Source organism: Microtus oregoni, unplaced genomic scaffold, assembly GCF_018167655.1.
Source record: "Microtus oregoni isolate MIOR12 unplaced genomic scaffold, Mior012 000002F_ref0000024, whole genome shotgun sequence".
Lineage (NCBI taxonomy): Eukaryota > Metazoa > Chordata > Mammalia > Rodentia > Cricetidae > Microtus > Microtus oregoni.
The window spans coordinates 10,267,474-10,339,562 of NW_024543061.1; the positions used below are offsets into that span (position 1 = coordinate 10,267,474).

A 72,089-nucleotide genomic window follows, 5' to 3' on the forward strand; every position below is an offset into this window, starting at 1 on the left:
TGCTGGCTTCAGTGCCATTTTCAGCCATGGTGTCTTCATACACTCCAAAGATCATCTTGCTGTTCTGTTTCCTTGAAGCAGAAGACTAACACTTTGAACTAGAACAATCTGCATCCTGTAAGTCTTCCAAGCAGTCAGGCAGCTGAAGAAGGTGGTTCATTGCCACTTTGAATTGCTCAAAACTGGGATGAGCTGTCATACTCTTTCCTAAAACACATGAACTACAAAATGAGATCAAGACACTCAGCGCTTATTTTCGTGTTGATGCGATTCAGCTGTGCAGTACTGTGCTGATGGTTCATTAAGAACATTCTAAATAAAATAGGAGCTACAGACAGCCAAGACCGCTTTGTGTGCCTGGAAATAAATGTCATCGATAGCAATCCAGCAGTCACAGAGGTCTCTCTGGTTGTTAGCTGCTGTGGCCAGAAGAGGGCACTAGACCTTACTCCAGATGGTTGTGAGCCATCATGTGGTTGCCGGGAATTGAACTCATGACCTTTGGAAGAGCAGGCAATATTCTTAACCACTGAGCCATCTCTCCAGCAACAGACGTACCACTTTTGAACTGTGCTGAGGAGAGGGAGTGGGAAAGAGCCAATCAGAAATATGCGTGGCCCAGCAGCCTCCTCCCACGACCACGCCCACGTCGGCGGCCTCAGGCTCCCGGAAGTTCCCTTCCCACCGACTGCTCTGCAACAGCAGGAAGTTACCTAAGCGTGCTCCTGGCCTGTCAATCAACCGCGGCCTCCCGCCTCCACTTTCTTGCCTCGTTTCCCAAAATAAAGGGACAAATAAGTAATTTGGGAAATCGTCTGGAGAGGGGATTCGTCCCGGATACGGGGAGGCCACGGGCTGCACAGTCCACGCCAGGCCTTCGGTCGTGCCCGGGTCAAAGTTGCGCAAATCTCCCCGACGACTGGCATCTATCTACTCACCCGGGCCTTGGGGCGAGCGGCGGGCAAGCGGAGGCGAGGGGCTGGGTTGTGCGGAGACACTCCGGCTGTGCCAGGGACAGCGCTGCAACAAAGGACTTCTGCTGCTGCACAGCCGCCCCTGTCGCAAGGCACTTAGCTGGCGCGCTTACATGGCGACTCCGAGTCTGCCCACCAGTTCGCGGCGGCGTCCACCAGCCTTCCCCACCGTCTCGCCCGCCCAACCACTCCGTGGCTGCCGGCCAGAAGCTCCCGCGGTCGCCTGTTGATTGCAACAACTTTCTGACACTGGCACTGCCTGCAAAGGCGCGGGCGCCCTGGCGGAGGCTGGAGCAGCACTCTCGCCCATCTACCCTGGGTCGCCTTGGCGCTCCTCAGCTGGACGCCACTGGGATCCTCCTGACTCCCCAGGGCTGGATGCTGCTCTCTCCGTGCTCAGTGATCAGACCCCTGTCCCTCAGGGCCCAGCACTTGGACCCGCCGCCACGCTCCACCCTGGACACTCTGGGGACGCTGACACCGTTGTACCCTCTGCTTGCAGCTCGCCTGGTCATGGTCTCCTTTTCCTCGCGCCCCTCCGCCCCTCCTTGCGGGAGCCTTTGGCCTGTGGCCTGAGTCACTTCCCCTGCCACGCTCCGCCAGGCCCACCTCCTGCCCTGGCTCCCTCCTTGCAAGGCCACCTGCCCAGTGCCCTCACCAAGACATCTTGTTGAAATCTGGTTCCTGCTTTTCTTTCTTGATTTTTAGAAAGTACACGTGACAACCAGGAAAAAAAAAAGCACCGTTAGATCATCTTACTTCAGCATGAAACCACAGAACAAATATCCCCCTTTTGTGTCCTTAAATCTCTGCTGGACATCCTTCCACAAGTGTGACAAGGAATTACTCTATTCACAAAGTATAGTGGGCTGTGCAAAATGGTTAGCCACCTAGATTCCAGAAGGAAGGAAGAAGAAGTGCCTACAGGAAGATAGTAGGATCTGCTATTGGATCCAATGGCAAGTGTTATTGAAATGCACATCTCTGCTGATTTAGAAAAGGTCTTTGCCTGATTTATAAAGCAGGGTCAGGAAACATTGTGCTGTGTCTTTAAGAACAGGCTAACCCTATGGGAGGTGCACTTGTCACTCAGGTATCACTAGCCAATCAGGCCCTCCAGGTAACTTGCCAGTCAGAAGTGGTGGCAGGGCCTTTCCTGGTTCCGGCTTGGCAGTGAAGTGAAAGTGGAGCCAGTCGCTTGTGCTGTTCAACTAAAAATCCTCCAGGAAACTGCATGGAGCGCTTGGGAAAGCAAGGAAACCGCGACGTGGTGAGTGAGGGGCTGCTGTCTCTGGACTGGGAGGAACAGATGGTGAGGTGCGGGAATCAGTGAGGTGGTTCCTCTCCAGTTCTGCTTGAGAAACTGCAGCCAGATTCCCAACCTTTCAAGTTCAGTGCGGTGCCTGCAACTCCCTGAATAGGGCAGGCCTCTGAATAATTTTGCACTGTGGGCTGAATCTGCTCAGAGCATTGGGAGCAGGGAGCTGTGTGGAGAAACCTCTTTCTAGGTAACATCATCATACTTTTAGTGCGTTCATGAAAAGCAGGTTGCCAAACTCATGGAGGTCTAGTTTCTCTAGTATCTTCTAGATGTTAAGCACTGTGCATTTTACCTTCATGTTAATTTTATGGAGGTTATAAAATCTTCTATATGTTAGGTAGCCCTCCACTTCTATGCCGTGATGTAGAAGAGTAGAATTGCTAATATAAAGGATTTACCAATGCTTAGAAAATATTAAGTCGCAAAAAGTAGAATTTATCACAGGTAGGACTGTCTCTAAAACACATAAAATTATACGTGTATGCTTGTTGGGCCTCATGAGGCCTGGGCTTGAGGCCCAGTGTAATTTCCTGAGCCAAACTTGAGTTGGCCTGAGGCCTAGTGTAACTTGCTGAGCCTATCTAGAGTATGAAGACCTGTCTCTGCCTAGCTACCTTTAACGTGGCATAGTATTATTGGCCCTAGTTTCTTACTCCTCCTTGGCCCATCCTAGGCTTCTCCCCCACCATCACAACCCATATAAGTCCCTGCTTGATACCAATAAGGGAGTTTCTGCTTTGACACACTCCCAACTCAGTGGGTGTGTTTCTCCTTGGTGGCCATGTTGGGAGGATGGTTGAGTTTTGACTATCATTCCTTTCAGCTCCACAGAGAGTCTGGCAGTTCCCGCTCTGCCCCAGCTCTTTCTGCAGGAGAACCCTGTAGATTGGTGGCCAGGGTAAGGAAGCTCTATCCTGTCAGGAGCTCTTTCTGCCAGAGAACAGGGCATGTGATGACCAGGCCTGTTAGAGATTAGGATACTACATGTTGAATAAACAGGATTTTTCAGACATTTGGCTCCAAACCTTTACAAAGAATCCTTCCCTGGTTTACAACCAGACCATATGCATACCAAAGAACAGGCCTATAACAAGCTGCTCAAGGGGGCATAACAGGGTCACAACCAACCTTAAGGCTTGATGTGCCATTCAAGTTTCATTTTCTCTTAGAGAAAAGCATAGTTCTGCCTGATGGGTAATATGACACCAGGTGACAGCTGTTTGAAAAATAAAACACTGTTGTGTTAAGGACTGGCCTGATCCACTAAGGATTTTATTTAGGTCCTCCAGCAGGGTGGAGGGACATTTTTGGGAGAGAGAATAACAGCCTGGGACCTAGGCTTTGGAAGCTTTCCTAGGGTCTTTATGTATTGACAGTTGAACATAGCTCCTTTGGTAAACACCTTGGGTCAGGGCCTTTGTGGAAATTTTGCTGTAGATCCTGAGAACCCATCAGAGCTATGGTTGTCAATCCCAAGGCCTTTTGATTTTAATAATAATCACTTAAGACCCCATATTCCCCTTGTGTAGCATTGTTTTATTAGCCTTCCCTTGAATTTGTACTAAGTGTGAGGGTTTCTACTGACTTCATTGAAGTCTTTCATTTCCTTCCATTTCCCCCAGGAAGTTGGATACAAGATTGTATTCTTCTTAAGAAACTTACTTGGCATGGAACTTAGCATGTGCAAGAAATCCCCACCCTAGCTTTTATCTTTTCTTTTTCTTTTTTTTTTTTTTTTTTTGGTTTTTGGAGACAGGGTTTTTCTGTGACTTTGGAGCCTGTCCTGGAACTAGCTCTTATAGACCAGGCTGGCATCAAACACACAGAGATCCACCTGCTTTTGCCTCCCGAGTGCAGAGATTAGAGGCATGTACAACCACTGCCTGGCTTTTTTTTTTCTTCCTTCCTTCCTTCCTTCCTTCCTTCCTTCCTTCTTTTCTTCCTTCCTTCCTTCTTTTCTTCCTTCCTTCCTTCCTGCCTGCCTGCCTGCCTTTCTTTCTCCTTTTTCTTTTCAAGACAGGGTTTCTCTGTAGCTTTAGAACGTGTCCTGGAACTAGCTCTTGTAGACCATGCTGGCTTCAAACTCCCAGAGATCTGCCTGCTTTTGCTTACAGAGTGCTGGGATTAAAGGCCTGTGCCATCGCTGCTCAGCTGCTTTTCGCTTCTCTACCTTCTACTTGTCCTATCTTCCTCATCCCCTGTGACCTTCACCATAGGACCCTGTCACCGTGTCAGGTCAGGTCACGGCTGTACTTAAGAAAGTGTTCTGGAAATAACTTTGCTATCTAACCCACCCATCTGCCTGAGTGGCTAGACCTACAAATTGCTTATCTCTTTTAAACTGTTCAAAGTCTAACATGGAGCATGAACACAAAAGACATGTAAGGATGATAGCACATGTGGAATGTAATCTCAGTTGGCTCCTCTTTGAGTATTAGGCAGAGATGGATGTGTACCATCATCAGAGAGATTTTTCTTTGTTAATCCTCTTTGTGTGAAGTGATTTATCAAAAGGAAGGTATATTGATTCTGTAAGTGTTGTATTCCATCCTGTTGGAAAACTGTGTTTGAGACAAGCTCTCTTAGGTTGATTTGGGTGACCTTGATTACAGTCTGTTGCACTAGAGAATGGCTGTGTTGTCCTCTATATTACACCTTCAAAATTCTTAAATTGCATGACTATACCATCTCAGTTTTAAAGTAATCTCTTTGAGTCATTTAGTCAGCTCTCCAGTGCAGTCACAGGAAAAGGATCCACATATGGAACATTGCTTCTGTCTTCTGACCAAAATAGGAGGAAAAATTTTTTTCTGTACATTGCAGGGGAAACAGGGTAGGCAACCAGCTCCTGGAGTCACTATTATGATAAAGGACTTGACTCTGGTCAGGGGAGTGTTTCTGTAATTTCCCAGCGTGTTTTAATTCATATCATGTGAATGAACACAGATCAGTGTGGGTGTACAATTTGGAAAGGTTATCTTGAGCCAATAAATATCGAAGATGTAATTAAGCAGAGATCCTATGCAGATATGTTCAGTCCTGCTTGACACAGTTATGTGAGCTCAGAGGTTTGAGGAACAGTCTTTTGATTTTAACTCTATGTGTCAGCTTACAGATCTCAGCAGACAACTTGTACATATGGGGAAAATCAGTCTATCTCTTATTAATGACATTCCCTCTTCTAGGGAAAGGCCTACTGTTTTTCAAAGTCAGTATACCTATGCTTACTAATCTTAAAAATACAATATTTTTATTATTTTAAAAATCACTTATTGTTACCAATTTTAAATTTCTCCTTTAAATGGATTCCTGCCTTTATCTCTGTTTTTCTTCTCCAATGTTTCTAGGTCATTAATACCTTCAATCCTTTTGTCTCAATTGATGTTGATTATTGATTTCTGTGTAAAGCAATATGTTATATAGTTTAGGTTTGCCTCATATTTTGTAATTGAGAATTGCTTTGAACACCTAACCTTGCCTCTTCTGCCCAGTGCTGGGAAGACAGTTCTTGCAAACTCCTTCCAAACTGGGCCCTCACTAGACAATGAAAAGAAAAATTAGACCAGTTCATATGTGACTTCCAGTCTCTTTATTTTTTGAGGGGACTTCTATGAAGAGGGACATATGCTCTAATTGAGTCACTGAAAACTTGAATCTTACTGAAGCTGGTCAGTAAGAGTGTAGAAAAGGAGAGGTAGGTAGGAGGGTGAGAGTTTTCTTGCTTCAACAGTAGTTGAGATTAGCAATGTGGAATTAAGTAGTCAATTTGAGATGCTGCGTAAATGTCCTGATTGGCTATTTCTTATGGTTCACAGAAACATGCAATTAAAAATCTGTATAAAGGACTGACCTGATCATGAGGCCAATTGTTACAGTTACAGTAGTTCAACCAAAATAGAAGATCTGGGTAAAATGTTGTGACCCTGCCTAACAAGCCTGTTATTTTTCTTGGTTAAGATGTGCATCTTTAGAGAATAGGACTGAGAACTCTTTGATATGCTCTAATCCCTTGTCAGGAACACATTGCTATAAAGTCTGTTTCAACATTTCAAAATTAATTTTGAGATTATAACTCCATCATATCCATATTCTCTTTTCTGCCTCCAAGCTTACCATGACCCCTTATACTTTTCTAATTCATAATCTCCTTTTCTTTAACAAGAGTTGAGTGTGGCCTGTGTTTTTTAGCAGGATTTTCCAGGTATGAGGCAGTGGGTTGGCTAAACTAGACATTGCAGGTATAATGGAATGTGCACACAAAGAACCCTGTGATTAGGATAAGGATCAGGATGTGCTGACAAGAGTAGAAGATAAGGCCCTGTCTATTGCACTGGAAGGTCAGAGCTAGAAGAATGTGTTGCCTGAGTCATTTGATCTTGGGTCACCCAGTAGGGGAGCTGCTAGCATTCTGAGGCACACCTGGGAGGCACTAACCAATGAGGAACTTTGGAGAGTCTGAGCAATCAGGATTACTGGTGATGCTTAATTTTCGGGTTCTTTCTGGGATTCCTCTCTGCTTTTGCTGGAGTGAGTTGTAAGGAAGACAACAAGCTGTACCTTGCTGAGTTTGGCATGTTCAGAGCAGGTCGGCTGTGCTGTCATTTCTGCTGGGAATTGGATGGACCAAGAGCCAGACTGATTATGTGTGGCCATGTGGTGACTTGGACAATGGCCCTTGTCCTGTGAACCTCCCTGTGTATGGATTTCCTGGGGAGTGGGAGACTCTGCAGCCCTGGAATGGGAGGATATGATGCTTGTAGTCCAGTGTGCACACATGAGCACTGCTTTTTGTGTGCAGAGGGGAGACAGATTGGAAAACTGAAGGTCTTCTTTCTAGAAGTTCTGAATTATGGCATTCAACTCTCAGGTTTCTCTCATAAATGTTACAAGTAGTTTAGAAACTGTTAGAAAGATGGTGATGGGATCACCTTTCAGCAATACATGACTAGAATACTGTTAACTTTCTCTTTCCACCAGCCACAGTGGTGTGATTCAGTAAAGTTTAGTTCCAGAGGACAAAAGGAGTTTCTGATCTGCACAGGTTTTTTTCAGGTGTGCATGGAGCTGGGCTGGTCAGAATTCAAATCTCGTACCATAATCCTTCTGGCGTGAAGTAGATTTTAAATTATTCTTCTATGTTGTTTTGGAATTGGGCAATAGTGGGGGGAGGAACTGATTTTCCTTAAACCACAAGGAGGTATACAGGGCTGCAGAACCTTAGCAAGTGATCACCTTCATTTGCAAAGAGATCTGTAGAGCATGGGGTTTTTGTTTTTGGAAGAAATGTTAGTAGATTGACAGAGGAAAAAAAATTAAAGGTCGCTGTGAGCTAATTTTGTGAAAGTTGTGAAGTCTGTATTTATTTAATTTTCATACTGATAGGATCAAAGATAGATTGGTAACATTGGTCAAAATCACACTTTTCCTTCCCAAGTATTCTTTGGTCTTCTGATTAAAAATTGACAATATTTTCATGCCTTTGTACTTGGCTTTTTCTCTATAATCCCTTTATTCTTACATAAATATTGTATATATTTTTAATTGTTGTATCTATGTGGTAAATATAGAAGTCATATTAACCTGTGAACTGTTTTCTCATAATTCCATTAGCATTCTGAGTGTTTCCACTGTGAATGTAGCTTTGTAATCAACTTCCCTGTTATAAACTGTTGGGCATTGTTATTTTATAGAATTCATTTTATGATGCAAATTTACCATATGCAACATCTTAATGTTACTGTGTCATTTTCCCAAGGATCAGTTATTCACTTCTTTATTTATTTAGGCTGTCTTGTTCTTGTTTTTGTTACTCCGTGAAAGACTTTTGGTTTATTGGACAGAAGGTATTATGGGTCTTGATATGTGATTTAGCACATATTCTTTTTTGGGCCTGACCTGAGTTCCATTGCCTACACTCAAATTGTGAAGCTTTGAACTTTTACTATTCCAGATCCAGGGGATCTGAAATCCCTTTTTGTATGTCACTCATAAATATATATATGGAAAACATTCTCGCACATGTATAAACATGTGAAAAAATAACAAACTTGTTTTCAAAAGTGTTTGTGACTTATAAAGAAATTGGGTAAAACAAGTTGCCTTTGGTGTGCACTGCTTCTTTAAAAATCTGTTGTCTTGCATTTTGTTTTAAACAGTTTTCATTTTCTCAGTTTGATGCAGACTTACAGGGCTGTCATTCATCATAGGAAACAAAATGGTGTCAAATGATGATCCTAACAGACATACTTTTCTTTGTCATAAGAGCCTGAGATCCTTTAGTAGTCAAAACTATTTTCTACAAAGTTGAAACTTGAGAAGGCTTCAAGTGAATCTCTCCTATTTTGGTGGAACAGCCCTGCTTGCCCAACCCAGTTTCTTCAATTGGTAAAAGAGAGAATTGGAGTGTATAGGATGAGTGCTGTTAGTGATTCCCTGGAGTTTGATTTTGATTAGAATCTTGTAGTTCTTGTTTAAAGGACCTCAAAATATATTTGTTTGTTTAGTATTAATTAAACAAAATATATTAGTATTTTGTTTTATTAGTGATGCCATCTCTGTTGTTGATTTTATTAATTGTTGTCTAATTATATTGTTCATTTTCTGGAATATGATGATCCCCTCACCAATTTTGTATTTAGGAAATTTCTTATGAGTTCCTAAGTTTTGTTGGTTTGGGAAGTTTCCGTATAGAGATAGTTTTCTCTTTTTGGTCTTAGATAATTGCCTCTTCCCATTACCTGTCATATCTGTGCTTTATAGTTGCTGCTATCTTCATGTATGTGTTTTTGCTTCTAAAGTGATTGATATGATTAGGAAATTGGCTTTGGATCTTTAAAGCTTTTTGATATATTATTATCACTTTTTCCTAATTAACCTCAGCTTTCAACATGACAATGCCTAGATTCATCTGAGCGTACAACAACTGAGAGGGTGCCTAGATCACAATATGTGGCTAACTGAAAGATGGGGGTGTTGAGAGTAATGATAGACACTGATGGCCAAGGTCATAGGATTGTAGTGGGCAATAGGCTCTATAGGAAACCATGGAGTTGGGCTGGTCTGTCTTGAGAGATGTGTGTCAAAGGTTTTTCAGGTGAGTTTCCATGACTCCTGGGAAGAATATGCCTTCCAGTTCCTGAAACATTGATGCATTCCCTCAGGTAGTGAAACATTCAGGCTAATATGTGTTTCTGTATATGATCGCTTAGTAGTCAAGGAATTGTAGAAGTTTAATAGGACCATTGCTCTTACACATTAGTTTTCTGTACCCTGTATGACTTGCAAACTTTGTTTTATCTTGGCAACTAAACTATATTTATTCTGAAAATTTTCATTATCTTCTGTTTCTTATTAAGAATAAAAAATCTAATTGCTCTCCATAAAATAGTCATAGCATCCTCTTACTGTAGTGACTCCAGTCCAAGCCTGAGATTACTTCGGGCTCTATCAATTGATTGGTAAGTAAGCACAGTTGCTTAGAAGACATAATGAAAAATTTAGCGAGGGGTCATTTGTGTGATATTTTGGCCCAAATTTCTTCTTATTCTCTCCATACCCCAAGAAAGTGTATAAGGCAGTATTAAAACGTAACAGTCTGATTTTTTTCGACAAAATATTTCTTCTACTGGATGGTTATTACTGATGGATGATACATTTGCATCAAGAGGGAAAAGGAAACAAGGAGAAAGAAATGAAAAATGAAGTTGGACGTTTCTCTCCTACCCACCAATTTCTGAGTAATCACTCAAAAGCTTATATTAATTATAAATATTTGGCCAATGTCTCAGACTATTATGGACTACTTCTGTCCTGTGGTTACCTTACATCTTGCTTCTCTGGGAGCTCTTAGTGTCTCCATTAATCTGCCATCTTTCTCTCTGTATCTCTGTTTGTTTTTTCCACCTAGCTATATTCTGCCCTGCCATACACCAAAAGAGCTTTATTCATTAACCATAAAAAGCAACACATAATTACACTATATAGAAGAATGCCCCACACCAAATAAGTTTGTATTTTGATGAGAAAAAAAATAACACTAGGTAGTTTCAGATGGCAATATGATGCTAAAAAAGATTCAGGGATTGTCAAGTATTTTAGCTCCATTAGAAGGAAGAATCTTGCTCTACATTTGAAGCCTATGAAGGTGCCCCCATCCCTCTAAGTCCTTATTTCATGAAAGAGTACACAAAGTAATTCCTTGTCCCAGGAGCAACATCATACATACTGCACGAAATTTGGTCTAGCTTGGTAGCATCCATTATATTTTGTCGGGATAACATATGTTGTACTGATTCTGGAAACAGAAAAGATGTAAAATGTAAAGGTCATGGATTCTTCTGTGGTCAGTACATCACTGTTGTACCCATCTATGTTTGGCCAAGTCAGGGTCCCAGTGAAGAGATTGTGAGAGTTCATTGCATGAAGCAATGGAGATGAAGCTGGGTTGCATTTGAAACCACAGGATATTGAGATACCCAAGCAATGAGACATCTGTCATGGCGAGCTGCATATGGGGAGTAAAACTTGCAAACGAGTAAAATATATGAGAACTTACAGAGTGTTGTGTGATATGTTGGTCATATTTTGCTTATAAAGCTTGCTTGGAGTCAGAGAGCAGAAATAGCTATTAGCTGACACAAAAACATAGAGGTTTACAATACTGTGGAAAGATAAGCGACATAAAGTATCAAGGTGGGGCTGTTAGAGAATATTGACCTTTTGTGGATGGAGGAATGGAAGAGGTTTGAATCACACCAGTGACTACTCTGCTGCTTCTCTAATCTTTCAAGTTCTTTCCCCTGATATCTAAATCCCTGTATTTTCTTGATAAAGATTCATTAGTTAACACTTTGTCTGGCACACTGAAAGACGTGCTTAATAAGCAGCAAGGGGTAATTAAGATCCCCAGAGATTGATTTCACTGCAGCTTATTGACTTGAAATATTTCAAATTCTAATGAAAAGGAAATTACACCTAGGGGGAAATCTTGTGAAATATTGTTTGAAGATGTGTTACATTCAGTGATGCTGTGGAATATTTGTTTAATGATACAAGAATATGTTGCATTCTTTTATGATGCATTTATTTAATTCTATGAAGCTGTGTTACTTTGCCTGCCTAAAACACCTGATTTGTCTAATAAAGATCTGGATGGCCACTAGCTAAGCAGGAGAAGGATATGTAAGGCTTCCATGCAGAGAGAATAAATAGAAGGTGAAAGAGAGAAGAACTAAGGAGGAAGAAGAGGCTAGGAGGACAGCAGGGACACAGCTGTAAAGCTGCACAGCCAGCCAGGAAGGAAGAAGTAAAGAAAAGTATTTATATTAGAGAAACATGAAAGACCAAAGATGAAATGTAGATGAGATAATTTAAGTTAAGAAAAGCTGTATGGAAAGAAACCAAGTTCAGCCTGGATATTCATATATATGAATAAGTTCCTGTTTGATTTATTTGGGAGCTGGGTGGTGAAACTCCAAAAGAGCAAAGAAGAAAAAAAAAAAAAACAAAACCAAACAGCTACAAAATGGAGTGTCCTTTGGGCATGTGCCCCAAAACAGTTTAGTAGAATCCTGGCGGTTGATCTATTCCCAGTTTTCTGAGAAATTGCCATTTTGATTTCCACAGTAGCTGTAAAAGTTTGTAAAAGTTATTCCCCATACAAGAACCAGAGTGATGTAATTGAAGTGTTGATCAGCTCATGCCAGTCTAAAATTTAAGAATTTTTCAGTGACTTGAAGTTCTTAGGCCTGCTCGTATCCAAATACCCAAGTTGGTTCATAATTCCCTGCTACTCCAGATTCAGGGAATTTGACATCCTCTTCTCTAGTATGTCACTTGTATATACATGGAAGGCATTCTCTCTCAGACAAAGAGAATATACCAAATGTGTAGATAGAATTGTTTTTCAAAAGTTCTTATGACTCATAAAGCACTTAGAGCAAAACATATTTCTTTTCGTATATAACATAAATCATATACTGTTTCTTTAAAAGTCTGTCATCTTGCATTAGGTTTGGAAAAGTTTTCATTTCCTCACTCTGCCACAGACTTACAGGCAATCATCTGTCACAGTAACAAAATGATGCCTAAGTGATCTTAACAAATGTCATTTTCTTCATTATAAGTGAATGACATTCTTTTGATGATCAAACTATTTTGTACAAAGTTAAATCATCAGAAATCTTTCAGTGACTCTCCAGTTTTGTTGGAACAGCTCTCCTTGTCCATTCCATTTCCTGTTATTAGCAAAATTCACAACTGGAGTGCACAGAATGAATCCTGATTAGTACTTTCTTATGGTTTAATTTTTATTAGTATCTTGTTGTTCTTGTTTAAGTGACCATATGTTTGTAGGTCTGTCTTTGTGTATTGTTTTGTCAGTGGTGTTATCTATGTTGCTGATTTTATTAATTATCATGTAAGTTTGTTGATATTTATTGAGCTCTACATTTTTCTCTGCTCCCCTCCCTGCCTCTCTCGACTCCTCTTCAATCCTCCTCCAAGGTCCCCATGCTCCAAATTTACTCAGGAGATCTTGTCTTTTTCTACTTTCTACTTCCCGTGTAGATTATATCTATGTAAATTTCTCTTACTGTCCACATTGTTGTCTAAGATCGCTGGGATTGTGTTTTGTAGTTTGGCTTTCTTTACTTTATGTTTAAAAACCACCTGTGAGTGAGTACATGTGATATTTGTCTGTCTGTGTCTGGGTTACCTCACTCAAAATAATGTTTTACTGCAAAATTCAAGCTGTCATTTTTTCTGTGGTATAGTACTTCATTGTGTAAATGTACCACATTTTTTCTTATCCATTCCTTGATTGAGGGCCATTTAGGTTTTCTAGGTTCTGGCTCTGACAAACAATGCTGCTATGAACATAGTTGAGTACATGTCCTTGTGGCATGATTGAGCATCCTTTGGATATATACTCAAAAGTGATATTACTGGGTCTTGAAGGTTGTTTCCTAATTTTCTGAGAAATTTCCACACTGCATTCAAAGGGGTTGTACCAGCTTGCATTCTCACCAGCAATGCAGAAGTGTTCCCTTTCCCCCACAACTTGTCCAGCATAAATTGTCATCAGTGATTTTGATCTTGGCCATTCTTACAGGTGTAAGATGGAATTTCAGAGTTGTTTTGATTTGCATTTCTCTGATGACTAAGGATGTTGAATATTTCCTTAAGTGTCTTTCAGCCATTTTAGATTCCTCTGTTAGAGTTCTCTGTTTAGGTCTGTACTCCATTTTTAAATTGGATTATGTGATCTTTTGGTGTCCAATTTCTTGAGTTCTTTGTATATTTTGGAGATGAGACTTCTGTCTGATGTAGGGTTAGTGAAGATCTTTTCCCATTCTGTAGGCTGTCATTTTGTCTTGTTGACTGTGTCCTTTCCTTTACAGAAGCTTTTCAGTTTCAGCAGGTTCCATTTATTAATTGTTTCTCTCAGTGTCTGTGCTGCTGGGGTTATATTTAGGAAGTGGTTCCTTGTGCCAATGCATTCAAGTGTACTTCCCACTTTCTCTTCTATGAGGTTCAGTGTGGCTGGCTTTATGTTGAGGTCTTTGATCCATTTGGACTTGAGTTTTGTGCATGGTGATAGATATGGGTCTATTTTCATTTATTCTACATGTTTAATATCCAGTTATGCCAGCACCACTTGTTAAATATGCTTTTTTTCCCATTTGATATTTTTTTGCTTCTTTATCAAAGATGAGGTGTTCGAAGATGGGTGGATTGATATCTGCGTCTTCTATTTGTTTCCATTGGTCCTCCTGTCTGTTCTTATGCCAATACCAGGCTGTTTTCAGTACTGTAGCTCTGTAATAGAGTTTGAAGTCAGGGATTGTGATGCCTCCAGAAGTTCTTTTATTGCACAGGAATCTTTTGACTATCCTGGGCTTTTTGCTTTTCCAAATGAAGTTGAATACCATTCTTTGAAGAATTTTCTTGGGATTTTGATGGGCATTGCATTGAATCTGTAGATTGCTTTTGGTAAGATTTCCATTTTTACTATGTTAATTCTGCCTACCCAAGAACATGGGAGGTATTTCCAATTTCTGAATTTCCTCTGTGTCTGTGGTTATGTCCCCCTTTTCATTTCTGATCCTATTAATTTGCATATTCTCTCTCTGCCGTTTGATTAGTTTGGATAGGGGTTTATCAATCTTGTTGATTTTCTCCAGGAACCAGCTTTTTGTTTCATTGATTCTTTGGATTGTTTTCTGTGTTTCTATTTTGTTGATTTCAGCCCTCAGTTTGATTATTTCCAGTCTTCTACTCCTCCTAGGTGAGTCTGCTTCTTTTTTTTCTAGAGCTTTCAGGTGGGCTATTAAGTCTCCAATGTGTGCTTTTTCTGTTTTCTTTAAGTGGGCACTTAGTGCTATGAAATTTCCTCTCAGGACTGCTTTCATGGTGTTCCATAAGTTTGAGTATGTTGTCTCTTTATTTTCATTGAATTCCAGGAAGACTTTAATTTCTTTCTTTATTTCTTCCTTGATCCAGGTGTGGTTCAGTAGTTGACTGTTCAGTTTCCATGAGTTTGTCGGCTTTCTGGGGATAGCATTGTTGTTGAATTCTAACTTTAATCCATGGTGATCTGATAAGACACAGGAGGTTATGAATATTTTTTTGTAACTGTGGAAGTTTGCTTTGTTACCCAGTATGTGGTCAATTTTCGAGAAGGTTCCATGAGCTGCAGAGAAGAAGGTATATTCTTTCCTATTTGGGTGGAATGTTCTATAGATGTCTGTTAAGTCCATTTGATTCATTACCTCCATTAATTCTCTTATTTCTCTGTTAGGTTTCTGTCTGATTGACCTGTCCATTGGTGAGAGAGGAGTGTTGAAGTTTCCTACTATTAGTGTATGCGGTTTGATGGCAGCCTTGAGTTTTAGTAATGTTTCTTTTACATACGTGGGTACTTTTATATTAGGGGCATAGATATTCAGGATTGAGACTTCATCCTGATGTATTGTTCCTGTTATGAGTATAAAATGTCCCTCTCCATCTCTTCTGATTGATTTAAGTTTGAAGTCAACTTTGTTAGAAATTAGTATGGCCACACCTGCTTGTTTCTTAGGTCCATTTGCTTGATAAACCTTTTCCCATCCCGTTACTCTGAGTAGGTGTCTGTCTTTGTGGTTAAGGTGCGTTTCTTGTAAACAGCAGAATGTTGGATCCTGTTTTCGTATCCAGTCTTTTAGCCTGTGCCTTTTTATAGGTGAGTTGAGTCCATTGACATTAAGTGATATTAATGACCAGTGGTTGTTAACTCCGGTCACTTTTTTAGTAGTAGAGTTTGTGTGTTTCCCTTCTTTGAGTTGCTCTGGTGAAGGGTCTCTAGATGTCTGAGTTATTGTGGTCATTGTTGGACTTCTTGGTTAGTGATTTCCCTTCTATTATTTTCTGTAAGGCTGGATTTGTGGCTACATATTGTTTAAATTTGTTTTTATCCTGGAAAATTTTGTTTTCTCTGTTTATGGTGAACGAAAGCTTGGCTGGGTATAGTAGTCTGGGCTTGCATCCATGGTCCCTTAGTTTCTGCAGTACTTCTATCCAGGACCTTCTGGCTTTTATGGTTTCCATAGAGAAGTCAGGTGTAAGTCTGATAGGTTTACCTTTATAAGTAACTCGGCGTTTTTCCTTTGCAGCTCTTAAAATTCTTTCTTTATTCTGTATGCTTTCTGTTTTGATTATTATGTGGCGAGGGGATTTTTTTTTTTTTGGTCCAGTCTATTCGGTGTTCTGTATGCTTCTTGAACCTTCATAGGTACATCTTCCTTTAGGTTGGGAAAGTTTTCTTCTATAATTTTATTAAATATATTTTCTGGACCGTTGAGCTGCACTTCTCCTTCTTCTACTCCTATTATTCTTAGGTTTGGTCTTTTTATTGTGTCCCATATTTCCTGAATGTTTTGTGATGAGAGTTTATTAGACTTGCTGTTTTCTTTCATCAGTGCTTTTATTTTTTCTATGGTGTCCTCAGAAACTGAGATTCTTTCTTCTATCTCTTGTATTCTGCTGGTTATTCTTGTTTCTGTAGTCTCTATTCGTTTACCTAGATCTTCCATGTCCAGCTGGCTCTCTGTATGTGTTTTCTTCTTTGCCTCCATTTCATTTTTCAAGTCTTGAACTGTTTCCATTATCTGTTTGATTGTTTTTCCTTGGTTTCCTAGGGTATCATTCACTGATTTACTCAATTCTTCAAACTTTCTGTTATACTTCTCATCCATTTCTATAAGGGCAATTTTTACATGCTGTTTAAGGGTGTCAATTACTTTCATAAAGTCAATTTTTTCTACTTCTTCTTGATTGAGGTGTTCATGTCCTCCTGTTGTGAGGTTGCTGGGTTCTGGTGGTTTCATGTTGTTTTTCAGATTGTTGGGTGAATTCTTGCATTCGCGCCTGCCCATCTCTTCTTCCGAATGCTCCCCTATGGATCTTCTTTTACAGTATCAGGTCTCCTTGCCTACTGATGTACCTTCCCAGTGATGGCCCTCCCCAGTGATAGCTCTCCTGGTGCTCCAGTGATGTCTCTCCTGGTGCGGAGATCAGATCTCTGTGCTGGTTGGGTAGCTTGTAAACAAAGCGCCTACCTTGCTTGCTGCAGGCAGGATATTGAAACAAAGGAGCTCCTGCCGCCTCAGTTGCCCTTGGGATTTGGAGGGAAGGGAGGCAGAAGGGGGGAGGGTTCTGGATGCAGGCTGTGTGGGATAGGAAGAGAGAGGCAGTATATTGGGAGTATAGGCCCAGCAGGAAGCCCAGGAAGTATAGAGAGGATGAGGAACGTCTGAGTTCCGTGTCCCGAGCTGCTGCTGCGGGTCCAACACTCACCCCAATGATCTTTTTGAGAAGGGTCCATGAGGTGCTGAGGAGAAGGTATATTCTTTTCTGTTTGGATGAAATATTCTATAGATGTCTGTTAAGTTCATTTGAGACATCACATCTGTTAGTTCTCTTCCTTCTGTGTTCATTTTTTGTCTGACCTGTCCAGTGGTGAGAGGGGAGTGTTGAAGTCTCCCACTATTAGTGTGTAGGATTTAATATATGATTTAAGCTTTAGAAGTGTTTCTTTGACATATGAGGGTGCCCTTGTATTTGGGGCATAGATTTTCAGTATTGAAATTTCCTCTTGATGGATTTTTCCTGTGACTAATATGAAATGATCTTTTTTGTCTCTTTTGACTGATTTTAGCTTGAAGTATATTTTGTTAGCTATTAGGATAGCTACACCCGCTTGTTTCTTAGGTCCATTTGGTTGGTATATTTTTTCTCAACCTTTTACTCTGAGACAATGTCTGTCTTTGAAGTTGAGATGCGTTTCTTGTATGCAGAAGTGGCATGGATTCTGTTTTCTTATCCAATCTGTTAGCCTGTGCCTTTTTATAGGTGAGTTGAGTCCTTTACATTAAGGGATATTAATGATTAGTGGTTGCTATCTCCTGTTAATTTAGTTTTCATCATTGGTGATGTTAATTTGTGCATTTTTTTCCCTTAGTGATTTATTGTAATGAGATCATCAATTGTCTGTTTTTATTGGTGTAGCCATCTTCCTTGGGTTGGAGTTTTCCTTCTAGTATTTTGTATAGGGGTGGGTTTGTGGCTATGTATTGGTGAAATCTAGATTTGTCATTGGATATCTTGTTTTGTCCTTCTATGGTGATTTTCAGTTTTGCTGGGTATAGTAGTCTGGGCTGGCATCCGTGGTCTCTTAATGTCTGCATAGTGCTTGACCACGACCTTCTCGCTTTCATTGTCTCCACTGAGAAGTCAGGTGTTATTCTGATAGGTCTATCTTTATTTGTTACTTGGCCTTTTTCCTTTGCAACTCTTAATATTCTTTCTTTACTTTGCATGTTGATTATTATGTGGTGAGAGGACTTTTTTTTTTGATCCAGTCTATTTGGTCTTCTGTAAGCTTCTTGTATCTTCATAGGCGTATCTATCTTTAGGTAGGGAATGTTTTCTTCTATGATTTTGTTAAATAAATTTCCTGTGCCTTAGAGTTGAACTTCTTCTCTTTCTTCTATACCTATTATTCTAAGATTTGGACTTTTTTTTTTTTTTTTTTGTTGATAATTGATTATTAATCACTCATCAAATGCCTTCCACATGGTATTCACCCACGGTGACTTCTTTTTTTTTTTTTTTTTTTTTTTTAAATAATTTTTTTTATTAAGAAAAGAAGAAAAAAAAACAAAAACAAAAAACAAGTTTCCACCTCCTCCCAGCCTCCCATTTCCCTCCCCCTCCTCCCACCCTTCTCCCCCTCCTCCCACCCTTCTACCCCTCCCCCCACTCCTCTCCCCCTCCCTCTCCAGTCCACAGAGCAGTCCAGGTTCCCTGCCCTGTGGTAAGTCCTAGGTCCTCCCCCCTCCGTCCATATCTAGGAAGGTGAACATCCAAACTGGCTAGGCTTCCACAAAGCCAGCACATTAAGTAGGATCAAAACCCCGTGCCATTGTCCTTGGCGTCTCATCAGCCCTCATTGTTCGCCATGTTCAGAGAGTCCGGTTTTATCCCATGCTTTTTCGGTCAGAGTCCAGCTGGCCTTGGTGAGCTCCCAGTAGATCAGCTCCACTGTCTCAGTGGGTGGGTGCACGCCTCGTGGTCCCGACTTCTTTGCTCATGTTCTCCCTCCTTCTGCTCCTCATTGGGACCTTGGGAGCTCAGTCCAGTGCTCCAGTGTGGGTCTGTCTCTGTCTCCATCCATCACCAGATGAAGGTTCTATGATGATATGCAAGATATTCGTCAGTATTGCTCTCGGATAGGGTCATTTCAGGTTCCCAATCCTCAGCTACCCAAGGAACTAACTGGGAACCTCATGTTGGGCACTTGGGAGCCCCTCTAGGGTCAAATCTCTTGCTCACCCTAAAGTGGTTCCCTTAACTAAGAATTGTGGTTCCGTGCTCCCCTATCCACCTTTCCTTTATCCCAATTCTCCTGATTCCCCAAATCCCCCCTCCTTCCCTTCTACCTTTTCTCTCCCCATCTCCCCTTACCCCCATCCCACCCCACCCCCAAGATCCTAATTTTCTCCCCGGCAATTGGGTCTACTTCCCTTAGCCAAGAGGATAACTATATGTTTTTCCTTGGGTTCACCTTCTTACTTAGCTTCTTTAGGTTCACCTATTGTAGACTCCGTGGCGCTAATTTATGGCTAGAAACCAATTATGAGCGAGTACATCCCATGTTCATCTTTTTGGGTCTGGGACACCTCACTCAGGATAGTGTTTTCTATTTCCATCCATTTGCCTGCAAAATTCGAGAAGTCATTGTTTTTTACCGCAGCGTAGTACTCTAGCGTGTATATATTCCATACTTTCTTCATCCATTCTTCCATTGAAGGGCATCTAGGTTGTTTCCAGGTTCTGGCTATTACAAATAATACAGCTATGAACATAGTTGAACAAATGCTTTTGTCATATGATAGAGCATCTCTTGGGTATATTCCCAGGAGTGGTATTGCTGGGTCCAGGGGTAAGTTGATCCCGAATTTCCTGAGAAACCGAAACACTGACTTCCACAGTGGTTGCACAAGATGGCATTCCCACCAGCAATGGATGAGGGAACCCGTTCCTCCACAGCCTCTCCAGCAAAGGTTATCCTTGGTGTTTTTGACTTTAGCCATTCTGACAGGTGTAAGATGATATCTCAAAGTTGTTTTGATTTGCATTTCCCTGATTGCTAAGGAAGTTGAGCACGACTTTAAGTGTCTTTTGGCCATTTGAACTTCCTCTGCTGAGAATTCTCTGTTCAGTTCAGTGCCCCATTTTTTAATTGGGTTAATTAGCATTTTAAAGTCTAGTTTCTTGAGTTCCTTATATATTTTGGAGATCAGACCTTTGTCTGTTGTGGGGTTGGTGAAGATCTTCTCCCAATCAGTAGGTTGCCTTTGTGTCTTATTGACTATGTCCTTTGCTTTACAGAAGCTTCTCAGTTTAAGTAGGTCCCAATTATTCAATGTTGCCCTTAATGTCTGTGCTTCTGGGGTTATACATAGGAAGCGATCTCCTGTGCCCAGCTCCTGTAGGGTACTTCCCACTTTCTCTTCTATCAGGTTCAGTGTGTTCGGGCTGATATTGAGGTCTTTAATCCATTTGGACTTGAGTTTTGTGCACGGTGATAGATAAGGGTCTATTTTCATTCTTCTACAAGATGACATCCAGTTGTGCCAGCACCATTTGTTGAAGATGCTTTCTTTCTTCCATTTTATACTTTTAGCTCCTTTATCGAAAATCAGGTGTTCATAGGTTTGTGGGATAAAATCCGGGTCTTCTATACGATTCCATTGGTCGACTTCTCTGTTTTTATGCCAGTACCACACTGTTTTCATTACTGTAGCTCTGTAATAGAGTTTGAAGTCAGGGATGGTAATGCCTCCAGAAGATCCTTTATTGTATAGGATTGTTTTGGCTATCCTGGGTTTTTTGTTTTTCCATATAAAGTTGATTATTGTCCTCTCCAGATCTGTGAAGAATTTTGATGGGATCTTGATGGGGATTGCATTGAATCTATAAATAGCCTTTGGTAGAATTGCCATTTTTACTATGTTGATCCTACCAATCCAAGAGCAAGGGAGGTCCATCCATTTTTTGGTATCCTCTTCAATTTCTTTCTTCAATGCCTTAAAGTTCTTGTCAAATAGATCTTTCACTTCCTTGGTTAGATGTACCCCAAGATATTTTATGCTGTTTTTGGCTATTGTGAATGGTGAAGCTTCTCTGATTTCCCTCTCTGCTTCCATATCCTTTGTGTATAAGAGGGCGACTGATTTTTTGGAGTTGATCTTGTATCCTGCCACATTACTAAAGGTGTTTATCAGCTGTAGGAGTTCTTTGGTGGAGTTTTTGGGGTCGCTTATGTACACTATCATATCATCTGCAAATAACGAAAGTTTAACTTCTTCCTTTCCAATTCGAATCCCCTTGATTCCATTATGTTGTCTTATTGCTATTGCTAGAACTTCAAGCACTATATTGAAGAGGTATGGGGAGAGTGGACAGCCTTGTCGTGTTCCTGAGTTAAGTGGGATGGCTTTGAGTTTCTCTCCGTTTAATTTGATGTTAGCTGTCGGCTTGCTGTATATAGCTTTTATTATATTTAGGTATGACCCTTGTATCCCTAATCTCTCCAAGACTTTTAACATAAATGGATGTTGAATTTTGTCAAATGCTTTTTCAGCATCTAATGAAATGATCATATGGTTTTTTTCTTTCAGTTTATTTATATGCTGGATTACATTGATAGATTTTCGTATGTTGAACCAGACCTGCATCTCAGGAATGAAGCCTACTTGATCATAATGGATAATTTTTCGGATGTGTTCTTGGATTCGATTTGCCAGTATTTTGTTGAGGATTTTTGCGTCGATATTCATGAGTGAGATTGGCCTGTAGTTCTCTTTCCTGGTTGAGTCTTTGAGTGGTTTTGGTATCAGAGTAATTGTGGCTTCATAAAAGGAGTTTGGTAATGACCCTTCTGTTTCTATCTTGTGGAATACATTAAGGAGTATAGGTATTAGATCTTCTTGGAAGATCTGGTAGAATTCCGCATTGAAACCATCTGGTCCTGGGCTTTTTTTGGTAGGGAGGTTTTTGATAACCTCTTCTAATTCTTCGCGACTAACAGGTCTATTTAGATTGTTCACCAGGTCCTGATTTAACTTTGGTATATGATATTTATCTAAAAAAGTATCCATTTCCTTTACATTTTCCAATTTTGTGGCATATAGGCTTTTGTAGTAAGATCTAATGATTCTCTGAATTTCCTCTGTGTCTGTGGTTATGTCCCCCTTTTCATTTCTGATCATATTAATTTGCAAATTCTCTCTCTGCCGTTTGATTAGCTTGGATAGTGGTTTGTCAATCTTGTTGATTTTCTCCAGGAACCAGCTTTTTGTTTCATTGATTTTTTGTATTATTTTCTGTGTTTCTATTTTGTTGATTTCAGCCCTCATTTTGATTATTTCCAGTCTTCTACTCCTCCTAGGTGAGTCTGCTTCTTTTTTTTCTAGAGCTTTCAGGTGGGCTGTTAAGTCTCCAATGTGAGCTTTCTCTGTTTTCTTTAAGTGGGCACTTAGTGCTATGAACTTTCCTCTTAGGACTGCTTTCATAGTGTCCCATAAGTTTGAGTATGTTGTTTCTTTATTTTCATTGAATTCCAGGAAGACTTTAATTTCTTTCTTTATTTCTTCCTTAATCCAGCTATGGTTCAATAGTTGACTGTTCAGTTTCCATGACTTTGTATGCTTTCTGGGGGTAGCATTATTGTTGAATTCTAACTTTAATCCATGGTGATCTGATAAGACACAGGTGGTTACTAATATTTTTTTGTAACTGTGGATGTTTGCTTTGTTACCGACTATGTGGTCGATTTTCGAGAAGGTTCCATGAGCTGCAGAGAAGAAGGTATATTCTTTCCTATTTGGATGGAATGTTCTATAGATGTCTGTTAAGTCCATTTGATTCATTACCTCCACTAATTCTCTTATTTCTCTGTTAGGTTCCTGTCTGATTGACCTGTCCATTGGTGAGAGAGGAGTGTTGAAGTCTCCTACTATTAGTGTGTGCGGTTTGATGGCTGCCTTGAATTTTAGCAATGTTTCTTTTATGTACGTGGGTGCTTTTATATTAGGGGCATAGATGTTCAGGATTGAGACTTCATCCTGATGAACTGTTCCTGTTATGAGTATAAAATGCCCCTCTCCATCTCTTCTGATTGATTTAAGTTTAAAGTCAACTTTGTTAGAGATTAGTATGGCCACACCTGCCTGTTTCTTAGGTCCATTTGCTTGATAGGCCTTTTCCCAGCCCTTTACTCTGAGTAGGTGCCTGTCTTTGTGGTTGAGGTGTGTTTCTTGTAAACAGCAGAATGTTGGATCCTGTTTTCTTATCCAATCTCTTAGCCTGTGCCTTTTTATAGGTGAGTTGAGTCCATTGACATTAAGTGATATTAATGACCAGTGGTTGTTAACTCCGGTCATTTTTTTTTAGTCGTAGAGTTTGTGTGTTTCCCTTCTTTGTTTTGTGTTGGTGAAGGGTCTCTAGATGTCTGAGTTATTGTGGTCATTGTTGGACTCCTTGGTTAGTGATTTTCCTTCAATTACTTTCTGTAAGGCTGGATTTGTGGCTGCGTATTGTTTAAATTTGTTTTTATCCTGGAAAATTTTATTTTCTCCATTTATAGTGAATGAAAGCTTGGCTGGGTATAGTAATCTGGGCTTGCACCCATGGTCTCTCAGTTTCTGCATTACATCTATCCAGGACCTTCTGGCTTTCATGGTTTCCATGGAGAAGTCAGGTGTAAGTCTGATAGGTTTACCTTTATAAGTAATTTGGCCTTTTTCCTTTGCAGCTCTTAATATTCTTTCCTTATTCTGTATGCTTTGTGTTTTGATAATTATATGGCGAGGGGATGTTTTTTTTTGATCCAGCCTATTCGGTGTTCTGTATGCTTCTTGCACCTTCATAGGAAAATCTTTCCTTAGGTTGGGAAAGTTTTCTTCTATAATTTTATTAAATAGATTTTCTGGACCATTGAGCTGCCCTTCTCCTTCTTCTACTCCTATTATTCTTAGGTTTGGTCTCTTTATTGTGTCCCATATTTCCTGAATGTTTTGTGATGAGAGTTTGTTGGACTTGCTGTTTTCTTTGATCAGTGTGTTTATTTTCTCTATGGTATCTTCAGAATCCGAGAGTCTTTCTTCTATCTCTTGTATTCTGCTGGTTATGCTTGTTTCTGTAGTCTCTATTCGTTTACCTAGATTTTCCATGTCCAGACGGCCCTCTGTTTGTGTTTTCTTCTTTGCCTCCATTTCAGTTTTCAGGTCTTGAACTGTTTCCATTATCTGTTTGATTGTTTTTCCTTGGTTTTCTAGGGTATCATTCACTGATTTATTCAATTCTTCAAACTTTCTGTTATATTTCTCATCCATTTCTATAAGGGCGTTTTTTACATGCTGTTTAAGGGTGTCAATCACTTTCATGAAGTCAATCTTTTCTCCTTCCTCTTGATTAAGGGGTTCTTGTCCTCCCGTTGTGGGGTCGCTTGTTTCTGGTAGCTTCATGTTGCTTTTCAGCTTGTTGGGCGAATTCTTGCCTTGACGTCGGCCCATCTCTTCTTCCAAATGCTCCCTATGGATCTTCTTTTACCGGATTAGGTCTCCTTGCCTACCAAACGCTGTCTCTCCCCAATGTTGGCTCTCCCAATGCTGCGTCTCCCCAATGCTGGGTCTCCTGGCGCCGAAAGATCAGGCCTCCGTGCTGGTTGGGCAGCTCGCAGACAAAGCGCCTACCCCGCTTGGTGCAGGCAGGCCACAGAAACAAAGGAACTGCTGCCCGCCCGGGAGCCCCGGGTACTCGGACCCAGCGCCCAGATAGGCTGCGCTGGGCGATGCCACGCGCCAAAAGAGGGTAGTGGGGGTGAAGTGGGGAGGGCTCTGGACGGAAGCTGGGTGGGCCAGGAAGAAAGAGGCAGCACCCGGGGAGTAGAGGCCCTGCAGAGAGCCCAAGCAGGACAGGGGGCCAAGAAACCCCCGAGCTCCCCGTCCCAGGCTGGCGCCGTGGGCCAGAAACTCACCCCAATGCTGGGTCTCCTGGCGCCGAAAGATCAGGCCTCCGTGCTGGTTGGGCAGCTCGCAGACAAAGCGCCTACCCCGCTTGGTGCAGGCAGGCCACAGAAACAAAGGAACTGCTGCCCGCCCGGGAGCCCCGGGTACTCGGACCCAGCGCCCAGATAGGCTGCGCTGGGCGATGCCACGCGCCAAAAGAGGGTAGTGGGGGCGAAGTGGGGAGGGCTCTGGACGGAAGCTGGGTGGGCCAGGAAGAAAGAGGCAGCACCCGGGGAGTAGAGGCCCTGCAGAGAGCCCAAGCAGGACAGGGGGCCAAGAAACCCCCGAGCTCCCCGTCCCAGGCTGGCGCCGTGGGCCAGAAACTCACCCCAATGCTGGGTCTCCTGGCGCCGAAAGATCAGGCCTCCGTGCTGGTTGGGCAGCTCGCAGACAAAGCGCCTACCCCGCTTGGTGCAGGCAGGCCACAGAAACAAAGGAACTGCTGCCCGCCCGGGAGCCCCGGGTACTCGGACCCAGCGCCCAGATAGGCTGCGCTGGGCAATGCCACGCGCCAAAAAACAGATTTGGACTTTTTATGGTGTCCCATATTTCCTGGATATTTTGTGTTAAGCTTTTGTTAGATTTAATGTTTTCTTTAACTGATGAGTCTATTTCCTCTATTGTATCTTCAGCGCTTGAGATTCTCTCTTCCATTTTTTATATTCTGTTGTTCATGCTTGCATTTGTAGTTCCTGATCTCTTTCTAATGATTTCTGTTTCTATAATTCCTACGGCTTTTGTTTTCTTTATTCTTTTTATCACAGTTTTCAAGTCCTGAATAGTTTTGTTTTATATGTTTGAGTTCTTTTTCTTTAAGAGATTTGCTGATGTCTTCCAATTTTTTGTTTGTTTTTTTCCTCCATTTCTTTAAGGTAATTTCTCATTTCATCTTAAATAATTTCACACATTCTCTTGGTTATTTTTTAGAAATTTATTTTATAATTTTCTTCTAGTTCATTCATATTTGGTTGTTCAGGTCTTGCTTTTGTAGGGTCTTTAGGTTTTACTGGTATTGTGTTGCTCTTTGTGGTACAGCATGTGATATTACCTTTTTTTTTGTTTTTTTGTTTTTTTGTTTTTTGAGACAGGGTTTCACTGTAGTTTTAGAGCCTGTCCTGGAACTAGCTCTTGTAGACCATGCTGGTCTCGAACTCACAAGAGATCTGCCTGTCTCTGCTTCTTGAGTGCTGGCATTAAAGGTGTGGGCCACCACCTCTTGGTTGATCTTACATTTTCTACTGATCTTTTACGCTAATAGGTGTGGCTGGGACTGTCTGACATTCTGTTGAATGATCTTCTAGGTGCCAGTGAATCCAAAACTCAGATGGTTGTTTCTCATGGTACAGTCAGTTTCACAGTTGTAGTTATCTTGTTGGTTATTCTTGTTCCTAGCTCAGTGCTCTTGTGCTTTCGTCTGCTCCCTTGGGGTTTGCTGCCTCAGGCCTACTTTGGTCTAGGCTGTTGCTGGCTTTGATCTGTTTCTGTAGATCTTGGTCTGGATCTCCTCCTGCAGAAGTCCCTGGCATGTTATATATGAGTATATAACATGCTTGTCTGTGTGTTTCTGAGTTTACTCACTCATGACAATAAAGAACTCAAGAAACGAGACAATGACAAACCATATAATCCAATTATAGTCGTGTACACTGCTAAACAGAATTCTCAGTAGAGGTATCTAAAATGTATGAGAAACACTAGAAGAAATGTTCACCATCATTAGCTACCAGGAAAATACATATCAAATCTACTGATAACATATAACAACAGTGGCAACGAAAGCTGGCAAGGACATAGAGCAAGGGAATTTATTGCATTTGCAAGTGCACACTTGAACAGCCACTGTGGTAATCAGGATTCAATCTTCAGAAAATTGAGAGGCAGTCTATCTCCAGAACTACTTATACCACTGTTGGATATGTACCCAAAAGATCCTTCCAGAAGGACACTTTCTCAAGTATGTTCACAGTGACTTTATTCATAATAGCCTGGAATTGTTATATCTCTGAGAGATTGTGTTGATTGATGATTCATGTGGGAAGGTTCCTACATTGAGGGTAGCATTATCCCTGAACTAGAAATGGAAGCTATCTCCATATGAGACGGTGACTAGGAAAGAGATAGAGCCAAGGAACAATAATTGCCCATGGTGTTACCTTAAATTGTTAGCTTGAGTTTCTATCTTAAGTTCCCAAAATGATGGAGTGTGATCTGACACAATCAGTGAAATAGACCTATTCATTGCCTGAGCTGCTTCTGGTTATCAGATTTAATCACAGCAGCAAAAACTCAAGTTATACCAAAAGTGAAACACCAAAAGGGATTTGTTTTTCTATGAAGAATGTGAAATATTTTCTTTTGTAAGAATGTCAAAGATATCACGACTTTAGGTAGAAAAACCATAGAAAGTTGTACATAGAACTTAATTGGCTGTTCTTGTAGGACCAGGAAGATGGGAATGTTAAGAGTAATAGCAGAAAATGGAGATTGAGATCATAAGGTGTCAGTCCAAAATAGACTCCATAAAAATTTATACTTGAGATCATTTGCATAATATATTGAGCCCAAAATCTTTCTTATTCTGCCTATGTCCTGGTAATTTAGCACAGCAGAATTAAAAACAATAGGTTAATTCCTTAAATGGAATATTGAATTTTTGAATGGCTTTTACTGATGACTCATTCAGGTCAACAGTAAAAAGAAAATAACAAATGGGGCAGAAATAAATGAAAAGAAAGGTAGTTTCATATCACGCTAAATTGCTGAAATAAGCAGAATTTTTCAAGGCGTTTATCACCACTGCAGAGAAGTCTCTTGCTATGGAATGGAAACCTTGCAAGGTGCCCTAAGTGTAATACTCCATCCATCTAAACCTTTAATTCATGAAAGGAGTAAGCAAAGTGTTTCCCATTCCCAGGAAGCAGCTTCATACAAATGTGCAGCACCTGTCATCCAAGTGTGTTAGTGTTTATGCCAATTAAAAAGTCAATTTTATGGATTTCTGTGAGTTTACAGCCAGTCTGGTCTATAAGAGCTCGTTTTCAGGAAAGGCTCCAAAGCTACTGAGAAACCCTGTCTCAAAAATCAAAACAACAACAAAAGAAGTCAAACTTGCAGTGTCTCTTATCATGTGCTATCCCTGCAAACAAGAAAGAATTAAAATTTAGTGTAATTAGTTCTTAGTCTGTGATTACACTTCAGCATTGTTACAGGCATCTATGTTTGGATAATCAGAAACCCAGTGAGAAGACTGAGAGTTCATTTCATGAAACTGTGAGAATGAAGCCTGGTGTTGTTGTTTGTTTGTTTTCTCTCTCTCTCTTTCTCTCTCTCTGCTTGTAGAGGCATGCAATGAAGCTTCCAAATAAATGTCACACATGAAGGTTTATTCTTTTTATAAATTACATTTTGCTTCAGGGCTTTTTTTATCTTTCTCTATTGTGAATATTTTTCTTTACTTCTTACTCTGTGACTTGTTGTGTGCTTAGGTAGCTGGTTCCTGGTGTTCTCTCTCTCTCTCCTTGTTCCTTTTTTCTTCCCATATTTCTCCTGTCATTTGTTCTCTTTGCCTTCTAAACACTCTTATTCTTCCTGCCTAGCTATTTGCTGTTTTCTGTTTTATTAGGCCTCTCAGGTATTTCAGACAGGCACAGTATCACAGCTTTACAGTGTTAAACAAATGCAACACGAAAGAATACAACACATCTTTGCATCATTGAAGCATATGTTCCACAGCATAAAAAAAATAAAACGTCTTTAAATAATATTCCACAGCCTTTTCCTTCTTTTTGTCTAAATCAAAATGAAATATTTTAACTTTAACTTACTAAAACTATGTACAACAAAAGCACTTACCAAGTACAAATTGGACTTACAATATACAGTCCATTTCTATATAGCAATTTCAGAGAAAACACTCCATTATCCATCCCATTTTAGTGACCCCAAAGTTTGATACTTAACTTTCTCTCTCTCTCTCTCTTTCTCTCTCTCTCTCTCTCTTTCTCTCTCTCTCTCTCTCCCCCCGCCTCGCCTTCTCCCTCTCTCCCTTCCTTCCTTCCTTCCTTCCTTCCTTCTCTCCTCTCTCTCTCTCTCTCTCTCTCTCTCTCTCTCTCTTTCTTTTTTTGAGATAGGGTTTCTCTGTGGCTTTGGAGCTTGTCCTGGAACTAGCTCTTGTAGTCCAGACTGGTCTTGAACTCACAGAGATCCGCCTGCCTCTACCTTCCAAGTGCTGGTATTAAAGGCGTGGGCAACCACCATCCAACTACTTAACTTACTTTCTATCATAGCTATGGGAAACTGAAACTCTAATTATTTAGTGTTTAACTCCATCCAAGACCTGAAATGGAATTAATATTCCATAACAACAGAGACACTGAGCTACCTGTACCATCACCCAAAGTTCTTTTACAATATTGAACTACTCATTTTCAGCATAAAGGAAGGCTTTTCTCTGAAGTGGGAAATTTGAAGGACTATCCTACCTTGCATTGGCAAAGTTCATCAGTCACTTTCCTTTGTGTTCTGTAGAATGTCTTTGCTGATAGTGATCACTTGTCAAGATTTTGGAAGTCTTCCTTGATCAAATCTGACCAATGTCATTCCTTAAGAAATCCACAGCATTTACTCTTCTGTGGAAACAAAACCTCTTCTCAAAAATATTTTTTATTTCCATTTAACAGATACATTTGAAATATATTTCAAACTTAAGATAACTTGACAATAAAAGAGTAAATCATTTAGCAAAATGAGGTACAGACCTAAACAGAAAGCTCTCAGCAGATGAATTGCAAAAGGCCGAGAGATACATAAGGAAATGCTCATCATGCGTAGCTATCAGAGAAATGCACATCAAAACAGCTCTGAGATTCGATCTACACATGTCTGGATGGCCAAGAACAAAAGCACTGATGACAGCTTAAGCTGTAGAGGATATGGGGTAAGGGCTACACTCCTCTATGGTGGTCTTCTAAACTTGTGAGGCTGCTTTGAAAATCAGTATGGCGATTTCTCACAAAAATAGGAAACAATTTACCCCAAGACCCAACAATACTGCTGTTGGGTATATACCATAATGACACTCAATCATACCATAAAAACCTGTGCTCAACTATGTTCATAGCATTATTTGTAATAGCCAGAACCTGGTAACAACCTATGGTGTGGGAAGTCCTTTTGCATATGTGTTGCTTTTATTACTTAATGAATAAAGAAGCTGTTTTGGCCAGTGGCTTAACAAAATATAGCTAGGTAGGAAAACTCAACTAAATGCTGTGAGAAAGAAGGTGGAGTCAGAAAGACACCATAGAACCACCGGAGGAAAAAGATGCAAGCTATCAGCCACAACTTTGCTGGTAGGCCACTAGCCTCATGGTAAAATATAAAATAATAAAAACAGGTTAATTTAAGAGATAAGAATGAGCTAAAAATACACGTAAGCTATTGGCCAAACAGTATTGCAAATAATAACACTTCTCGGTGTTTATTTTGGCGCTGAGCATCTAGGAACCAACAAAATGCCTCCAACAACAAACCCAGATGCCCCTCAACTAGAGAATGGATAAAGAAAATGTGGTACAGTTATACAATGGAGTACTACACAAAGATAAAAAATAATGACATCTTGAAATCTGTAGGCAATTGATGTATCTAGAAAAACAACATATTGAGTGAGGTAACCCAGACCAAGAAAGACAAATATAATTTGTACTTAGTCATAAGTGTCTTTTAGTCATAAAGTAAAGAAAATCCAGCCTAGAAGCTACACTACCAGAGAAACTAGACAACAGAAGACCCTAAGAATGATATACATGGTTATATATATGACATGATTTCTGACTAAATCAGCAGTGTGGGGGTCAAATGAAAAGGTAGAAGAAGAGGGGGGAAGGGAGTGGAGTGGAGAAAAATGTAAAGCTCATTAAAAACCATAGTAACAAAAATATAATCCAACGTACTTGAATTGGTTCATTTTACAGTGCTGTTTATAATCCCATGTCTTCTACCAGCTGCCTCTTGCCCATCAGTCATCAAAAAGTTCAAAATCAATGCAATACTATTCAGAATCCTGACTCCCTGGATATTTTCTATCTTTACATGCTTTTCTTAAAATTTCTATCAGTGTTGCTGTTTTTTTAAAAGACTTTACTATTTTCTAAATCTATTTCTTTCTATAAATGCCTATACCTATTTTCTTTCCTTTCTTAAGCCTATGCAAATTATAGAATACATTGGAAACTTTTTTACAGATTTTTTTCAATCTGAACCTGTTTAACTGAATATCATTTAGCTTTTTTTTTTTTCACAACAAAAGTCTTTAAACTGCTATGCATCATTTACTTCCCCTATTAACTTTGGCTGTAGGCTCCTGCTTCTCTGTTCATGAAAACCAAGCACTAAGCCTGCAGCCAGTTAGAAATTGTGTTTCAGGAATTACATTCTACCTTCATATCACTGGGAATCTGATTTTTGTTCTTCTGTAGCCATTTATTTATTTATTTATGTGGTTAGAATTTTTATGTACCTACTGCTCAAGGACTTCTGTAATGCAGAAACTCTTAAAGGAGCCATGAATTTTGATCCCCACATTGGGCACCAAAATGTATTCAGTTGATTCTGTCTTTCTGGGAACAAGACACCCAGCTTCCAAATAAACCACAGAGCTTTATTATTATTTAAAAATCTCTGGCCTTAACTTCTCTTGTTGCTAGCCATTTTTTTGAACATAAGTTATTCCATCTACCTTTTGTATCTAGCTTTTTGTCTTTTTCTGTTCTCTATACCTTTCTTTACTTCTTACTCTCTAGCTTGTTGTATAGCTGGATGTCTGTCCCCTGGTGTCCCATCATTTTCTTGTTCCTCCTTCCTTTTTTTCTCCCAGATTTCTCCTCACTTTTATTCTCTCGGCCTTCCAGACTTTCATATCTTTTCCTGATAAGCTATTGGCTGTTCATCTCTTTGTTAGCAAAATCAGGTGCTTAAGACAGGCAAAGCACTGGAGCTTCACCAGAGTTAAAAAATTCAACATAAAGGAATGCAACAGATCTTTTGCATCATTGAATTATCTACAGCATGATAAGCTATTGGCTGTTCATCTCTTTGTTAGCAAAATCTGGTGATTAAGACAGGCAAAGCACTGGAGCTTCACCAGAGTTAAAAAATGAAGCATAAAGGAATGCAACAGATCTTTGCATTATTGAAAGAAATTATCTACAGCATAAGTAAATATAACACGTCTTAAAATAATAAATTTTGCAATAGCCTACCTGAGTTGCATTTTGAGACCACATTATGTTGAGATACCTAAACAATGAGACATCTTCCATGGAGAGCAAGCTATCTACAGAGATTGAAGGTAATCAAAGAGATAGATGTATGAGAAGTTACATGGATAGGGCTATCTCAGTCCTTTGAAATTGAAGTTGCATGCATCTGAGATAGAGCTTCAGGATTTGATGTTTGTTCTGTGGTGCTTCAGCCTTGCCTTGGTCCAATCTTCCCTCACTATATTTCCATTTTTCTCTTTTGGAATGTGAATGGTACTCTGCCATTGTATGTTAGAAAGATGTAACACATTTTTTTCTTTTAGAAGATGTCACTATCAAGCGATTGTCTTCAGTTTCACAAAAGACTTTGGGCATTTAAACTTTGTAGGGGCTTTTGCTGACTGTAAAGATCACTGAAGTAACTAAAGCATATTCTTCATGGATGACCTTGAGCCTTTAATGACTTGGGTCAAAATGTTGTTGATTAAATTAAAAACCTCCCCAAACAGGAAGATGCATTTGAGCATGTATTGCTTGTGAAATCATTAGTAGGAGGAGACTTTCTGGATGAAATTCCTCATGGGGAATGTGATATGAGTCTCTATTGCCTCAATCTATTTCCTGTTCTTTGTGTACTGTGTTATGTTTGATATTAATCAGTAAGCTTCTTTCTTGTGCTGTCATGCCTTCACCACCATTATAGTAGTGTTACATAAAAGTCAGTATAAATAATACAGAATAATGATATTCTGTGATAAGGCAGTTTAGTAACCTTCTGTTTGAATCTTCTTGTTTGTAATTTTTTGGAGACAATATTTATCCATGTAACCCTAGCTGTACTGAAAAATAGTTCTGCACACCACTCTGGCCTCAGTCTCAGCTCCTCTGACTGTATCCCAAGTGCTGTGACTAAAGGTGGGCTAACATTCCTTTCTTTTGCTTTTATATTACTGATTGATGGTTTTGTCTCTGTCAAACATATGCTATTGCACTGAGATTCTCCCTTATCTTGAATGTAAAATTTGGAAGAAGGTATCATTTTTGTTTCCCCAAATGGCATGTATTTATGACAATAATGCCTTAGCCTTCTGATTCATTGGATTGCAGGTGCATCACCTTCTTTCTGCCTGTAATTGAAAATCAAAAAAAAAAAAAAGTACTGACAATTGAGCCCACCTATATGCAAGCTAGCAAATTCTCCTTAGTTTGTGCCCTCTCTCCTACCCTGTGTTGATTACTTGTGATAACATTTATATTGCTAAGGTTTTCATGTCTCAATTTTTAACTTTTAAAATATACAGTGCCTTTTAGTAAAATTTTATTAATGTTAGAGTTTAAATTGGCACACTTCAGGTTTTTGGAAGATGAATACAAGCCTGGAGTGAATGCACAGTTCTGTATAGGAACTTCACCAAACATTTCTGGTTTTTTTCTATGATTTTTGTTTGTTCTTTTAGTGTTTTTTTTTTTTTGGCTGATTTATACATAGATAATAGGTTCTTAGTATGTAATTCTGACTGTCCTAGACATGATTGAATAGACTTGTCAGGCATTCAATTCAGAGGTCTCTGCCTTCTGAGTCCTGGAATTAGAGGCATGATCCAGTGTACCCAGTTTACCCATTTTGTTGCTTGTTTCTGTAGGCACTTATTAGTTGTTCATACAAATTTTTTTCTACGTGTCCTCTGTACTGCTGATCTGTTTACTTGTCTCTCCATGTTTGTTTATAGGCATTTCTCTTGCAGGTGATATCCCATTCAAGGGCTAAAAAAAATAATAGTGGTGAACCTCCTATTTAGCTTCTTTCAAAAGTTACTTGGTAACTAAATCATAATGTCTATGATATGAAATAATTGTGGGGAAGTCCCAGAATTATATGAGTATACTGTCAAAGAACTATATATTTACAATGTTGTCATTATACTTTCTATTGTACATATGCACTGAAAATTTTAGAATGCAGTGACCTTTGATGATGTGCATATTGATTTCACTTGGGAAGAATGGACTTTGCTGCATCCTTTCCAGAAGAATCTCTACGAAGATGTTATGTTGGAGACCTACAGGAACCTCACTACTATAGGTAAGACTGAATTTTTTTTTTTTATGTTTCAAATAAGGGGACAACAGTTCATTGGTTATTTTTGTTCTCCAATTTGATAAAGAAAGAAGAGCAATGGGGTGAATAAATCAGGCATGGTTCTAAGGTTCAGAGAAGATAGCAACTAACATTCTGCATATTTTTGAATATTACATATATTTTCTGATACTATATTTTAGGATACAGTTGGGAAGACCATAATATTGAAAAGCATTCTCCATGGTCTAGAAGATATGAAAGGTAATTTTCATGTGCAAGCTAATACAAATGTTCCTCTATAGAAACTGTGGTATGTAATGGAAGTTTTAAACAAAACCAACATAATAAATAGTGATACTTTATATGAGTGCATGAATGATAATTATATTGTCATAAAACATTGTACCTCAGTTTCAGCTGGATGAATTGCATTTGAAAGCCACACTTTTAAGAAAGAAGCTAAGGAAACTGTCTTAACAGATATCACCAATTTAGTCATAGCATCATGAGATCTATGCTGTAAAATTGTCAATCAATTTCTTCCATACCACTCATATTACAAAAATTATAAACACTGAAGTGGTGATAAGTATGTCTCCAAGACTTTCTAACATGCAAATTGTCCATGTTGAAGCTTGTGTGATTTATATACGTGATGTGATTATGCTAAGTTTATTGAGGGTACAATTAGAGTCAAGAATGAAGGGGCAGTTATGGATAAACCTTAATCTCTGTACCATAAGTCTATGATGACAGACATTAATTTTTCCTTGAATAGGTATATCATATGTCATGCTGAATACAAGTCTTTTTTTTTAAATATTTATTTATTTATTATGTATACAATATTCTGTATTGTGTGTATGTATTATTGTATTATGTATACAATATGTGTGTATATTGTATTATGTATACAATATTCTGTCTGTGTGTATGTCTGCAGGCCAGAAGAGGGCACCAGACCTCATTCCAGATGGTTGTGAGCCACCATGTGGTTGCTGGGAATTGAACTCAGGACCTTTGGAAGAGCAGGCAGTGCTCTTAACCACTGAGCCATCTCTCCAGCCCCCGTGAATACAAGTCTTAATGAGCATAGGAATATTGAAAGACATATTATACTTCTCAGAATAATTAGAAGACATATAGCAGTCCCTATGTTAAGAATGCTTATGGAATATCAGTCAAGTATTCAAGTAATTGACTCTTTCAACATTAATACATCAAAAAATGCACATTACAGAAAATCCCCATGAGTAACAGACAGAAGTAATACTTCTGTTTGTCCTAGCTCACTTACCAAATGTAGTCTCTTTAATAGTATAGGGAAATTGATAAATGCAATAAGGATATTAAAGATCTGAGCTTTTCCAATTCTCTTTAAATATGTGGAAAATTTTGTATAAAAATAATTATGTAAATGTGGCTCATGTAATAAAGGATTTTATTATCAAAGGTATCTTGAAAGTTGTAAAATATCCTTAGTAAATGGAAACAGCATGAGTATAAACACAGTGATAAAACCTTAAGATCTAATTTCTTTTTAAATGTGAAACAAATTTAAAAATTATTTGATATAGTTATAAAGATTCAACAGTGTATTAAATGTGATAACACTTTTTCATTTGCCATTATTCTTGCAGGCATGAAAAAAGTCAAACTGGAGGGAAATCTTATGTATACCCTCAAAGTATTAAAGCCATTGCATATGACAGTCATCTTCAAAGGCAGAAAAGAACACATACTGAAGAGAAATCCTATGAATGTGATCAGTGTGGTAAAACCTTTGCACGTCACAGTCATCTCCAAATGCATAAAAGAACACATACTGGAGAAAAACCTTATGAATGTACTCAGTGTGGTAAAGCCTTTGCATGTATCAGTACTCTTCATAGACATATAAGAACCCATACTGGAGAGAAGCCCTATGAATGTAATCAGTGTGGTAAAACCTTTTCCCGTAATAGTAATCTTGAAATACATAAAAGAATACATACTGGAGAGAAACCCTTTGAATGTACTCAGTGTGGTAAAGTCTTTGTATGTTACAATAGTCTCCGAATACATGAAAGAATGCATACTGGAGAGAAACCCTATGAATGTAATCAGTGTGGTAAAACCTTTGCAAGGCACAGTCATCTTCAAATGCATAAAAGAACACATACTGGAGAAAAACCCTATGAATGTACTCAGTGTGGTAAAACCTTTGCATATATCAGTACTTTTCATACCCATATAAGAACCCATACTGGAGAGAAACCCTACGAATGCAATCAGTGTGGTAAAGCGTTTGCCAGTCACCGAAATCTTGAAATACATAAAAGAATACATACTGGAGAGAAACCCTATGAATGTAATCAGTGTGGTAAAGCCTTTGTATGTTACAATAGTCTCCAAATACATGAAAGAACACATACTGGAGAGAAACCATATGAATGTGATCAGTGTGGTAAAGCCTTTGCATGTCATAGTCATCTTCAAATTCATAAAAGAACACATACTGGAGAAAAACCGTATGAATGTACTCAGTGTGGCAGAGCCTTTTCAGGTATCAGTACTCTCCATAGACATATAAGAACACATACTGGAGAGAAACCCTATGAATGTAATCAGTGTGGTAAAGCCTTTGCCCGTCACAGTAATCTTGAAATACATAAAAGAACCCATACTGGAGAGAAACCCTACGAATGTAATCAGTGTTGTAAAGCCTTTGTATATTACGGTAGTCTCCGAATACATCAAAGAATGCATACTGGAGAGAAACCCTATGAATGTAATCAGTGTGGTAAAGCCTTTACATGTAACAGTCATCTTCAAATGCATAAAAGAACACATACTGGAGAAAAACCTTATGAATGTACTCAATGTGGTAAATGCTTTGCAAGTCAGAGTCATCTTCACATTCATGAAATAACACATACTGGAGAGAAACCCTATAAATGTACTCAGTGTGATAAAGCCTTTACATATCGCAGTGTTCTTCAAAGGCATAAAAAAACACATACTGGAGAGAAATCCTATCAATGTATTCAGTGTTATAAAGTCTTTGCATGTATCAGTACTCTACAAAGGCATATAAGAACACACACTTGATAGAAACCCTATGAATGTAATCAGTGTGGCAAAGCCTTTACCAGTCAGGATTATCTTCTCACTCATAAAAGAACACAAACTGTAGAAAAACCCTATGAATGCACTCAGTGTAGTAAATCCTTTGTATATAAGAATAATCTCTGAATACATGAAAGAACCACACTGGACAGAGACCCTGTGTGTGTAATCAGTGTGGTAAAGCCTTTGTATGTAATAATCATCTTCAAATGCATAAATGAACACATACAGGAGAGAAACCCTATAAATGTAATCAGTATGGTAAAGTCTTTGCATGTCACATTGATATTCAAAGGCACAAAACACATACTTGAGAAAAATCCTTTGAATGTAATTATTGTGGTAAAGTCTTTTGTAAGTCACAGTCATCTTCAAAACCAAAAGAACACATAATGGAGAGAAACCCCATGAATAAAATCAACGTAGTAAAGACTTTGCATATCTCATTTGTCTTCAAAGGCATAAAAGAACACATACTGGAGAGAAACCCTATAAATGTAATTAATGTAATAAAGCCTTTGATATTGCAGCGTTCTTCAAAGGCATAAAATAATACATACTTGAGAAAATCACTATGAATGTATTCAGTGTTGTAATGCCTTTTCATGTCACTGTCATTTTCAAATGCATAAAAGAACACATACTAGAGAGAAACCCTATGAATGTACTCAGATGGTAAAGCCTTGAATGTCATGGTCACTTTCTGATGCACAAAAGAGCACATACTTGATGGAAACCCTATGAACATACTCAGTGTGGTAAAGTCTTTGGCATGCCACAACCATCTCCTTATATGGAGAGAAAACCTGTAAATATAATCTGTGTGATAAAAGTTTGCATGTGGTAGTTATCATCAAATGCATAAAAGTACTCTTACTGGAGAGAAACCCTATGTATGTAATCAATAATGTAAAGTTTTTCATGCCCCAGTCATCTTGAAATGCATAATAGAACACATACCTTAGAGAAAAACATGAATGTAATCAGTGTGGTAAATCATTTGCATATCTCAATGGTCTTCAAAGGCATAAAAGAACACACACTGGAGAGAAATTCTATGAATATATTTAGTATGTTACAGCCTTTTATGTCACAATAGCTTTTGAATACATTAAAGAACCTGTATTGGCCATAAACCCAATGAATGTAATCATTGTGGTCAAACCTTTGCCTGTCAAAAAGTCTATAAAAGAATAAATGAACACATACTGGAGAACACATAATCTGAGGATTAGCATGTATTCACACACTGAGAACTCCTTAATATTCTATTCATACTCTGTCTTGATGTAATTCATTATCAAGTCACAGTACAAACTGGAGAACACATACTCTGTGAATTACCATGTGTTCATTTCACTCACTAAGAATTTAATAGTTTACTCATACCCTGTTTCGATGTAATTCTATATCAAATTGTTATAGACACATGAAGGCTCCCTCTCAACTGCTTGTGAAGGCCCAAAATTAGAGCCTGTTTTTATCCTAACAGATATTCAGAATATCTAAATTCTCTCTCTCTCTCTCTCTCTCTCTCTCTCTTTCTCTCCTTTTTTCTTTCTTTCTTTTTTTTTTTTTTTTTTTGTAATGTGAGTTTACCTGCCAAGTGGTTGCCTTTGGGATACTTGGGCTAGTACCTAAACAACATAATGCTAATGACTTGGTGCCTCAAAGTGTTAAAACAATTGACTTCTCAAGTTGTCTTTTGTATCATGTTAAAGTTTTTCTTTTTTTTAACATTCTCCTTGCTTTGGGGTATAGTAGTTTATGGAAAATTAAACATGGACAATTTCAATATTCATTGGAATGCTCTCCCAGTATATTTTATTAATTTCATTAATTTTTGTTATTGAAAAATATGAAATTTTTAACTAATATATCTAAATCCCCATGCCTGTACCCTAGTAAGACGTGTTTTTGTTTAGGCCAGTTCCCAACATATGGTGCCCAACGTAGGATGGTCACTAACATATAGTGCCACAATGTGGGGCTAACCAGTGAACACTGAAATGAACATAAGTGCGGCCAGGTGTACAAGATAGTATGCGAGGGAACCCACAAGAATACTCTGTACCAGATCCACTGCCAGTGATTTCGAAGGGTCTTTATCTCCCAAGTAGTGCGTGGGAGGTTTCTCTTGCTTCTGCTGATACCAAGCTAATAAACACTCAGTTTCCTCACTAGTCTGTCAAGTTTTCATCATGTTTTCCCAGAAATACAAAGAGAAAAGATGGAGTCTGGTTTGTCTTCACATCACATGTGACAGACACCTGGCATTAAAAATAGAAAACATACTTACAAATCACTAACATTCCTAACCTACTCATTATTTTAGAAGCTCAACAGCACTGACCATAGCTGAGCAAATACACACAGATGTCATTTCTTATCTGGGAGCTAGCACAACAGCAACCTCATGGTTGGGAAAACACATGGCCATGCTGTGTCCTGATGACAAATGACTCCTTTAAGGGTATGGTCAGTCAATGGAGAAGACCTCAAGACAGGACATGGAAATCTGTGGTACCTGGGCACAGTTACTGAACTGACACATTTCTCTAAGGACTCAGCAAGGGTCAGGGTCCCAAGTTGCCTTCTGCCTGAATGAGGTTGTATTTTTCTACAAAGAATATACAAGTTTCTTGGGGCTAAAAGGAAACAGCATTGGTATGTGGCAATATTTTTTTAATAGCTCAAAATTTATTTTATGTGTTTCTTGACATTAGCTAGGAATATGTGTGTTGCACAATATTAGAAGTATAAACAGGTTATGGGCACATTTTCTTTACTCAATTCAGTCCTACTCATCACCGATACCTTTTTTCAAACTGTATGTATAAATATGGCTGTTGAGGACATTAGTGGGCTCATATATGTATACTTAATTGCTCACTACTTTGCACTGGAGAATAAATTATGGGGTTCATCTCTAGAAAAAACTACTTTTCTCACTCTGGGCAGTTAAAAATTACTGATAGCTCTTCACCTAGTGTCAGGGTTCTACAAGAACTCCTCCATCCCAATTGGTATATCTAGTTTTTTTTTTTTTGTCATCATTCAGGTCTTCTTAAGAAGCCATATTGTTGAATTTTTATGATTGTAGTTCTTTCCTTTTTATAAGACACACTCTCAGAGAAGACATCCTGGTTTCATTGCTCTTCCACACACTCTTCTGAATTGTTCTCTGGGCCTGAGGTGTGAAGCTGGTGTTACAGGTATAAAGGGTTTAACTTTTTTCTTCTATCAATTAATATTTTAATTGTTACACCAATATATAATTGATCCATTTTGACATAATTTTTATATCAAGTGAGAGATCAAGATGAGTTGCCTTATGGTTTGTTGGATATCTAGTTTTGATATTTGTAAATGAGTCTGTATTTTCTCTGACATAATTTTGAAAACTTTGTATAAAAGGATTGAGCTGTAACCTTTTGAATAAATGTCTATGTCCTCTGTTGAGGAGGCTGCTTGTTTGTTTCCTGGCCACCCAGGACTTGTTTCTGAGCCGTCTCGCCTTTAGGCAAGTTCAGTAGCCATTTTTCTTTGGGTCATGTCCAGTTCATACAGCAGACTATCATGTATTTCAGGCAGGAGCAGTTTCTTGCCCAAATGGCTAGAAAACTTCTTAAAGACCTTTGATGCTCATCATCCTCTTGAGTTAGATTGGTGCTGCCAGGAGCAGATGTGTCTCATTGTCATGAAAAGGCTAAGATCTTAAACATTCTAAATGCAGTATTTTGAGGGTCTTTGAAAGGTTTAAAGAAAACCTATCTAACTGAAATATATCTCTACATATCTAGAAAACCTAACTAACATGACTACAAGCTTGTCTATTATTGATGACTATTAACCTATATTTCTTAATTATGCATTTCATTTTTAAATGAGTACACAAACACAATACTTTAATGAAGAGCAGAAATATACATATAACAAAATAGACCTAAAATGTTTATAAATAGACCAAAACCCATATTAATGCAAAATGTTGATCTCTGTATCATATCCCCCTTTAAATGTAAACAACATTTATAAGCAATATTTTGGAGTTTGTGCATAGATCTCTCCAAACTGTTGCTTTTTGTTGAGACAATTTGGGGAGTGTACAAGGTGACCTTTCATGAGTTCTTGGTTCATCAAACCATATTAGCTGGTGAAGAGTCCACAGCTTTCTAACATCTGTGGAAACAAATGCGGAACATCGTTTTCAAAGCAACATATACTTAGAACAAAATTTTGATGTCAAGATGCCATATACATATTTGTTTAGCTTAACAGCCTGTACAATGAAATATCTCTGTACTTAGCTCAATCACAGTCAAAAATTCAAAGCACACAATTATATACATAATCCATACTCTCTGTGTATATCACACTTTATGTGGCTTATTTTTCTTACTGTATTAATTTTTGTACAAATTGACTCTGTCAATTTAAAGATTTAGTTTTACTTTAAAAACTATTTACTTTTTATAGCTCTTTATACTTTTTTCTTCCCTCTTCTAAGCCTACTAGCATTTATTCAACACTGTGACCCTTTAAGAGGTATTTTTAAAATCTGAATCTGTCTTTATTGCATATCTATAATCCTTTTGTGATCAGGACCACTTAAATTGCAAAGCAGCTTGGCTAGGACTAAGGCTGTTTTTCCTTTTGGCTTTGATCAGTTCAACATGGTGGAGTTTCATTCACTGCCCCTGTTACTTCCAAAAGCTCACCACCTCAAATTTGGTAACCATTTGGCCCATGCTGCCACCAAGTAACATGCAGCATGCTGCCCACAAACATCATTGAAGTGCTTGTCCTCCTGAAAGAGCCAGACATCATGCTGACAGCATGGACTAGGAACCCCCTATTGAGAAACCATGGATGCTGTTAGCAAACAGAGCCCATCCAAAAAATAACCATAATAATAATAATAATTGCTCCCTACCAAGAAGATGTGCTTAACTCTGTTCTTTTAGAATTCTTTCCAAGCTTTCTCGGGTTTTATGTGGATGTATTCAGCCCCATGTTGGCATGCCAATTTGCTGGGGGAGGCTGCTTGTTTTTTTTTTTTTATATATTTCCATTAAAAAATTCCCACTTCCTCGCTTCCTCCCATCTACCCCACTTCCCCACTCAGCCTCCTTCCTCCTCCTCCAGTCTTAAGAGAGGGCAGGGTACCCTACCTTCTGGGAAGTCCAAGGCCCTCCCCTCCATCCAGGCCTAGGAAGTTGTGCATCCAAACAGACTATGGTCCCAAAAAGCCAATACACGGAGTAGAAACAAGTCCCAGTGCCTTTATTAATGGCTTCTCAGTCAGCCCCCATTGTCAGCAACATGCAGAGTCCGATTTAATCAAATGATCGTTCAGTCCCAGTCCAACTGGATTTGGTGAGCTCCCATTAGATCAGGCACACTGTATCAGTGAGTGGACCAATCCCTCGTGGCCCTGACTTCCTTGCTCAACTTCTCCCTCCTTCTGCTCTTCAACTGGACCTTGTGAGCTCATTCCAGTGCTCTGATGTGGATCTCTGTCTCTATCTCCATCCATCGCTGGACGAAGGTTCTATGGTGATATTCGAGATATTCAGTGTGACTATGGGAGAAGGCCACTTCAGGCATCCTCTCCTCTGCTGACCAAGGACCTAGCTGGGGACATCCCCATGGACACCTGAGGTTCCCTCTAGAGCCAAGTCTATTGCCAACCCTAAAATGGCTCCGTTCATTAAGATATCTTTTTCCCTGCTCCTATATCTGTTCTTCCTCCATCTCAACCCTCCCACCCCCCCAAACTCTCCTCAATCCTTCCCTTCTCCCTTCTCTCTCCCCCCCTCTCCCCTTACCCCCACTCCACCTCCCATGCTCCCAACTTTTGCCCAGCGATCTTGTCTGCTTCCAATTTCCAGGAGGATCTAAATATGTTTTTCATTGGATTCACCTCATTATTTAAGCTTCTCTAGGATCACAAACTATAGGCTCAATGTTATTTGTTTATGGCTAGAATCCACTAATGAGTGAGTATATACCATATTCATCTTTTTGGGTCTGGGTTATCTTACTTAGGATAGTGTTTTCTATTTCTATCCATTTACATGCAAAATTCAAGTTGTCATTGTATTTTTACCGCTGAGTAGTACTCTAATGTGTATATGTTTTACACTTTGTTTATCCATTTTTCCATTGAGGGGCATCTAGGTTGTTTTACAGGTTCTGACTATCACAAATAATGCTGCTATGAACATAGTTGAACAAATGCTTTTGTAGTATGATTGGGTATATTCCCAAGAGTGGTATTGCTGGATCTGGAGGTAGGTTGACTTCCAATTTCCTGAGACACTGCAACACAGATTTCCAAAGTGGTTGCAAAAGTTTGCATTTCTGCCAGCAATGGATGAGTGTTCCCATTACTCCACATCCTCTCCAGCATAGGGTATCGCTGTTTTTTTTTTTATTTTAGCCATTCTGACATAAGCAAGATAGTATCTCAAAGTTGTTTTGATTTGCATTTCCCTAATTGCTAAGGAGATTGAACATGACCTTAAGTATCTTTTGGCCATTTGAACTTCTGTTAAGAATTCTCTGTTCACTTCAGTACCCCATTTTTTAAATTGGGTTATTAGAATTTTAATGTCTAGTTTCCTGAGTTCTTTATATATTTTGGAGATCAGGCCTTTGTTGTGGGGTTGGTGAAGATATTCTCCCTTTCAGTAGCTTGCCTTTTTGTTTTAGTGACAGTTTCTTCGGCTTTGCAGAAGCTTCTCAGTTTCAGGAGGTCCCATTTATTCATTGTTGATCTTATTGCCTGTTTTACTGGGGTTATATGCAGGAAGTGGTCTCCTGTGCTCATTTGTTGCAGACTACTTCCCACTTTCTCTTCTATCAGGTTTAGTGTGGTCAGATTTATATTGAGGTCTTTAATCCATTTGGACTAGAGTTTTGTGCATGGTGATAGATATGGGTCTATTTTCATTCTTCTACAAGCGGACAACAGGTTGTGCCAGCACCATATGTTAAAGATGTTTTCTTTCTTCCATTGTATAACTTTAGCTTTTTTTTTTTTTGTCAAAAATTAGGGGTTCATATGTTTGTGGGTTAATACCCAAACTCTTTTTATGAAGCTAAGTTACCCTGACTCCAAAATCACACAAAGACTCAACCAAGGTAGAGAATTACAGACCAATCTCCCTCATGAACATCGATGCAAAAATTCTTAATAAAATACTGGCAAACCGAACCCACGAACATATCAAAAAATTATCCATTATGATCAAGTAGGCTTCATCCTAGAGATGCTGGGATGGTTCAACATACGAAAATCTATCAATGTAATCCATCATATACATAAACTGAAAGAAAAAAATATGATCATTTCATTAGATGCTGAAAAAACATTCGACAAAATTCAACACCCCTTTATGATAAAGGTCTTGGGGAGATTAGGGATACAAGGTTCATACCTAAATATAATAAAAGCAATATACAACAAGCCAACAGCAAACATCAAATTAAATGGAGAGAAACTCAATTCCATTCCACTAAAATAAGGAACAAAACAAGGCTGTCCACTCTCCATATCTCTTCAACATTGGATTTCTAACAATAGCAATAAGACAACATAAGGAGATCAAGGGGATTCAAATTGGAAAGGAAGAAGTCAAACTTACACTATTTGCAGATGATACGATAGTGTACATAAATGACACCAAACTCAATCAAAGAACTCCTACAGCTGATAAATACCTTCAGTGATGTGGCAGGGTACAAGATCAACTCAACAAAATCAGTAGCCCTCCAATACACAAAGGACAAAGAAGTGGAGAGGGAAATCAGAGAAACTTTATCTTTCATAATAGCCACAAATAGCATAAAGTATCTTGAGGTAACACTAACATAGGAAATGAAAGATCTGTTTGACAGGAACTTTAAGGCTTTGAAGAAAGAAATTGAAGAGGACACCAGAACATGGAAGGATCTCCCATGCTCTTGGATTGGTAGGATCAATACACTAAAAATGGCAATTCTACCAAAGGCAATCTATAGATTCCGTGCAATCCCCATCAAAATCCCAAAACAATTCTTCACAGACCTTGAGAGAACAGTTTTCAATTTTATATGGAAAGACAAATATCCCAGGATAGCCAAAACAATCCTTTACAATAAAGGTACTTCTGGACACATTACCATCCCTGACTTCAAACTCTATTACAGAGCTACAGTAATGAAAACTGCTTGGTATTGGCATAAAAACAGAAATGTTGACCACTGGAATCGTATCGAAGACTTAGATATTAATCCACAAACCTATGAACACCGGATTTTCAACAAAGGAACTAAAATTATACAATGGAAGAAAGAAAGCATCTTCAACAAATGGTGCTGGCATAACTGGATGTCAACCTGTAGAAGAATAAAAATAGATCCATATCTATCACCATGCACAAAAGTCAAGTCCAAATGGATTAAAGACCTCTATATAAATCTGACCACACTGAGCCTGATTGAAGAGAAAGTGGGAAGTAGACTGCAACACGTGTACATAGGAGACCAGTTTTTATGTATAACCCCAGTAGCACAGACAATAAGAGCAACAATGAATAAATGGGACCTCCTGAGACTGAGAAGCTTCTGTCATGTAAAGGACACTATAATTAAGACAAAAGGCAACCTACTGAGTGGGAGAATATTTTCTCCAATCCCACATCAGACAAAGGTCTCATCTCCAAAATATATAAAGAACTCAAGGAACTAGACATTAAAAATTTAAATACCCCATTTTAAAAATGGGATACTTAACTGAACAGAGAATTCTCAACAGAGGCTGCTTTTTTATTTCCTGGCCACCAAGACTCACTTCCCCCCTGCCCTGACTAAGAATAATCACACAGAACCTATATTATTTGCAACACTGTTTGGCCAAGAGCTTAAAGCTTATTGCTAGCTAGGTCTTATCTCCTAAACAAATCCATCACCATTAATCTGTGCAGCACCTCGAGGTTGGCCTACCAGCTAAATTTTGGCTGGCTCCAGTTGCGGAGGCATCTATCTCCATCAGTTGCCACATGGCTTTTCCCTGACTCCTCCTATCTTCCAAACATTTAGTTTACTTTTCCCCACCTATCTCTATTCTGCTCTATCAGAGGCTAAAGTGGCTTCTTTACTTCTTAACCAATACAACCAGCACATATACAGAAGAACTTCCCACACCAGTCCTCTATTCCATTTTCTTGATTGACTTGTGTTTTGTGACCTTGATTTGCTTTTATCCTATGGTACTCCAATTTGAGGTCTGATGTAATATCTGGAGCATTGATTATTTTGTTCAGTCCTGATCTGGCTGTCTGAGAGCTTTTACTTCTTAAATGACATGTTTTTTTTCTATTTTTCTTCTATTTTTAGGATGAATGGTATTGAAATTTTGGTGATAGTTGCATGTACTCTATACATTGATTTTGGTACAATAGTCATATTTAGTATATAATTGTTTTCAAAACTTGAATATAAGAAGTACTTATATCCCCTGGTATTTTAAGTTCTTTATTTAGCATTATAAAGTACTCATATAGAGCTTATAGTGGTTTGAATAAAAATACCTTAAATAGGCTCAGATATTTGAATACTTCTTGGTCAGTTCGAAGTGCTATTTGGGGAGACTTAAGTGCTGTGATTTAGGTGAAGGAAGTTTACTACTGGGATGTTTTTTTTTCCCTTGTGTTTCCAGTTTCCTGTATCTGGCATCATGACTTCACTGTGTCTTCATGCATTCTAACCATTTGCCACCATAAGCTTCAATAAATTAATTTTTATTTGCCTCCATGATGTTTTATCATAGATATAGAAAAGTAAAACACACAGATCATTCATTTTTGTGCTATTTATATTTCCACATAAATTACTTTTTATTTAATTTTTTTAATTTCAAAATGTTATTTTATTTGTTTTAGTGTTTTCCTGAATATCTGTATGTAAAATATGCATGTACCTTGGGCCTAAACAGGTCAGTAGTTAGATTCTTTGGAACTGGAGTTATAGATAATTATGAAACACCATGTGGGTAGCTAGGAACTGAGCTTGTGTCATTTGCCAAAGCAACAAGTACTCGTAACTGCTAAGCTAATCATGGCAAGTATGGAGAGAATTGTGAATGAATTTGTTTCTTGGAATTCTTTCCAAATATATCGTATTGATGGCTGCAAATTCTTTTTTAACTTTGTGTTCTAAAGTGTTGCTTAATTTTTTTTTATTAGACTTCAGAGCTTTCAATTTGTTTATTAAGGATTTCTTATGTATAAGAATACATCATCTGCAAATACTCTCTGGCACATCCATTTCTTCTTAGTTATATTAATTTACCTCTGTCTTATTGTGCATGTTTTTATCTAGACAACAGTAAGGTAATTTGGTGATGATATATCTTTATCAAATGATTTATCTTTGACTGAGATACTGTTATTGATTTCTTGAAGGATTTTGAGTCATATCTATTTATTTTGTTCAGTTTGAGAGCAAGAAAAAAAAAACATCTACCACCTCATGCAGTCAGATGCAAGGACAGAGGTAAGGATCATGAAATCATTACTTGGATTTATGGAACATGTCTTAGGATGTAGTTTAGGTAGTTTATATTTTTATTGTTATGTGTATTGTGTCTTATAAGAAAGCAGTAGATTTCCTAGTATATACCTCTGTGAACACATTTACCTCTTTTTCCAGTCAGTTAGCACACTGAGTGAAATAATTTACCAAAGTAAAAGTTCTTGTTTGCATTACATATAGTGTCTTCTATTTTGACACATGAATACCACCCGAGACCAAACCCAGATGTTTCAGGTGCAGTCACATCTGTATTTAAAGGATTCAAGAGGAGACATTGTTATATCTGATTGTGAACATGTTTAGGCTGCAAAAATCTACCCTAGATATTTCTACCAAATCTCTGAGAAAACTTTTCAGACTGACCACATTTAATAAATTGTCCAAGCATACAGAAGAGCAGCTGGGATTCACAGCACATTTTGGATTCCCAGGAGGATTTTGTTTTGAGTTGCATCACCATGGAAGGATATTCATTTTATTTTATATAGAAACGTATAGCAACATATTCAGGACCCAGGTTGTTCATAATGAGAATATAATCTGTCTGAGATCCACTGCCACTGAACTTTGCTAGAGCCCTAGTTTACAAAGTGGACACATAATAGAAGAGCTCTTTATGAGCACTCCCTGGTTTCTGTTAAAACAAAAATAAATGCTCATCAAAATCCTTACTGTTATTACAGACAAGAATGTTGGTGCCTAAATCATCTGGATGTCACATCTCATGCTTGAGAATAGAAGCATAGAACAATTGTGTTGTGTTATTTGCATTACATGAAAGAACACAGAAAGAACTTGGCAGCACTGACCGCAGTCCTGAAAGTAAATCCCTGTTTTTGTCTTTCCTTATGATTCATACCAGCATACCCCATGAGCTGAGCAGGACATTGCATTGCCATTATGAGTCCTGATTACATTGGACTCTTGCACAAGATAAGAGAAGTCATCAAAGAATTTATCATGATAGTTTGGCTGTGCTCTGCACATATGCAAATCTCCAGGGACTCAGCAGGGCTCAGCACATTTATAGGGCTGGTTTAACGTAGAAATTTAGAAAGGGCCAAAGGGCTGCATGATGTAGACTGTCCTTTTATATATGTGTTGTGTTAATTGGCTAATGAATAAAGATGTTTGGGCCAATGTCTTAGCCGTGTAAAGCCAGGTGGGAAATCAGAATAGAGATACAGCAAGAGAGGGTAGACAGAGTCAAAGAAGCAACATGGATCTGCCAAAGTAGAAGGATACAGAAACCTTCTGATAAGCCACAGCCTCCTGGCCATACATAGATTAATAGAAATGGGTTAATTCAAAATGTAAATGCAAGCTAAAAGTATGCCTACGCTATTGGCCAAATAGTGTTGTAATTAATATATTCCCTGTGTTATTATTCAATTATGGATGACTGGGTAATGAAAGATCTGTCTCCGCCTACAAAATGGTGCCCAGATGTTTGTGGCTGATGCCCACCACACACTTTGGGTCAGGGTGCTTGTGTTCCTACTTAGGGTCAGAAGGAAAGTAGCTGAGGCCATGCCTGTGGCTCAGTTCTGCCCGCCTGCTCAGGGAGTGGGATCAGGTTTGCTATGAGTGCACAGACAGCAGAGCATGGCAGGTTCCCACTGCCATTCACAGAGACATTTCTAGGCTGCACAACGTGCTGCATGGCAGATTTAGCTTTTGCTCAGACAAAACGGTTTATGTGCTGCACAGTACATCCCAGAGTTGAGGTGGTGAGCAAGCATAGCTCCCATCCAGCAGTCCCAGAGCTGGTGCCATCTTTAAAGGCTGAGAGAGTAGAGGCAGCATGCATGGCTGCTTCAACCAAGCTGCTTGAAATATTAAAAGGGCTCCTAGTCAGAAAATTATAACAAATAACCAATGAAGACTGATTGAGACAAAAATAAACCTCTGACTGGGTCATAGTATGTTTTTTAAAAAAATGTATGTAGGCTTAAGAGAGAGAAGAAAAAGTATAAACAGTTACAAAAAGAAGTAAAAGTTTTTAAAAAATAAAACAAAGTCTTTAAAGATATAGTAAAAGTAATATAAAAGAACACAAATAGTTATAGATGAAAGGAGTAGAGAAAAAAATGATGCCACATAAAGATGGAACATATACAGAGTCTGGATTATTCATAGTATCACGATTTCTTTTATTTTTTTTTTAACTGCAGAGAGACATTTGATTCTTGGTACGGCTAAGCTAAACCAAACTATAAATTTTAAAGTTGTCTTTACTTAAAATTTGGGTCTAAGGATATGTTGCTTTGGAAAAAAGGGTCTGCTTTTGTTTTCACAGAAGATGAGATCCTGTGAAATCCTTCCACACTAGTGTGAATTGATGGAACAAAACCCCTGAAAGATCTCTGTGAATGCCCAAAATACTTTGCCCAACAAAAAGATGGAAGCAGTTTGGAGAGAACAAAACCCAAGGGTTGTTTATAAATGTTTGTTTTCATTTAAAGGGGGTTGATTATAAAAATGAATGGCCACAGTCAATTTCTTAAAAAAGGGTCATGTAATATAAAGATGAATACTTTGCATCAGTATGGATCTTGGTCTATTGATAAATTTTAAGTTTGATTTTGTTATACTGTATATATGTTCTTCTGTTCTTAAGGTATTGTATTTGTCCAGCTTTTTTAAAATGTAATGCACAGTTAATAAATGCAGATTAATAGACAATATATTATCAAACATATAGTCATGTTAGTTATTCTAGATATACAGAGATATATTTCAGTTGGATAATCTTCATTACTTCAAAGACATATAGAATATGGCATTTAACATGTTTTAAGAACATAGATATTTCTCAACAGTGAGGCAAGTCTGCTTCAGGCAGCACCAATTATTTCAGAGATGTTGATGGGCATTGATCAAATTATGGAATTTGCCTTCAATGGGACAAGGCTTGTCATTTGGACAAGAAACTACTGTTCTTGCCTGGTCTGCTTGATGGTGTGCTGTACTCACTGGACATGCGGGACCCACAGAAAAGGGACTGTTGAACTTTCCAAAAGATGAGATGATTATTCATGGTTCCTGCTTCACAGAGGAAACTGCCAGACATTCTGCATGACACAGAAGTGATCAACATATGAACTTTTTTATTTATGGCTGAAAAGGTCTTCAAATTTCTGGTTTCATGGAAAAGTCTTCTGGATACTATAAATCTACAGGCTGAAGATGGATGCCGTAATATTAGAGAACTTTGGGTGACTGTCCAGGTAGCAAGATGTCTCTGTCAATTCTATAGTTTTGGAAGTTGCTTACAATGAATTTCCTATTTACTTTGGTATATTATATTCTTCTAGGGTCTTTGATGGAGTTGAAGACAGAGAGTTACACTGATAGTTTTCCTTAGTTATGATAAATTAGATATGAAACTTTAGACTCACAAAGAATTGTTGTAAGTCTTTCTTGATACCTGTTTTGTTATAAATAATTTTACAATATTAAACTTAAGAGCTTCCGTTTTATTTAAACAGAAAAGGGGAGATGATATGAAATTCCCCTTTGTATACTATGAATGCAATTTGTTATCATTGGTAAATAAGGAAACTGCTTTGGCCTATGGCAGGGCAGAATAGAGCATGGAAAATAAGGCAGATTCGTGCTGATACCATGAAGCTATCAAAGAAAAAGAAAAGGCCTGCCATCTGCCAAGCAAACAGGACATGTAGAAAATGAGGTAATGCCATAGCCTAGTTGTGATATACAGATTAATAGAAATGGGTTAATTTAAGACATAAGAGGTAGCTAGGAATACACTAGATCAATTGGCCAAACAGTGTTGCAATGAATATAGCTTTATTGTGATTATTTGTATCTTGGTGGCTGGGAAATGAGAATCAATCTCTGATTAAAGATATTTTACATAGCTATGTGTTTAGTAATTTAACTTATATTTTAATTTGAGTGTTTTGAGCATAGGATTTAGGTAAAGTGGTAAGTATAAATGTTTAAAATGGGGAAAACGGTTGATTTCTTGTTACTTTAGGGAACAATCATTTATACCTTGAAGTTATGAGATACAGAATCCTGAAATATCCGGAGACAGTTTTAAAGTATACAAAATAAGGGGAGGTTCATTACTACATTTTCATAAAGTACATCACTTTGTTGAAAATATTGTGTATAAAGATATGAAAATCTCGAAAAATTAGAAAATATTTTAGACAGACTGAGAGGTTTTAATAGGCCATGAATGACCTGTACAGATAGTGCTAATGTCTAGATTATTAACAGCTTTCTGTGGCTATGTACTTGGATGAGGATGAGGACAGAGCTGGTTTTCATGTAAATCCATGACTATGTTCCCACAGGAGGCTTCTGACCATCATATGCTTGCTGTGAATTCTTTTTAGAAGTGAAGTGATTTTGATACTGTTTTTGGTAAAGGAAAGTGAAAGTAGCAGAAGGAGGGAGAGGAAGGAAAGTGGAAAGACAAGGCAAGTAGATAGATAGATAGATAGATAGAATAATTGGATAGGTGTGAAAGGAAAGGATAGATGGGAAGGAAGCAAGGAAGGAGGAGAGGGAAACAGAGTTGTAAAATACAGTGTACATGCAGAAAGAGCTTGACTTTCCTGTTTATGTTCTTAGTGGTGTGTCATGACTTGAACTCTTAACTGATGTAAGCTGGTTAACCAGTTCGTCCATACATTGAATCACAAGCTTCTGACTAATAGATTTAGCACAGATATGAAGAATGTACTTGTGAGCAAGGGGGGGAAATGATGGAGTAATGTGGCCACTGAGAAATGTGTAGTGAGAGCTAAAATATAAATTAGTGATCAAAAAATGGGGATGCAACTCTCATTTTACTTACTGTGATCCATGTTGAAACAAGAGATGGTAAGTCCACTGCACATTAGGAAGTTCTGTTTGAAAAGAAACTTACATTATCTACAGTGATCATAACAGTCATAGTTTAGGAAGTGCTATTATTGTTCACCTAAAGTATGTCCAGAAAAACGTTTTCATATGTATATTTTGATGAAATTTATTATAAATAAAACTGTAAAATATTCACCAATCTCAAAGTTATTCATATCAAAAAATCTACAGCTACAGCAGTGTTTATAAACATTATTCCTCTACCAAAAGTGAGAAATCTGTAATGAAATTAAAACTAGGCAATTAGCCGGGCGGTGGTGGCGCACGCCTGTAATCCCAGCACTCGGGAGGCAGAGGCAGGCGGATATCTGTGAGTTTGAGGCCAGCCTGGTCTACAAAGGGAGTTCCAGGACAGGCTCCAAAGCTACAGAGAAACCCTGTCTCGAAAAACCAAAAAAAAAAAAAAAAAAAACAAAAACTAGGCAATTAGCTTTATATAATCTTTCATGACTTATGTCCAGTACCTGAATTCAGTTTTCCCTCATCCCCTAAAATTATCCTTTCTTGTTTTTTCACCTACATATGACACTGTGCATACAAGTAGACTTGTTTACATAAATACATATATTATCATCTATAGTCCCCATAATAAAAAGAATGTGAAATTTTTCTCTCTGTTGTCATGTGATTTCCCTTAATATGATATAGTCTAAGTTGGTCCATTTTCATAAAATTTTGTGATTCCATTTTTTGTTTAAGCTAGATAGTATTTATATGTACATCAAGTTTTTACAATCCATTCTTCTGTTGGTGGAAAATTATGTTGGTTCCAATGAAGAAACAGAATATTGAGGTTTCATTAGAAAACAACTTTTAATTATGTTAGTATTCTTGTTTATATTCTAGCTTGAAAATAATGATAAAAGGACATGAAATGAATACAGTGAAACAAAATAATTTATATGAATTTACTTTGAGTCAGCCACATATGGTTTACCTACAATCTTTCTAGTTTCATCAAAACCATAATGTGGGATTGTCAGTATGGCCTGACTGTGGAGAAGAAGGAACTCAGAGATGTAGCAAGGTCTCATATTTGGCAAGGACTAAATCATATGGCTGTGCCTCTGTCCTCCAGGTCTCTAGGAAGACCTATTAAGAAGAAGGAGGAGTTTTAGAAGAGCTATGATCACGTTTATGATCATCAAGGACAATACTTGGGCCTTGTAGTCATTTTTCTGTTTTTCTTCTTCTCCATGCTCTCATGGAACCCTAGCAGAGTAGGCTACATATTTTTGGAGTGTCTGACTTTTAATTTTTCTCCTTTTCCTTTTTCAATTTCCTATTTACAGGTTTTTTACCCCAATAACAGTTAAATTCTTCATCCTTACCTCATTTTTTTTTCATTTTTACCTTTGCCTAAACAAACCAACACAACAGCATCACCAGTTGACAAGGTAGTGTGGATGAGGGAAATCTTCTACATAAAGAACTAAAGGCAATTAATGACTGCTAATAAAGAGAAAGTCACTTTTCTCCAGGAAGAGATCATACAGTAAGTATCCATTTCAATGTGGTCACCTCTAAATACATATGAGTATAAAAAAGTTATAATTGACTCAGCAGGAACTATATGTGAATGTCTCTATCACCTTTTTGTGTCTCTCCCTCCCTCACTCCTCTTTCTCCTTCTGTGTATGTGTTGGGGGTTGGGTTTCAACAATAATAGTTGAAGAAATCAATAATTTAAAGGATGTGGTAGAAGTATATAGAGGTAATTGAAGTGGGAGAGGAAAGGATAGAAATGATATAATACCGGACTATATCTATATAGATACACTTATTCTAAAGAAAATCCCAACAGTGAATAAATATGGATGGAGTACTACCACATGTTCACAGTAATAACTTGCCATGCCTTCTGGTTGGAGGCTGCTGATTTTGAGAAAATATTGTATGCCTTATCCACTGCCACTGAACCTCAATGGGACCACATCTACCAAGCTCTTTGCATAGATTCATACTATTACCAACAGTTAAGAAAGAAAAGATAGACAAAAGAAACTTAGCAGTAACTCATAAAATATTATGCCTTGCTAATATTTCACTTTCTATAATGTTAATTTGAGACCAGGGTGGAGATTAGGATGCCAGGTGTATCAAGTGAAATATTTTCTTTCAGACTCATAAACTGACATGATTTTTTTCCTATGCTCTTATTTTCAACTTGGTAAATTATTTGGAGTGCTAAGCAGCAATCTCCATTCATGGTATGAGTTTATTCAATCCAGCAGCTGCATCAGCTCTGTACTGGATCACAATGAGTGCCAATAAAAAAGGAAACAAGATAGTCTGAAGTTTGCCAGTTTGAGGATTGCCTCTTCAATCTGAGCATTGATAGAGGCAGAGAAGTCATGTAAATGCAATGGCTGGAAGAACCCCAACCCCTCGCCCACTCCACTAATCAGTCTGATGCCAGAGCAGTAGCCATGGCCTTGACCTAAGCTAGCGAGCTCTGCTGGAGCAGGCCTGAGACAGTGACCTCTACAGGAGCAGGTACAAGGGAGTGACTGCTGAAGGAGCAAGCCTAAGCCAGAGACCTCTGAGGGACCCAGCATGAGTCAGGGGCCTTCTAGAGACCAGGACCAAGCCAGAGACCTACTCAGGAATAGGACCAAGAAGGGGACATCTGTGGCAACAGGCCTCATCCAGTGATCTCTGCAGAAGAGCCAGTGACTTCAGTGGGAGCAGGCCTGAGGCAATGATCTTCATGGAAGCAGTTACAACAGAGTCCTTGCTGAGAGAGGATTCCCTGAGCCAGAGACCTCTGTAGGACTGGGCGTAATTCAGCAACCTTTGAGGGAGCAGACCTGAACTAGCCACCTCTGCCAGAGCAGTCCCAAGGCATCAATGACAGCAAGAACAGCCCCAAGCAAACAATGTCTGTCAGAGCAGGTCTAAATAACACCCGGATTTCAGAGCAATCCCCTAGAGTGCTGAGCAACCTCTGTGAACACCACTTCCAGGGATAGTGGAACCATGACCCTAACTACACCAGGAGAAGCAACCATCTGAGTCTTTAGGTACAATAGTTTTGTTCCTGAACATTAAAAATAAGAAACAAGTTGTAGTTGCTATCATGGAATTTTAAGAATCTTGATGCCTGAGGGAGTATTTATATTATGCATGTGCAACCTTTGAGGTATACTAAGCAAGTTTCATTGAAAAGAAACTTCCTAGGGTCTAAGAGCAAATTTAAAATGGGCAGTTGTATTAACTAAGCAGGAATCTTTTGGAAAGTTAAGATACATTGCCAATAGAAAAATAAGGATATAATTCTTTCTTCTAGTAGAGGAAAGCCTCACTGTGATCTATGCTTAACAATGAATCAACAATTTTAGTTAGAATTAAAGTGAACTGTAGGACAGATATAATGCAATACAACAAGAGTCTTTGCATCAATTTTTCTCAGTAGATCATTCATCATCCACAAGGAAGACATATTGGTTGCTAAGGGGTCCAATATGGATGATTTTCTGTTTTTCTTGTTTAGATTTGTTGAATGCACATATTCTTTTCTAGTGATATATCTGTTTGTATTCATATGCATGATAGACAATTCATATGCATAAAATAATAGACATAAAGATTTTCATAAAGTGTTATTTTAAGGACACTGTTTGCTGCACAAAGTCAGTTTTAGTTTTAATTATTTGATGACCCCTACTTAATTATATATCTTTTTGTGGACTTGACTATGTTAGAGTCTGTCATGAAGTCATAGATTGGAAAGACCTTATCGTGTTGTTGTGTTATATCAGATACATAAGAATAGATTTTCCTCAGTCAGATATCCCTGATGGAAGTCTGTGGTTCTAGACATGGGGTGGCATTAGTTTTGATATAAATCTTTATCTAGGCTTTGAGTTCATGGCATTTTGATCTAAGGGCAAGAAGTTGTGGTTAATAGTCACACAGTCTACAGCTTTTTTATATTTTTGCAATCTATGCAGAACTTCTTTTTTCCTTCTCCTTCTCCATATTTCTAACTCCTTTTCAAACCTCTTCTGAAACTAATCTGAAGATGTTACAGGCATTTCTCTCTGTCTTCTATCCTTATCCCATTTCTGCTGAATCTGTCTTAATTGCTTAATTAAATTTGCCTTTTGTTCTTCATTTACTAAGCACCAGATTAAACCTGGAAACCTTTCCCATCTTCCTCCATTAACATCTTATACTCCTGTATATAGCAATGTCTCATCAGTAGACTCTGGAAACTTAAACATACTATCTTCCCTTCTAGAAAAAACAAGATTTTATTCCTTTGAACAAAAGCAGGTAATGCCAAAAGTGAAAGGAATCCAATGCAGAAAGCACAGCATACACACACCTTCTCTATGGGCAATCTTTCTTGAAATTTGTGTTACATCTTATGTGAAAAATCATGCAGAGTCTGCAGGAGGTGGCATGACAAGGTTCCCATTTAAATTCTGTATATTCCTTTGGGTTTTGAGTATTTGCTGGCTTTTCAGAGGTAGTAACAGGGTAAGGAACTAAAACCCTTGGTAAGTCATTCTGTCTCTGAGAGGTACTAGTGATGCTAAATCATTATTTTTCTTTGCCTGCATCTCCTCTCCTTGCTTATCAGTTCTGAGAAGTTCCTCAATTTATACAAATCTTTTCATCACTGTCTTTTGTAGAGCCTGAATCCCTTGACCTGTGAATGTTTTTAATGATTTTATCAAATCAATTTCTTGTACTCATTCTGCACATGTGATTTCAAGGTTCAAAAAATTTCCGTTCATGATATCTTCTTATCCTCAGAGATTATTTGTATGGAATGTAAATTGCCTTCCTAGAATGATGTTCTATCTGCTAGTTTAACATAACTTTTTAACAGATTTGATTGTTAATTGCAACAGTATGGATCCTTTCAGATAACTTCTCATTACCAGTCTGTAATGACCATATTATTTCTGAATGTTTTTCATTGTTGCTCCTGTTATCAAACCATTTTTAAAAAGAATTTAATATGAAGAACAAAGCTAATAGCCACTATGGCCACAAAAATATAAGTACGACGTAGGTCATATAGCTCTTTCAGAATTCCATCCATAGTAGAAACATGAAGTTTGTTAAATTCCTTGACGGTGATATCGTCTGACATTATCTTGGGGTTGGTTTATAATTTCAAATTTATTTATTAACCAATGAATCTAATATTTAGGCATCAAATTAACTTACCTCCATTATAATTTTCAGAAAATTTTTGTACGTGTAATAATCTTAAGTGACCAGCAGGTGTCTCAGTTGTAGCGGTAAAATAGATCCTAGGTTAAGACATGAATTACCTATGAGACTTAGCAAAATTTCTTAAAACTACCATCCCACATACCAAAACGTTGAATTGGGCAGAAATTCAAGGAACCTAGAGCTTTCAGACACTCACGAGTCATGAAGTTATTGGCCAGAACTTGGGTCATTGGCACTCATGATCTGTGAGTGCAAACCCGTTTTTCAGAAGCAGGGTTAGAGCCCCCAGGGTCAGAGCTCAGCCTGATCAGAACAGACTTGTCTCTGATCAGAGCTGGACCTCACTAGTAGTTTCTAGCTTGGGTAGTGGCAGTGAGCAAAATGGGCCAAAGAAGTCATGGAAGAATGAGGCAGGAAGCATAGGGAGACAGTAACTCAGCAGCTTAATAGGGAGGACACAGTGTGTGTGGCATAAAATTGTCAAGTCACTGCCATGGGCTAAACAACCTAAATGGTGTGCAGCTGCACCAGAGGGGTAGTTCAGCTGTGGATAGGTAGTTCAGCCATGTGAGTTGGGAGAAGGACTCAGGGTTCTGGATAGGGTCTGGCAATGGTGTGGACTCAGGTCACATGGGTGCCAATTTGTAGTATTACCAAAGAGTTCCACAATAGCCCAGAATGGAATCTAGCAAAGGTTAATTTATTTGGGAATAACTCACAGTAAAAGTTGTGATTCACAGTCTTCTGCTTGTTCTGGGAACAGGAACCTAATTCAGCAGAAAAGAGGGCCACACACACTTTTGACATTTTGTTTGCATGAGACCATGACCAAAGTGGGCAAATATCTTAAAGGCTATTGACTAAAGGAATTTCCACAACACTCAGGACCAGAAACCAGGGTTATGGCTTAACCCACCCTATCATCCCTTAAATCTATGATCTGATGTAGTATATGAAGGGACCTGACCTGCAAACCCACACTGTAGAATCTCCATAACATAGGGCACCAACATGATATCAAGAAGGAGTTCTAAGGAGGGTCCATCACTGATAGTGTAGTGGATGCCAGAGGCCTATTACCAGATCAGTGACTCTTTGAAATGAACACTTTCAAGTAAAGTTATATGGACAAATGGTTCACTGTGTGACTCATTGTGAAACACTGCAGTTTTAACTTTTTCCCTTTTTATTTTATCATTCTTTTTTCTCTTATATTTTTTTTCTTTCTGTTTGGTGCAGGAGCAGGGGGCAGATATGAAAGAATATTGAAATAAATGGAATAAAAAGAAGGCTCAAAGGTGTCATGGCATGCTGTTGAGAATATGAAGTCAAAATTGCAATGAAGACCAAAGGATATTGGAAAAGCAACTAGCATGCACTGAATATAGTCATCCCAGGAGGGAGGTTATGTGTGTGTGAAGAAGATATTAGTTCTGGTGGAGCAGAACTACTTGTTTGGATCCCCAATGGTACCAAAATGACCTTCAAATGTTGTATGTCAGGTGGCCTAACTTGATGTGCGTCCTGATCGTTTTAATCTTATCTTTCCTCCCTATAGTTTTGCTCCATTTTTCCATTTTATAATGAAAAACTGCAGTCTGTGTCATTATATGTTAAAAATACATAACTTGATTTTCGTGTTATAGGGATTCAAATTTGAGAGAATGCCTGGATCCAGAATCAAGGTGTTGAACATTGTTAGATTATTAAAGAATAAGTTAAGGAATAGAGAGATGGCTAAGGAGGTAAACATACTTCCTGGTCTCTGTACCCCTCTGCTCGTGGGAATGAAGGAAAAGTTTTTTCTTTTAAAGGCCCAGGGCTGCTACGGACTTCCCAAAATTTCCTATGATTGCTACATATATATTTTAAACTATGAATATTATAACCTCACTTATGACTGGGAAATAATCCTTGGAAACAAAATCTTCACTGTGTGGATGGAAGAACTAAAAATGCAACATCAAAAGTTGGCTTAATTTATGGCTAGAAACCAATTATGAGTGAGGACATCCCATGTTCATCTTTTTGGGTCTGGGTTACCTCACTCAGGATAGTGTTTTCTATTTCCATCCATTTGCATGCAAAATTCGAGAAGTCATTGTTTTTACCGCAGCGTAGTACCCTAATGTGTATATATTCCACACTTTCTTCATCCATCCTTCCATTGAAGGGCATCTAGGTTGTTTCCAGGTTCTGGCTATTACAAATAATACTGTTATGAACATAGTTGAACAAATGCTTTTGTCATAAGATAGGGCATCTCTTGGGTATATTCCCAAGAGTGGTATTGCTGGGTCCAGGGGTAGGTTGATCCCGAATTTCCTGAGAAAGCGAAACACTGATTTCCAAAAGGAAAAAAAAAAGTTGGCTTAATAAACTGTGTTGTTTATTGGTCTTGATTGTGGATCATAAGATTTTATTGTATTTATTTCACTCTCAGGATAAAATTTTATAGTTTTTCACTTATAGGGGAGAATAGGTCTTCCTGTGTCTGGCTTATTTTACTTAAAATGTTGTCTTCTACTGTCATATCTTTTGTTCCACTAGTCCAAGTTTCATTCCCTTTTATTAATTAAGTACATTTGATTATTTATTAGCTAGTTTTGATCCATTCAAAGTTTTCATTCCCATCAGCTGACACCTCATCTCAACTATTGGTAATGAATTCATATTTGAGTGTCTCTTTGGCATCATGATTTCAGTTTCTACAGATGTGTCTGTAACAGGAGACATAAGACTGTACTCTATAATGGTTCTGTTTTCATGTATCATTATCCATATTGCTTTTTGGAATGTCTCAAGTAAATTACAGTCATATCAATGGTATATAAAAAATTGCATTTTCAGACCAACTTCTTGAGCCTTTGTTATTTATTTTATTTAAATATTTATTAAAATGACTTGAGCTGCAATTTTATTTCAAATTTTTGTTTCTATTTTTTTTGTTTTTTTGTTTTTTAAAAATAGATGAACATTTTTATTACTAAACTCTTTTTTTATTATTTTTTTTCTTTTTTTTATTGCGAAAAGAAGAAAAAAAACATAAACAAAAAACAAGTTTCCACCTCCTCCCAGCCTCCTATTTCCCTCCCCCTCCTCCCACCCTTCTCCCCCTCCTCCCACCCTTCTCCCCCTCCTCCCACCCTTCTCCCCCTCCTCCCACCCTTCTCCCCCTCCCCCCACTCCTCTCCCCCTCCCTCTCCAGTCCACAGAGCAGTCCGGGTTCCCTGCCCTGTGGTAAGTCCTAGGTCCTCCCCCCTCCGTCCATATCTAGGAAGGTGAACATCCAAACTGGCTAGGCTCCCACAAAGCCAGCACATTAAGTAGGATCAAAACCCCCTGCCATTGTCCTTGGTGTCTCATCAGCCCTCATTGTTCGCCATGTTCAGAGAGTCCGGTTTTATCCCATGCTTTTTCGGTCACAGTCCAGCTGGCCTTAACTGATCTGCAAGTTTTCTATTCACTGGTTTGTTTTCACCAGGCAGGATAGTGATATGCAACTCTTGGAAGAGTCGTTATTAGTTATCAGAACTAGATAAATACTGGTAAGTTACAGTTATGATATTCTAGCAAAATTAGTGTAATAGTGCTACACCTCTGACGGGGATACACAACTGTTTTCTGGTTAGATTGGTAATCGACAATACCAGATGTAACTCATGACTTATATTGTAAACCTGATCAAGAGTACATACCAGGGAAAGTCATATGCCCTCGAAGAGAACCTACCACTCTTTTTTCAAAACCATGGATTCACTACAATTATGGTTATTTGTGCCAAACTTGAACAGACTGGATGATCTGACAACATTTCATCATTCACAAAACAGGAGCTAATGAGAACCTAGCCATGTTTTAGGAAATAATCTTCATCCAATGTTTAAGCTAGTAAACACAAATAAACCCGCTTTATCAGAGTGTTCTTGCTGGCATGGAGAAGAATTTAGGCGCATCATAGTATGAAATGGGAAGAGTAATACTGTGTGAAACTGTTTACAATTCTCTGTTTATTCATGTAAATTTATCAAACTTGTTTAAAATATAAAAGTAAATACTGAGAATCATAAATATCAAAATATAGGAATGTTATCTCAATTTTCAGAGAAAAATAAGTTTTGAAAACACATAGAAAAGTATCTATAGTGCCATGAGTGAAAGATATTTACAATGCCTAGATTGTGGGTCATACACCACTAATTAATGCATTAGGAATAAACTGGACCTACATAGATGAAAATAATATTATTTGGTATTAAAATACCTCAGAAGACTTGACCTAAAGGTCATTTAAAATAGAAATTAGTTTCAAGGTCAGGGAGATGTGTACTTGAAATGAAATAATGGAAACCAAATTCCAATTCCCAACATTCATATAAAAGTCAGGTTTAGCCACATAAAACTCCAGCACTCAGGCATAGATACAAGCAGATCTAAGTGACTCTCTGATGAGGTATTCTAGTCAATAGAAAATCCTTCATTCAGCAGTAGATCCTATCTCAGAAAGTAAGAAGAAAGAGTGATAGAGAAGGGTGTTTAAGCTTACCTATAGTTTACTCCCACATCTTACACATAACCATCACACACACACACATCCCACACACATATATCACACACATACACACCAAAGTTATACTCAGATTTTAATTAGGAAATGTCAAATGCCTTTTCAGCATCTAATGAAATGATCATGTTTTTTTTTCTTTTCGTTTATTTATATGATGGATTTCATTGATAGATTTTCATATGTTGAACCAGCCATGCATCTCTGGGATGAAGCTGACTTGATCATGGTGGATGATTTTTTTTGATGTGTTCTTGGATTTGGTTTGCCAGTATTTTGTTGAGTACTTTTGCATCTGTGCTCATGAGTGAGATTGGTCTGTAATTCTCTTTCTTGGTTGAGTCTTTATGTAGAAACAAAATGAAATTTTGCAATCAACTAATTTTTTAATTATTTGTCTTTGCTTTTGAAAAGGGTCTCAGTATATAGTCTTGAGAAGCCTGGATCTTGCCATATAGACCATACTAGTATTGAACAGAGAAATATTTTCCTGCCTCAGAATCCCAAGTGCTGGCTGGGGAAACATGAACCACCAAATTTTAAATTCTTTGTCATTTTTGTAGATTTTTTAAGTGGTTATCCTTTCCCTACTATAAATAATATTTGAGGAAGGCCCTCTTATGTAAAACATGAAGCTTCTTTTCTGCAATGTTTCTTCAGCAAGATACAACTCCTTTTTGTCAAAGATAGTTAAAATACCTCCATTGTAATTCTCCTTTTCCAAGACTCTGTGTCTGTTGGGCCTCATGAGGCTTTGGCATGAGGCCCAATGTAATTCCCTAAGCTGCCTCTGCCCAGCCACCACTAGCATGACAAAATATTATTGGCCCTTGTTCTTTACTCTGCTTCAACCCATCCCACACTTCTCCACCCCAATCACAACTCTATACAAGTTTCTGCCTGATACCATCTAATGAGATCCTGCTTTGGAAGACTCCCAATTCAGTGGGTGTGTTTCTCCCTTGTGGCTGAGGGGGGGGGGGGGAAGAAGGCTGGGTCATCTGACACACTCACCATCCTACTCAGCTTCAGTCAAAGTCCAGCAGGTCCTGCTCTGCCTCTACCAGAGAACCCAGCATGTGTCCATGAACCTACAAAAATTTCACTTTTATTTTCTAGTGAAACACTAAACACACAAAAATTCACCTATTTCCATTAAATTATGTGGTGGCAAAATCCTCCATGATTTCATTGTTTGTAAAAAAAAAAAAACAAAGCATTTTGTTACTTCCTTAACTCATGATAATTGAAACATAACTCCAAGGTGTCATTGGAAACTTCGGTTTCCAAACATAATTTTATTGTTTCCAACTCTGCATTCATTTTTTTTCTATGAAGCAGAAATTTTTGGCAAACAATATTGTGACCAGAAGATCCTTCTGGACGGGTAAGTGTGTGCCCTACTGGCAGCTGTGCAGATGCCCAAGAAAGGGAGCCCAGCTTGCCCCCCAAGCACCCCTTCCCATCTGCAGGGTCATAGGATCCCCCAACTCAGCCTGCTTCAGGGCTGAGGGTCTGGGAAAAAGTGGTGAGGGCAACTGCTGCAGGAGTTTCTTTGTCCCTCTGAGCCTGCAACCAGCAAGCATTCCCTTTTTCCTGCAAAGTCCCTGGCCAACAAGTGGCCCAGATCCTGTACCAGAAGATCTGTCCTTCTGGAGGGATGAGTGTGTGCCCGACTGGTGGCAGGCCAAATTTATTGGAAAGGGGAGCTCAGGCACCTTCCATTCCCCTAAACTTTCTGGCCATTCAGCGTGGGCTTTCCCCTGGCTACTTCCTTACTCTTCTTATCCCATGCCAGGTTGCCCCCCAAGCGCCCCTTTCCATCTGCGGTCATAAGATTCCCCAACTCAGCCTGCTTTGGGGCTGAAGGTCTGGGGACAAAGTGGTGAGGGCAACTGCTGCAGGAGTTTCTTTGTCCAACTGAGCCTGCACTCAGCAAGTGTGTCCTTTTGCCTGAGAAGTCCCTGGATAGCTAGTGACCCAGATCCTGTACCAGAAGATCCGTCCTTCCAGAGGGCATTTGAAGGAAGAGACGGGCAGGCACCAATGTAAGAATTCCTCCAACAATCTGAAAAACAACATGATAACACCAGAATCTAGCAAACATACAACAGGAAGGCTTGAATACCCTAATCCAAAAGACGTAGAAGAAATAGACTTTAAATGTAACATTATGAAAGTGATAGAGTCCCTTAAACAGGAAGTAAAAAACTCCCTTAAAGAAATGGATGAGAAGAATAACAAAAAGTTTAAAGAAATGAAATATCCCTCAAAGATACCCTAGGAAACCAGGAAAAAGCAATCAACAGTAATGGAAATAGTTCAAGACTTGAAAACTGAAATGGAGGTATTAAAGAAAACACAAACCAAAGGACGACTGGATATGGAAAATCTGGATAAACAAACAGGGACTACAGAAACAAGTATAACCAACAGAATACAAGAGATAGAAGAAAGAATCTCAGACATTGAGGATACTATAGAGGAAATAAACTCATTGATCAAAGAAACAGCAAATCCAACAAATTCTTAACAAAACATCCAGGAAATCTGTGACACCATGAAAAGACCAAACCTAAGAAAAATATTGGTAAAAGAGGGAGAAGAATTGCAGCTCAAAGGCCCAGAAAATATATTCAACAAAATTATAGAAGAAAAATTTCCCAACCTAAAGAAGGATATTCCAAAGATGATACAAAAAGCATACAGAACACCAAATAGAATGGATCAAAAAAAATCCCTTTGCCATATAATAATCAAAACAAAAAACATACAGAATAAAGAATGAAGATTAAGATCAGCAAAGGAAAAAGGTCAAGTAACTTATAAAGGTAAACCTATCAGAATTACACCTGACTTCTTTGGAAACCATGAAAGCCAGAAGGTCTTGGATAAATGTGCTGCAGAAACAAAGAGACCATGGATGCAAGCCCAGACTACTATACCCAGCCAAGCTTTCTTTCACCGTCAATGGAGAAAACAAGGTATTCCAGAAAAAAACAAATTTAAATAATACGTAGCCACAAAATCAGCCTTACAGAAAGTAATACAAGAAAAATCACAACCAAAGAAACCCAACAAAACCCACAATAACTTAGACATCTAACAACCCTCTAAATTTCCATAACAGGAATAATTCATCAGGATGAAGTCTCAATCTTGAATATCTATGCCCCTAATATAAGAGCACCCACATATGTAAAAGAAACATTACTATAACTCAAAGCACAAATCAGACCCCACACACTACTAGTAGCAGACTTTAACAATCCTCTCTCACCAATGACCAGGTCAATCAGACAGAAACCTAACAGAGAAATAAGAGAACTAATGGAGGTAATTAATCAAATGGACTTAACAGACATTTTTAGAACATTCCACCCAAATAGGAAAGAATATACCTTCTCTGCATCTCATAAAACCTTCTCAAAAATTGACCACATACTCAGAAACAAAGCAAACTTCCACAGACGTAGGGTTAAGATAGCCCCTTTAGGGGGCGGGGTTGGCCTCGGGCGAATGCCTACAGATAAATGGGCGCGCAGAAGGCGGCTCCCGCCCCTTTTCCTTCCTACCTCCTGTGCCACGCGGGAACTTCGGTTCTGTAAGTTTATCATTAAAGTGTGAATATTCTTTAGTATCTGCATTGCATTTATTTATGCCGGTATACACAGACACAAAAAAAATATTAGTAACCACCTGTGTCTTGTTGGATCACTATGGATTAAAGTTAGAATTCAACAAAAATGCTACCCTCAGAAAGCCTACAAACTCATGGAAACTCAACAGTCAACTACTGAACCACACCTGGGTCAAGAAAGAAATAAAGAAAGAAATTAAAGTTTTCCTTGAATTTAATGAAAATAAAGACACAACATACTCAAACCTATGGGACACCATGAAAGCAGTGCTAAGAAAAAAGTTCATAGCACTAAGTGCCCACTTAAAGAAAACAAAAAAGCACACTTTGGAGACTTAACAGCCCACCTGAAAGCTCTAGAAAAAAAAGGAAACAGACTCACACAGGAGTAGAAGACTGGAAATAATCAAACTGAGGGCTGAAATCAACATAATAGAAACACAGAAAACATTCCAAAGAATCAATGAAACAAAAAGCTGGTTCTTGTAGAAAATCAACAAGATTGACAAACCCCTATCCAAACTAATCAAATGGCAGAGAGAGAACACACAAACTAATAAGATCAGAAATGAAAAGGGGGACATAACCACAGACACAGAGGAAATTCAGAGAATCCTTAGATCTTACTACAAAAGCCTGTATGCCACAAAATTGGAAAATGTAAAAGAAATGGACATTTTTTTAGATAAGTACCAGATACCAAAGTTAAACCAAGACCAGGTGAACATTCTAAATAGACCTGTTAGTTGTAAAGAATTAGAAGCTGTAATGAAAAACCTCCCTTACAAAAAAAGCCCAGGACCAGATGGTTTCAAAGCAGAATTGTACCAGTAATTCCAAGAAGGCCTAATACCTATATTCCTTATGTATTTCACAATATATAAACAGAAGAATCATTGCCAAATTCCTTTTATGAAGCTACAGTTACCCAGATACCAAAACCACATAAAGACTCAACCAAGAAAGAGTATTATAGGCCAATCTCACTCATGAACATCAACACAAAAATTCTCAATAAAATACTGGCAAACGAAATCCAAGAACACATTAGAAAAATTATCCATTATGATCAAGTAGGCTTCATCCCAGAGATTCAGGGATGGTTCAACATACACATATCTATTAATGTAATCCATCATATAAATAAACTGAAAGAAAAAAACCATATGATCATTTCATTAGATGCTGAAAAAGCATTTGACAAAATTAAACACCCCTTTATGATAAAGGTCTTGGAGGGATTAGGGATATAAGGTTCATACCTAAATATAATAAAAGCTATTTACAACAAGCCGACAGCTAACATCAAATTAAACGGAGAGAAACTCAAAGCCATCCCACTAAAATCAGGAACAAGACAAGGCTGTCCACTCTTTCCTTACCTCTTCAATATAGTGCTTGAAGTTCTAGCAATAGTATAAGACAAGATAAGGGGAACAAGCTGATACGAATTGGAAAGGAAGAAGTTAAACTATTGTTATTTGCAGATGATATGATAGTGTACATAAGCAACCACAAAAACTCTACCAAAGAACTCTTTTAGTAATATGGCAGGATACAAGATTAATTCCAAAAAATCAGTTGACCTCCTATAGACAAAGGATAAAGAAGCAGAGAGGGAAATCAGAGAAACTTCACCTTTCATGATAGCCACAAATAGCATAAAATATCTTGGGGTAACTCTAACCAAGGAAGTGAAAGATCTATATGACAAGAAATTTAAGTCTTTGAAGAAAGAATTTGAAGAGCATACCAGAAAATGGAAGGATCTCCCTTGCTCTTGTATTTGGAGGATCAACATATTGTAAATGGCAATTCTCCCAAAAGCAATCTATAGATTCAATGGAATCCCCATCAAAATTCTTCACAGACCTTGAAAGAAGAATAATCAACTTCATATGGAAAAACAAAAAACCCAGGATAGCCAAAACAATCTTATACAAAACAGGAACTTCTGGAGGCATTACCATCCCTGACTTCAAACTCTATTACAGAGCTATAGTAATGAAAACAGATTGGTATTGGCATAAAAACAGAGAAGTCACCCAATGGAATTGAATAGAAGACCCGGATTTTAACCCACAAACCTATGAACACCTGATTTTCGATAAAGGAGCTAAAAGTATATAATGGAAGAAAGAAAGCATCTTCAGCAAGTGGTGCTGGCATAACTGGATCTCAACCTGTAGAAGAATGAAAATACATCCATATCTATCACCATGCACAAAACTCAAGTCCAAATGGATTAAAGACTTCAATATAAATCTGAACACATTGAACCTGATAGAAGAGAAAGAGGGCCATATTCTACAACATATGGGCACAGAAGATCACTTCCTATATATAACCCCAGCAGCATAAACATTAAGGGGAACATTGAATAAACGGGAACTCCTGAAACTTAGAAGCTTCTGCAAAGCAAAGGACACTGTCACTAAGACAAAAAGGCAACCCACTTTCTGGGAGAAGATCTTCACCAACCCTGCAACAGACAAAGGTCTGATCTCCAAAATATATAAAGAACACAAGAAACTAGACCGCAAAAGGCTAATCAACCCAATTATAAAATGGGGCACTGAGCTGAACAGAGAATTCTCAACAGAAGAACTTCAAATGACCAAAAGACACTTAAGGTCATGCTCAACCTCCTTAGTGATCAGGGAAATGCAAATTAAAACAACTTTGAGATACCATCTTACACCTGTCAGAATGGCTAAAATCAAAAACACCAATAATAGCCTATGCTGGAGAGGCTGTGGAGTAAGGCGTACCCTCATCCATTGCTGGTGGGAATGAAATCTTGTGCAATCACTTTGGAAATCAGTGTGGCGGTTTCTCAGGAAATTCGGGATCAACCTACCCCAGGATCCAGCAATACCACTCTTGGGAATATACCCAAGAGATGCCATATCATACTACAAAAGCATTTGTTCAACTATGTTCATAACAGTATTATTTGTATACCTGAATACAACCTAGATGCCCTTCATTGGAAGAATGGATGAAGAAAGTGTGGAATATATACATATTAGAGTCCTACTCAGCAGTAAAAAACAATGACATCTTGAATTTTGTATGCAAATGGATGGAAATAGAAAACACTATCCTGAGTGAGGTAACCCAGACCCAAAACAATGAACATGGGATGTACTCAGTCATAATTGGTTTCTAGCCATATTTAAAGGACATTGAGTCTAATGTTTGTGATCATAGGGAAGGTACATAAGAAGGTGAACCCAAAGAAAGACATATAGTTATCCTCCTGGATATTGGAAGTAGACATGATGACTGGGCAAAACTTGACAACTTGGGGGTTGGGGTAGGATGGGTGTAAAGGTATATGGGGTGAGAAATGTGAGAAGGGGAGGATGGGGGAAAGCTTGGGGGAATGGGATGGTTGGGTTAAAGGATGAGTGGATATGGGAGCAGGCAAGTATACATCTTAATTAAGGGAGCCATTTTCGGGTTGACAAAAGACTTGACTTTAGAGGGGTTCCAGGTGTCCATGGAGATGTCACCAGGTACTTCTTTGGGCAGCTGAGGAGAGTGCATCTGAAACGACCCTATCCTTTAGCAATACTGATAAATATCTTGCATATCACCATAGAACCTTCATCTGGCGATGGATGGAGATAGAGACAAAGACCCACATTGGAGCACCGAACTGAGCTCCCAGGATCCAAATGAGGAGACGAAGAAGGGAGAACATGAGCAAGGAAGTCAGGACCGCGAGGGGTGCACCCACCCACTGAGACACTGGGGCTGATCTATTGGGAGCTCATCAAGGAGCTAGACTGGGACTGAAAAACATGGGATCAAACCGGACTCTCTGAACATGGCAGACAATGTGAGCTGAATGAGAAGCCAAGGCCAATGGCACTGGGTTTTGATCGTACTGCATGTACTGGCTTTGTGGGAGCCTAGTCTATTTGGATGCTCACCTTCCTAGACCCTGATGGAGGGGACTTCACACAGGGCAGGAAACCCTGACTGCTCTTTGGACTGGATAGCGAGGGGGAGGGAAGTGGGGGTATGGGAGGGAAATGAGAGGCAGGGAGGTGGTGGAAATTTTTAATAAAAAAAATAAAAATAATAAAAAAATAATTTAAACATTCACTTAAACAATTAAAGTACTAATATTTGAAAAAAAGAAAAAAAACATATGATCATTTCATTAGATGCTGAAAAAGCATTTGACAAAATTTAACATCCCTTTATGATAAATGTTTTGGAGAGGTTAGGGATATAAGGATCATACCTAAATAAAATAAAAGTCATATATAGCAAGCCAACAGCTAGTATCAAATTAAATGCAGAAAAACTCATAGTCATTCCTCTATAATCAGGAACAAGACAAGGCTGTCTACTCTTACCATATCTCTTCCACATAGTTCTTTAAGTTCTAGCAATAGCAATAAGACAACATAAGGAGATCAAGGGGATTCGAATTGGAAAGGAAGAAGTCAAACTTTCATTATTTGCAGATGATATGATAGTGCATATTAGTGACCCCAAAAACTCTACCAAAGAACTCCTACAGCTGAAAAATGCCTTCAGTGATGTGGCAAATTACAAGATCAACTCAAAAAATTCAGTAGCCCTCCTATACACAAAGGATAGAGAAGCAGAGAGTGAAATCAGAGAAACTTCTCCTTTTACGATAGCCCCAAATAGTATCCTGGGGTAACACTAGCCAAGGAAGTGAAAGATCTATTTGGCAAGAAATTTAAGGCATTGAAGAAAGAAATTGAAGACGACACCAGAAAATGGAAGGATCTCCCATGCTCTTGGATGGGTAGAATCAACCTAGTAAAAATGGCAATTCTACCAAAGGCAATCTATAAATCCAATGCAATCCCCATTAAAATCCCAACAAAATTCTTCACAGACCTTGAAAGAACAATAATCAACTTCATATGGAAATAAAACCCAGGATAGTCAAAACAATCTTATACAATAAAGAAATTTCTGGAGGCATTACCATCCCTGACTTCAAACTCTATTACAGAGCTACAGTAATGAAAACAGATTGGTATTGGCATAAAAACAGAGAAGTCAACAAATAGAATCAAATAGAAGATCTGTATATTAACCCACAAACCTATGAACTCCTGATTTTTGACAAGTGAGCTAAAGGTATACAATGGAAGAAAGAAAGCATCTTTAGCAAGTGGTGCTGGCATAACTCAATGTCAACCTGTAGAAGAATAAAAATATATCCATATCTATCACCATGCACAATATTCACTTCCAAATGGATTAAAGACATCAGTATTAATTTGAGCACACTGAACCTGACAGAAGAGAAAGTTGGAAGTAGACTGAAACACATGGGTGCAGGAGACCACCTCCTACTATTACCCCAGTAGCACAGACAAGAGCAACAATGAATAAATGGGAATTCCTGAGAGTGAGAAGCTTCTGTAAAGCAAAGGACATTGTCATTAAGATAAAAAGGCATCCTACTGAATAGGAAAAGATCTTCACCAACCCCACATCTGACACATTTGATCTCCAAAATATATAAAATAGAAGAAACTGGACATGACAATTCTAATTAACTCAATTAAAAATTGGAGTACTGAACTGAAAAGAGAATTCTCATCAGATGAAATTCTAATGGCTAAAAGACACTTAAGGTCATGTTCAACCTCCTTAGCGATCAGGGAAATGCAAATCAAAACAGTTTTGAGATACCATCTTACACATGTCAGAATGGCTAAAATAAAAAAAAAACACCAATGATAGCCTATGATGCAGAGGATGTACAGTAAAGGGGACACTCATCTATTGTTGGTGGGAATGCAAACTTTTGTAACCACTTTGGAAATCAGTGTGCAGGTTTCTCAGGAAC

General features: G+C 38.5%; 1 protein-coding gene across 1 annotated transcript; it reads left to right on the forward strand.

Moving 5' to 3' along the window:
• Positions 1–1,712: 1,712 nt before the first annotated feature.
• On the forward strand, positions 1,713–37,504 carry LOC121442483 (zinc finger protein 431-like). Its single transcript, XM_041644077.1, has 4 exons — positions 1,713–2,244; positions 34,124–34,250; positions 34,448–34,508; positions 35,888–37,504. Exons 1-4 carry the CDS (start codon positions 2,209–2,211, stop codon positions 37,335–37,337), a joined length of 1,674 nt encoding a protein of 557 aa, XP_041500011.1. The 5' UTR covers positions 1,713–2,208; the 3' UTR covers positions 37,338–37,504.
• The last annotated feature ends 34,585 nt before the right edge of the window (positions 37,505–72,089 follow it).

Excerpts from the sequence above, each read along its gene's own strand:
- LOC121442483 (XM_041644077.1), top strand. The coding sequence starts at position 2,209 with ATGGAGCGCTTGGGAAAGCAAGGAAACCGCGACGTG. Across the intron at positions 2,245-34,123 it reads AGCAAGGAAACCGCGACGTG|AATGCAGTGACCTTTGATGA; the intron begins GTGAGTGAGGGG and ends TGAAAATTTTAG. Across the intron at positions 34,509-35,887 it reads TGGTCTAGAAGATATGAAAG|GCATGAAAAAAGTCAAACTG; the intron begins GTAATTTTCATG and ends TTATTCTTGCAG.